The sequence below is a fragment of the Neoarius graeffei genome, chromosome 2, assembly GCF_027579695.1.
Source record: "Neoarius graeffei isolate fNeoGra1 chromosome 2, fNeoGra1.pri, whole genome shotgun sequence".
Taxonomy (NCBI): Eukaryota; Metazoa; Chordata; class Actinopteri; order Siluriformes; family Ariidae; genus Neoarius; species Neoarius graeffei.
In genome coordinates, this window is record NC_083570.1 from 13,094,055 (window position 1) to 13,166,143 (window position 72,089).

The following is a 72,089-nucleotide window of genomic DNA, read 5'->3' on the forward strand; positions in this document are numbered from 1 at the left end:
GAGGAGGAGTGTCCTCACACGCCCCGCGAGCACGCTGGGATCTGTAAACACCGTAAACCCAGAAGAAGGAGAATTACGAATTACGAGAATTATGAAGCCTTATGCGCCTCGCCTCATCTATACGCTCTTGCCAGTATCTGTTGGCGTTGTCGGTGACAACAAGCCACAGCACCAAGACCAGCAACACTAACGACTCCATGTCCTCCATGTTTATTGTTTACTCTCCGGGTTGTGAGACTACCGCTTAAAAGCTCACTGATGTCACTGTTTGCGCCGCCTAACGACATCACCTGACGTCCACCCACTTTCGCTAACTCCACCCAATGTGTCCACCCACTTCCAGCCAGCACGGTTCAGCGTGGTTGTAGTCGAAATGCAACTCCAACAGCCCCACTCGGCTCGACTCAGCCCGACTCAGCACGGCACGGCTCAGCCGCGTTGGTAGTGGAAAAGCGGCATATGTGTAGGCTTGTCTGGCCAATTGCTTTTCACTCATTGTGGGGAAATACAATGTGACTGCAATGACAAAACTAAATGGCTAACACATTAACAGCACATTGGTACAGTACACAGTAATGCCACAAGTCAATTGATGATACTAAAAACACGTTCATCATTCAATGAATGACTTAACTTTATCAAAATCCAAAAACATTGCAGAGTGAAGCGTTGCTAAAAAAAAAAAAAGATACAACTGTTACAACGCTTTCCATGGACATTGCAACATGGGACTCAAAATTACATTAAAAGATATGTGCATAAGCCCATATCTTGCCATTCTGAAGCAGGCTGAGACTTACCCCAAATTTGCCAAATAACTGAGACAGCAGCAAACATAAAATCAGTGAGGACCACTCTATTACATTGCAAAGAACTCAGAAAGGAGCTTCATGTTCAAAATACTGCACATATCCTTTAAAGGAGAATTCCAGCTGTTTTGCAAATAAAATTTTGAACTTTTGATTCCCCTGAAGTCAGCGCTGAGCACCAGTGAAGCATTTGATGCGCTCAGCGCTGACTTCTGGGGAATCCGGAAGGCAACAAAGGTATGTGCTGGCTCGAAAAGTTCAAAATTTATACACCTATGTGCTAGCTAATGCAGTAAATGTGCAATGTTTTCAAACATCAGGGTCCACACACCACGGGCAATCCCATGAAAACCATTTTGAAACAAGTTATGTGAATATACGAACGTTGAAAGGCTGCCCCGTAGCCACCGTTTCAATTGAAATCCGCATAGCAGCTATATGCATAACTTTTTTTTTTTTTTAGACGGAATGGATTTTTCTCGCGGTTTGTGCTACTGCCAACTTTCCTTGACCACAAACGTTTGAGACATATTTGCAAAACAGACGGAATTTTCCTTTAAGGTATAACCACAACCAGAACGAAATCACAAATTACCTTTTCAAAAGTAGAGTACTTGAACAGAACGTAGGCTTCAGTACTTCCAAAAGAGACGTTTGCTTCCAAATCCAACTTCAACAATCCAAGTTCTGGGTAGTGACTTTACTACACGCACCTACGTCCTCTTATCCATCTGTCCAGCCAATGAGGAGTGTTCGTTTTGCGTCACATGCCGTTGCGTCAGGCAACCTGACCAATCAACAATTTACAGTGGCTAGGTCTCGTTTCTTCCTATAGACCCCATGGGAACAAAGAAAAAAAATAATGTATGGAAGTCAACGAAGAGATAACTTATTTTATATGGTAGTTCAGATTCCCTTATGCATTGGATTTAATACATGATGATTAACTTTTATGACAACCCTTCACACCAACAAAGTGTTGTTTTTCGACAGACAGTAAAAGTTACGTTACGTTTTCTGTGCAACCTCTGAACTAGGCTAACAGAGTACTGCAGTAAACGTGTTGCTGATCTTTGCAGCCTACAAAAGTAGGCCCTCACTTGAGGTTTTATCCACCAACATATTTCGTCAAATTAAACATGGGGAAATCCGTACTGCTGTTATGCCGCCATTCTGAGGCACAAATACACAGACATTTTAACAGAGAACACCGTCACCTACACGACATATATAGTGATAAGGGGTAATCATGCGTAACCTCGGCGCTATGGCGTTAGCCATGCTAAGGTATGCTACATAGCATTATATCAAGAGCGTGCTAAATCACAACAAAGGTGAAAGAATTATGTACGAGTTCTTTGTCAGATGGGAGACTGGAAAAGACGCGTTTTAGAGATACCAACAACGATTCACTTCGTATAATGTAGCCGGTGACCGGAGATGGAGATGGTTGCACGCATAGCAGCTAACTGCTAGGTGAATAGTGAAACATACATTGCATCATAGAACTCAAACAACCAGAATAAAATAACACATTACCTGATCGCACGTACTGTAAATCCAGATAACGTACACTGGCGCTGGTAGTTCTAAATCCAACAAGGAGACTCGGTGAAATTTTCAAATAGCTAAATAAAAGGGCTATCGTAGCATCCATTAAGTCCGCCATTTTGTTATTTGCCTTAGAGCTGTTTGAAAGCACAGAGAATTCTGGGTAATGTGCAGGATGATGATGCATCGAAGCTACCTAGCTGGACTTTTATTTTTAGAAAATAAGAGGAGAAGAGAAGTGGATTTTTGTATTGCAGCAGATTTTGTTAGTGGTACAGGGTGGATTTGGTTGTTGTTGGGACAAAGTACAAATAAGTTGATCAATGGAGCATATGTTGATCAATGGAGCTGGGTGGGGCAACAATAGGGATAATGTACCAGAAGTATGTTCATGAGAAAATGTAGTTGGGGCAACAATAGGGATAATGTACCAGAAGTATGTGCATGAGAAAATGTAGTTGGGGCAACAATAGGGATAATGTACCAGAAGTATGTGCATGAGAAAATGTAGTTGGGGCAACAATAGGGATAATGTACCAGAAGTATGTGCATGAGAAAATGTAGGCATTATTGTAATGCAGCATGTTTTGAGGGCAAAATGTGTGACCACAACTTAAGGGTCAAACTTTTGTTGCTGCTCTGCCATATTATCAGGAGCCAATTTGCACCACACAAAAGACTGTGCACCAAGTCACAACGACCCATTGCCAAACCATGTTCACCCTCTTCATATGATATCTTGGCTGCAGCCTGCTCATTACAGATCACTTGAATTCCACAAAAAACATCACCACTTACAATCCAAACAAATTTAGCCTATAAGTTTATTTCTGCAAACCAACCACACTCTACCGACATTGCACTAACTAGAAAAACATTTAACCTGTCCATTTTGCTTTCACCATTCCCTTCTTGCCCAGTAAAATATATTTTACATTTAACACTCAAAATGCTTCCTTTCCTTCGTTCTTAATGGGGTCTCCTGGAATTGAATTGGAGTCGCCTGAAATAACCAATAGAAGAAAAATACTGAAAATAAAAATGTTCAACTAATTATGTTATATATTACAAATAAAATGCTATATATCAGCTTTGAAAAGAAAACATCCACATAACTGAAGGCTATAGGCTGCTGATCAAAATATAGAATATGTGACACTGTGCAATCTCTATAAAATCTAAAAAATGTGTATGGGGTCATGAGAAATTGGTGATGTAAAAATGGGGTCCCAGGCCAAAAAAGGTTGGCAAACACTGCTTTAGACAGTCAAAACACATTACTCAGGAATGTACATGGGTTTGTCGCCTATTTTTGCGAAAATTTCCTTGCAACATATCTCACAACTCAACATAGACTAGCCTATTTATCTGGCCTACCAATTACAGTATGCACACATTTCTGTTGACCATATGGTGTATGTTTTCAATGTGTGAGGGTTGGATTCCAAGACAAAACCAAAATGGCATGACATAACAATGCATGACAAAAGGAAAGTTATGTGACAGTTTACTATGGCAAAAAAAAAAAAAAATAGGCTACAAGTACAAAAGAGGTTGAAATAAAAGATTAAAAGATTATTTAGCCAGCATCAGGAAAGCAGCTGTACAGTATAATTCTCAGAACAACAAAAAAAACAACCAAACATAACGTTGTGTGGAGGTTATAGTGTAACCAAATGATAACGTTTCAGTTGGTTAGTTACCTCAACGTTTCGGGGACGTTTGGCTTCGTTAGGTTTCTGCATAACCATGAGGAAACGTTCTCTAAATGTTAGTTGTTGGTTACGTTCTAACAAACCTTTAGAGAACCATAGACTGTCCACACGGCAACGGATTCAGGTGACTCCGATACAATTGCTTATCGTTTAGGCCTGGCGTCCACACGGCACCGGCGTTTTGGGTGCCCAAAATGCAATCTTTTTGAGAACGGGTTCCAGAGTGGAAAGATCTGGCAACGTTGCCGTTGTGAAGTCGTCTGGATGAGTAGAACAGATTTGTTTACGATGACGTCACAACCACATGACTGTGAGTGCTTCACGCCGGGTAGAAGTGTAACGAATATCACCAGGAAAAAGCCTTACAGAGCACTAGTGAGAGTGAAACACGAGCTTGGATATTATTATTATTATTATTATTATGTTCAGTGTTAGTTCACAGTAGTAAAGCAAGAAGCAGAATAGTGACAGTAATAGTGAAGCAAAAACATGCAATTGTACAAACACTGCAGCTCTACAGCAAAATATTCATTTATGAAATGGTCTGATTCTTAACACCAGTAGTGCCAATGATATTCTCATTGCGATGCGAGTTGTCAACAAATCCTATAACTTGGTTCATTAAACGCGCTTACAAAATATTTTCACTGTAAATATTTATTGTGTAATGGTGCAATCCCGCCAGCAAAAATAGGGGGAAAAAAAGAGCGATCTCACCTCTTCAGATGTTGATTTAAGTCCGACAATACATTCCTTAAAAAGGGCGTAGAGGAGCAAATTAATCCAATTTATTCCGGACCATTAAAGACGCCGCCTTCCGCGTAGAATCATACGTCATCCTCGCCGCCATATTGGAGAGGTCAAAGCGGAGAATAAAGATTAGCTGCGTTTAACTGTACCAACAGGTTTACCGTCCAAACGAGATCATATGGGATTACCTTTCACAGGTGAGAAACAACAAATTAATTCCATCAACGTGTACCGTTCACGTTATTCCGGACCATTGAAGACGCCGCCTTCCGCGTAGAATCACACGTCATCCTCGCCGCCATTTTGGAAAGGTCAAAGCGGAGAATAAAGATTAGCTGCGTTTAACTGTACCAACAGGTTTTCTGTCCAAACGAGATCACATGGGATTACCTTTCACAGGTGAGACTGGAAAAATACTTTTCATTGTATTTGGTCATTATAATGTAATTTTACAAACAGATTTTCCTGACTTTGTGGCTAATATGAAATCTTGCGCATAATAGTTTATGCGCATGCGTCGTTACTTCTTCTATTGTTCTGGTGTCTCCGAAGGGACCGTCTTACAGCGCCCCTAGAGGTGTGGCATGTGTATTGCATCGTTTTCAGCAAGCGTTGCGTTGCCATATGGACCTGATATTTTACTGATTGTTGCCCATTTGGACGCGATATATTTTTAAATAACATCTCGTTGCCGTTGTCGTGTGGATGTAGCCTAAGGGTACATTAATGTTCTGTGTTACTAGGGAGTATCTCTGTAGATAGATAATTGAATTTCAAAAATGTGTTTTAGTAAATAATTCTTTTTAAAATGGGGGGCAACTGTGGTGGCAAGAAATACTTTTACAGTGGCAACTACCACCTTTTGCCACCCCTTAATACCGCGCCTGCCTGTTAGTGATCATGATTGACTACAGCTGGTAGCTTCTCTGTGCCTTCATAAAAACGGTTTGTTTACAGCACTCATTGAATTGACCAACACACAGTAAAATGGGAAAGTCCAAGGAGCTCAGTGCAGATCTGAGAAAGAGGATCGCAGATGTACACAACTCCGGAATGTCTCTTAGAGACAATTCTAAACAACTGCAGTACAATTGTTTGAACTGATCCCAAGATCAGTTCAAACAATTGTAGGTAAGTTACTGGGAGGTGTAGTCCCTTTGCCAATCCACTGTACTTCAAGAAAACCCAAACTGTCACCCTCAGCTGAAAGGAAATTGGTTCCGATGGTCAGGAAAAACCCAGGACCTACCATGGCACAGTCCTGCGATGAACTGGAAGCTGATGGATCACTGTCTACAGTTCAGTGAGTTTTATATCACCATGGACTAAGAGGCTGCTATCCAAGAAATAACCCTCTCCTCCAAAATTGACATCTTCAAGCTTAACTAAAGTTTGAAGCTCACCAGATGGGCAAAGAAAAAGCCTTCTGGAGGAAAGCTCAGGTCAGATGAGACAAAAATTGAGATGTTTGGCCACAGTGGCCACCATATACAGAGGGACACTGTACCAGCTGGTGGTGGTGGCAGGATCATCATGCTCTAGGGCTGTTTTACATGCTCTGGTGCTGTGGAAGACGGCTGCCTCTCCAGTAGCTCTGTAGTTTTTAGTTCTTTAAACCTCTTTTTTTTTTCACTTTTTTACTTTTCTGCTCTTCTTACGAATACATAGTGTGTTTTTCTTCATATTCCATGGATATTTTTAACTTTAACATGCAACCAGGAGCCAGTCTTCTTGCTTATTCGAGAGAGGAGCTGCTGGCCCTGAAAACAATGGGGCAGGCCGGGATACGACACCACATCCCGGCGGAGCTGAGGAGGAGACCAAGGGGCTGCAATGCCGGGGCTAAGCTAAAGGCTAGACTAGCGGACAACCAGTGGCACTGCAAACCATCTATTCCCTCCATTATAACGGGGAATGTGAACTCGCTGCCGAACAAGGTCGACAAGCTATCCACACTGAACAACCAACGGACTTACCGTGAGAGCAGCTTGTTTATTTTTATGGAGACATGGCTAACCCACCTTATACTGGATGCTAACGTGGACCTGCGTGGATTCACTGCTGTGAGAGCCGACAGAGACACTAAAGTATGCGGGAAAAGCAAAGGTGGGGGACTCATCATCTACGTGAACACCCGCTGGTGTAACCGCGGACATATCTCCGTAAAGACAGTTTTATGTTGCCCGGACTTGGAGCTGCTAGCTGTTAGCCTGCGGCCATATTATCTGCCGAGGGAGTTCAGTCACGTTATCACCATCTGTGTTTACATCCCTCCGAGGACAGACGCAGCCGCTGCATGTGAGAGGATTCACTCTATCACAGCAAGGCTGCAGACACAGCACCCTGTGGCATTTATGATCATTTCTGGGGACTTTAATCATGCTACTTTGGACTCTACTTTGGCTGCTTCCCCACTAGGGAAGTCTGACCACAACTTGGTTTGTCTACGGCCGAAGTACATCCCCCTGGTCCAAAGACAGCCTGCAACAACTAGCTCCATCAGGAGGTGGTCCCCTGAAATGGAAGATGCCATCAGAGACTGTTATGACACCACGGACTGGGATGTGCTGCTTAGCCCACACTGTAAGGACATAGAGGGGCTGACACACTGTCTGATAGATTACCTCAACTTCTGTGCAGACATGGTCTCCCCAGCTAAGACTGTACGGTGTTACCCTAATAAAAAGCCACGGGTAACACAGGAAGTCAAAGTTGTCCTCAACAAGAAGAAGGCCACCTTCAGGAGCAGGAATAGGGAGGTGATGAAAGCGGCACAGCAGCTGCGTGAAACGCTGCATGAGGGAAGCTAAGGACAGCTACAGGAGATATAAACACAAGAACTAGTTATCACACAAGAACATTTTAATAGAAAAAAAACTTTCTATATTAAAAATATTGAAATTGTAACAGGCGGCACGGTGGTGTAGTGGTTAGCGCTGTCGCCTCACAGCAAGAAGGTCCTGGGTTCGAGACCCGGGGCCGGCGAGGGCCTTTCTGTGTGGAGTTTGCATGTTCTCCCCGTGTCCGCGTGGGTTTCCTCCGGGTGCTCCGGTTTCCCCCACAGTCCAAAGACATGCAGGTTAGGTTAACTGGTGACTCTAAATTGACCGTAGGTGTGAATGTGAGTGTGAATGGTTGTCTGTGTCTATGTGTCAGCCCTGTGATGACCTGGCGACTTGTCCAGGGTGTACCCCGCCTTTCGCCCGTAGTCAGCTGGGACAGGCTCCAGCTTGCCTGCGACCCTGTAGAAGGATAAAGCGGCTAGAGATAATGAGATGAGATGAGATGAGATGAGATGAGATGAGATGAAATTGTAACAAAAATAGATACAACTAAACAGTCAGATAAATAGCTAAAGTTATAACAAGAACACAAGATTTTAATAGGAAGAACCAAACTATTAATGCAAAAAATATATTATTAGAAAAACAGATACAACTAGATAAACAGATAAATAAATAAAATACACAAAAATAGAACAAACAAAATGACGATAGAATAAATTAAATGAACGTCCGTGCAAAGTAGTTTTCCCAAAATATTATCATTAATATCACACAACAACATTATAAACTATATACAAAACAATTTGAACTATTAGGCAAACAGATAAAACTTGAATAAATAAAAACTCTGACGACCACCTCCCACTCCCCGATGTCACATCGGTGCCTATTTGTCTGATGGCTACATTTGCATATCAGACAAATAGGCACCACTGTGCCTCACCGTAACCTTTCCCTAACTCAGTGAAGGGAGGAGGAGTAAAGGAGGAGCTTTTTCATCTGAAACACAGTACAGAAAAAGAACGACATTAAGAACGGCTCCCCCAGCTCGAGACTCGGTTCTCATCGTTCATGCCGAGGAGCCGTTCAAAAGAATCGGTTCGTTCACGAACGTCACAACACTAAAGTTTAGATTTTAGCGTGTATCCTGCTGGATATCACTCAGTGCTCAAATTCTTTTATACAATACCAACTTTTTTGAGATGCGTTGCTGTCATGAAATTTCAAATGAGCCAATATTTGGCATGAAATTTCAGAATGTCTCACTTCCGACATTTGATATGTTGTCTATGTGTTGCCACACGTCCAGGTTTTTCCGGGATTGTCCCGGTTTTTTTGTGGAAAATGGAAAATGTCCAGGAAAATGGAATAACCTTCCCGGGACACGTTTTGTCCCGGTTTTTTACTTCCTCACATTATCCCCCATTGAAATAAACACAAATCATTAATGTTTCTCGCAGCCACTTAACATATTAATAGTTTTCACGTAAGCGGGCATATTGTGGGCAGCTACTTGTGTGGCCTCACCGAATGTTTGCGCACGCAGCCAGTCGCCGTTGCTAGGTGATCGTGGTCAATACAACGGCGGCCGCACGAAATCAAAGATACTGGAATACCGTAATACCAAACAATAGGTGAGAGTTCCCTTGGTCGGTGCGCGAGTAGGCTGGCTGTCTACTTCCTATGTTCTGATTCTGATAAAGGCTGGTTCTAAAGCCTGGGCCAATTTCATCAATAAATGAATCATTAAATAAATCATTAAATATATCAAAAAAGAATGCCTGAACACTGGCGTGAGAAATGAATAAATCAGTTGTCCCAATAACACAGCACCTCTCTCTTGTGATTAAAACAAAGGATTAGGGCTATTTGGTATGATACGGTAGTCTAACTTTTAAAGTTCAGTTCTCCAGAGAAAAGGCTAAAACAACAACGAAGCAGACTGAGAGAAATTATATTGATTATATTTGTATTATTTTGATTTGGAAACGGAATGGGAGGAGAGACTCTTCAGGGGGCTGTTAGCCTACTATTAAATATTTGTTAAAAAAATATTGACGTCCAAATAAGATCATTCCTATATGAAATTATTTTTTGTAATAATATTTGTGGTAGTGCCCATTTAAGGGTTAAGAAGACAAAATGAATTTTAACTAAACGCCTAACTGCACCAGTTGAACTGTTTTATTTTTAAACGTGAACATTCACATAAGGCATCGTAGATGTGCGTGTCCGCAGCCCTCAACCCCCGCGCTCGTACGTGCGCGCAGGCGCGGCCGCCAACCGATGTGTCCCGGTTTTTTACAACTCAGATGTGGCAACCCTAGTTCCATTGTGAATACAATATCAGTTTTTGAGATTTGCAAATTATTGCATTCCGTTTGTATTTACAATTTGTACTTTGTCCCAACTTTTTTGGAATTGAGGTTGTATATTTTTGGCCCTGTTGATTTCAGAAAACCCAAAGAAATTGTTTTTTGTTGTTGTTGTTTTTTTAAGATGTGTGCTATTTTGCCACAGAAAAAGAACAGTTCAGAGAAATCATTGAAAGCCCAAATACTGCCATTACATTCATATCCAAGATGACATTCAGGTCACTGTATAGCATTGTGTTTGCCATCTTGTGTTTCTTCACCACTGATTGCTATCATTGTAAAAGTGCGTAGCGTGTTAAACACAGAAATACCACTGTGTAGTTAAAACCGTAAGATGTCACATGGTGGGAAATACAAGCGAGTCAGTTTAATTTCAAATTCAGCAGAAGCCAATGAGAAGCCTCCACTGGGCAGCCAATCAGACGTCTGTGTTCAAGCAAACGTCCTTTTAAAATGATATGAACAGGAGCCGCCATTTTGTTTTGGGGCGGGTCTAGGGGTGGGTCCCTTGTAGATTTCCACAACATAACTCACGTCATGAAGGAAGCCGCCAATCACACATGATCTCTGGACTCCTCCTCCTTCTCTCCCTCATTCTTTTCCCCTCCCTTTCTCTCCCTCTCACACATGTGCAAGCAGTGGCTCCTCATTTCAGAGAAAACAAAGCTCAGTCTCTCTTTCTGTCAGTGTGTGAGTTCAAGAAAATGGCCGAAGCCAGTATTTCAATAGATCAGGACCAGTTCCTCTGTTCAGTGTGTCTGGATCTACTGAAGGATCCAGTGACGATCCACTGTGGTCACAGTTTCTGTAAGGTGTGCATTAATGACTGCTGGGATCAGGATGATAAGAGCGGAGTTTATCGCTGTCCTCAGTGCAGAGACACTTTCACACCAAGGCCTGTTCTACGCAGAAACAATATGCTGTCTGAAGTGGTGGAGAAACTGAAGAAGAAGAAGACTGAAGTCCAAGCTGCTTCTCCTGCTCACTGTTACGCTGGACCTGGAGATGTGGAGTGTGATTTCTGCACCGGGAGAAAACACAAAGCCGTCAAGTCCTGTCTGATGTGTCTGGCCTCCTTTTGTGAAACTCATCTGAAACCTCACTATGAAGTTCCTTCCTGGAAAAAGCACAAGTTAGTTGAAGCTTCTGGAAATCTGCAAGAGAAGATCTGCTCTGAGCATGATGAAGTGTTGAAGCTCTACTGTCGTACTGACCAAAGCTTCATCTGTTGTCTGTGTATGATGGATGAACACAAAAGCCACGACACCGTCTCAGTTAAAGCATACCGAAGTGAAAAACAGGTGAGAAATGCAAGTCTAATTTATTCAGAGTCATTTCATACAGTTTACATTTCTAATCTAAAGTGGCTGAAGGTTTTCACTCCACGTAGAAGCCACACCTTATTTCACTTCTTTAATCTTTCGGTCTCCGTCTTTTAAACAACTGACTGATTGATTGATTGATTGATTGATTGATTGATTTGTTCCGAACAGTAAAGATAAAAAAAAAATGCAATGATCAAAACACAGTCATGAACAAATGGGATAGCGTAGCCACAAGGCAATAACATAATAATGTTCAGAAAGGATCAGGAAGAAGTGAATAACTTATCAAATCCTAACCCTCTATACCACCGCTAATCAAAACATACCAAGATATACTAACACGGTATAATATCGACCAAATCAATCATATATACATATACTTAGTCTGTTATTTTATATATATATATATATATATATATATATATATATATATATATATGCACACATACAATACATTTTTATATATATATATATATATATATATAAAACTATACACATCCATACGTACAGACACCATAATCATATAATTATGCATATATAATATATCAGTACGTACCCATACGCACATACACTTATATTATCAATAGAATGTTATTGTAATTCCTCCTCTCTCTACCTCATAAAGATCTGTTCCTTATAGAGTGGGGGAAAAAGCCCCCCTTAAGGAAAATTCAGTTTTTCTCCAAGTTGAAATGAACCATGTGTTGTTTTAATCATAGTTTTTGACAACAGTGACATGAACAATAATGCCACCTAAAGTTTGCCTAAAGTTAATACTTTGTTTTTGTTAAAAAAAAAAATAAACATTGTGCCAAGGGGGCCTTTTACCCCCCCAGTGGGGTAAAAGGCCCCCTGAGGTAGGGCAATAGGCCCCCTCACTCAAAAAAAGCTGTTTGGATAGCAAAAGTGTTTACTTAAGCCTATAATATGAAAGAAACAAGAAAATATCCCTGAATTAATGAATAGATGCATTATTTTATTATATTTCGCATTTTAATTTCAATATAATTTTGTGTGGATTGAACATGAATTAACAAAGAACAAGCTATTCATTAATTCAGGGATATTTTCTTGTTTTTTTTTGAGTGAGGGGGCCTTTTACCCCACTGGGGGGGGGTAAAAGGCCCCCTTGGCACAATGTTTTTGTTAAAAAAAAAATTAAGTATTAACTTTAGGTGGCATTATTGTTCATGTCACTGTTGTCAAAAACTATGATTAAAACAACACATGGTTCATTTCAACTTGGAGAAAAACTGAATTTTCCTTCAGGGGGGCTTTTTTTTCCCCCACTCTACTCTAATTATGATAAAAGGAAACGATGCCCCCTGGGGGCCATTTACCCCGCCATTAAGGGGGCGTTTTACCCCACAGACTACACTTTTACAAAAAAGGGTCTTACTTTCAAAATGTGATTCAACTTTTTATACCTAATGTATTTTTTTTTTTACCTACTGACTTGTCTACTCATGCCACATACACAGCTGTGATATCTGACGAAATAGCAGCTATCTAAATACAGTTTTACTGATATCTGAAAATTATATCACTTAACATGAAATTTGATTTCTCTTTGCTGCGTTGGTGATATGCGATCCACAGTGGATATTTGTATATCCCCGTTGTCGAGCCAGTCCATAGCAACAATAGAAATGTAACTTTGCGCCATCTGGTGGTTATTTGGGGTAAAACAGGCCGGGGGCCTTTTACCCCACGGGGGGCGTATTACCCCACCCCACCCCACTCTACCTTTATGATTTATCGATGAACATTTCATGAGCGCCACATTCAAACTGTTCCATAGCTTTCCTCCTCAAATAGAGATAGTCAACATTTTTAACGTTGTCCTAGCACTGCGAGTTTTAAATTTCAACAGCCACAGTCTGAGTGCCGACAGCTCTGCCCACCGCCTCAATCATGTCGGGCAGCTTTGTGGGGCTTTGAACAGCCGCCACCGTTATCTGATTTCCTCGATACACCAGGGCAATGCCAAGTCCAATCAGCAAAAATCCTGTGATCATGGTTCTGAATAGGTAAATATCCTAAATGTCCTCCACGGAAAGAATCGCCAAGCACACCACACGCCACTTCTCCCAGGCATCTATGGTGTATCTGGCTGCAAACGTTCCGGCAGGACAGGCAGGTTCCCCCAAACCCAGACTTCTCGTCGAGAAGATTGTCAATTGCGTGAAGTGACCAGTTGATCAAATCCATAATTTCGATTCGGAGAACAGTGCAGGAAGGGTCTCTCTGACAAGACGAGTCCGCAGAAGCAAAGCAGGAGAGAGGCTTGTCAGGAAGGGAGAGGCTGAGAAATGAGAGATGAGAGGAAAAAACACCCACACATTTCGCTCCTATCAGGACCGGAATGTGTAGGCATTAAAAAAAACCTCAGCGCAGCATTCCGTGAAGCACAGAGAAGAATTAACACAACAATTACACAAAAACATAGAAAGTACGAGAGCAAAATCCCGTGGCAGCCGTTTGCGGCGGCATCTTGGATGGAATTCTCTCATCTATTATTACCCCACGAAATGTATTATTAGAAACTCTTTCAATGTCAATACCATCTACCTGTACATTTATTGCCTTATTTATTTTATAATTATTAAATAACATGATTTTTGTTTTAGACAGATTTAATGATGATTTATTTCGATCAAAGCAACTTTTTCACCTGCACAATTCTGAAGAGATTGTTTTCTACCTCATGTAAATTTGTTCCAGAACAAAACATATATTCATGTCATCTGCAAATAATACCATCTTAAATATCTTTGATACATTGCACATATCATTTATATAAAGAATGAACAGTTTAGGACCCAATACTGACCCCTGGGGGACACCACAAGCAATGTTCAAATGAGATGAGACAGAATCACCCAACTTCACAAATTGTGTCCTGTTGCTCAAATAACTTCTTCTTATCCAATTTAATACAACTCCCCTTATCCCATATTGTTCCATCTTATTAATTAATATCGTGATTAATAGTATCAAAAGCTTTTTGGAGATCAATAAATATCCCAGCGACATTTTTCTTTATCATCTATAGAGTTACTGATTTCTTCAATTGATTCCATTAGTGCCAGCTCTGTTGATCTATTTGCTCTAAATCCATATTGACCATCACTGAGTAGTTTGTATTTTTTTAATGAATTTATCTGATCTGTTATTGAATAGGGCGGCACGGTGGTGTAGTGGTTAGCACTGTCGCCTCACAGCAAGAAGGTCCTGGGTTCGAGCCCCGGGGCCGGCGAGGGCCTTTCTGTGTGGAGTTTGCATGTTCTCCCCGTGTCCGCGTGGGTTTCCTCCAGGTGCTCCGGTTTCCCCCACAGTCCAAAGACATGCAGGTTAGGTTAACTGGTGACTCTAAATTGACCATAGGTGTGAATGTGAGTGTGAATGGTTGTCTGTGTCTGTCAGCCCTGTGATGACCTGGCGACTTGTCCAGGGTGTACCCTGCCTTTCGCCCGTAGTCAGCTGGGATAGGCTCCAGCTTGCCTGCGACCCTGTAGAAGGATAAAGCGGCTAGAGATAATGAGATGAGATGTTATTGAATAGTTTAAGAATTTTGGAGAATTGAGGAAGTAAAGAAACAGGTCTGTAATTTGTGAAGTTGTGTTTGTCCCCAGATTCATACAATGGAATTACTTTTGCTATTTTCATATTGCTTGGAAATGTACCGGTTTGAAATGACAAGTTACAGGTGTATGTTAATGGTTTAGAAATCCCCCCAATAATAGTTTTCACTAGTTTCATATCAGTATCATTACAATCTGTGGACATTTTGTTACCACATTCATTAACTATATCAATAATTTCCTTCTCATCTACTGGTGTAAGAAACATAGAACAATAATTCCTCTTTATAATATTATCAATACATTCATCATTTGTTACCGGCTCAGAGATATTTTGAGCTAATCTTGGTCCAACATTAACAAAAAAATTATTAAAACTTTTAGCAACTACACCTTTCGCCCGTAGTCAGCTGGGATAGGCTCCAGTTTGCCTGCGACCCTGTAGAACAGGATAAAGCGGCTAGAGATAATGAGTGAGTATTAGCAACTACATCCATGTTAAAATTTTCGATACCTTTGTCATTAAAGTATTTAGGGTAATGTATTTGTCCAGCGCCATCTTTAATAATACTATTTCATATATTCCATATTCCTTTAATATTATTTTTGCTATTATCTATTAATTTGCCATAATAATCCTTCCTACATTTCCTTATGATACTCGCTAACTTGTTTTTATATTTATTTTCTGCCTCTTTGGTTATTAATTTAATAAATTCTCTATATAGAGTATTTTTCTTCTTACAGGCATTTTGTAATCCCTTAGTAATCTAAGGTTGGTCATTATAGTTTTGTTTTGTACTATATTGTAGGGCTGCACGATTATGGAAAAAAATTATAATCACGATTATTCTTGATGTTAGGGAAATCACTTAAATTTTATTTCACTATATTCAAACAGTATGAACAGCTTTCAGTGCAGAATGAAATTTAAAAGAGAAATTCTGATTTCCAAATGACAAATAAATGAAATTTATCCAAGAAATTACCAAAGGATGAAGGAACTGAAAACTCAATTGCAACAATTACATAGCATTATACTGAGGCCTACAAGTTTTTAGCTAGAAAGACCAGCCTATCAACATGCTCTGGCTTTAAACATGAGCGAAGGCAGGTCACAACATTGCCTCCAGTGCTAAATACCATAGATTTGCATAGAAGACTAGATGCCTCGTCCCCGTTGCCCGTCAACGAAGTCGAACGTCCGCACATGGCGGCCATCTTACCTCAGACAGCTGGCTTACCCAGTACATTGTGTTGGTAGCGATATGTACTTTTCAGATGACCGCAACTTCCTCAAATTTCAATCGATATTCAAACGGTTTGGTTTGTTATATAAAAACCAAACGGAAGTATGTATTTGATATTAATGATGAATAATCATTTTGTTTAAAAAAAAATATGCATAGCTTGGCGAAAATATTTCAGTATACAACAGACTGTAAGACAGGATGCATGCTGAAATTCCTATGCTGTGAGAAGCCTAACACTGCATACTTATGGATGACTGTGGATAAGTACAATTTATTTCCAATTTTTAGTGAAAATATTTCTACATGTGATCGGGCCGTAGGGGAAGCTAAAGTTAAATAAACAGCTTGCTCACTTCTGAAACTTCAGAAATACTTCATCCACCTCAAAAACCTAATGAACTCACACAGTGGCAGTTCTAGACCAAAATTACTAGGGGGGCTGAGGTGGGGCCAGTGTTTTTTCAGGGGGGCACATATGGACAAAGCATGGCAATATTTAAGCGTTCAAAATGTTTAGTTTATTTAAAACCAAAACAAAATACATTGAGCATAAATACAAAGAGATAAACATTCTGTCTCAATAGCCTAAACATAAAATAAATTGTGCTCAATAAATCTTAAAACCATGTTTCTCTTATTTGTAAAATAAGATTTCTATTTTTGCATACAATGAACCTTTTCTTCAGATGTGGCTGCACTGGAGTGTCGTCCAAGCACTTGCTGATATCTGGAGAAAGATGAATACAGTAAATACGAGAGTGCTACTGAGAACAACGTTTATTTATCATTATTCATTTATTAATTTATTATTTATATTTTATATTTATTAATTATTATTCAGACTTCACACTTTCAGGGTAGGCTATATGAATTGCTCACACACATGCATTTGTTCAACATCACAAACCTGATGGTGCTGTACTTGATATGCATGGTGAATCTGGTTGTCCCAATGACTCGTTGGGTTGTCCCTCATTCTGTCCCTCAATCTGATCCTGAATGTCTTGATCCTCACTCTCAGATTGCCTTTCAGATGCCTCACTTTCCACCTCTCCAACCACCACCTCTGGCTCTCTCTCCACCTCTGGCTCTCTCTCCTCTTTCATAATCTTCATCTTCCTTACTCTCTCTATGTTGCTTTTTGCTAATAGGGGCAAAAAAGGACATAATGTCCTTCTTGCTCCTTTTCATGATGATAGCCTACAGTAGGCCTATACTAAAAAGTAAACGGAGAGGAATGTAGCCTCTACATATCACAAGGCCATCCGAGTTTTACAAGAAGGTAAACACTGTCGGTTATTTTACCCATTTCCCAAAAATATTAAGTTAGGCTACTTATTGCTGTGCAACGCACTTTTAAGAAAGCGCAATAAAATGGATTTATTATTGTAGTGAACAACAACAGTAAAACACGGATATGTGCAAACACTGATGTTACAAAATTGAATAATTTTCCTTACCTTCGCCTCTTTGCAGTAGCCTAGTTCTTGCAGGGCTGCAGCTGTTATCTCTCACGTCCGAAGTTTACAATTCGCGCTGCTGCTGGTCTTTCTGCTGCAGGTAACAGTGTGCGTGCAGCGCTTTAAGGAGTCCGTGTAGAACACTCCATCATGTCAGTTCCGATCTTCGAGCCAGCGCACGTCGAAATTAATAAAGCTTATTATCTGTTCAGCACAGGGGCCACAACGGGCCAGGAGCAATTTTACAGGGGCACTGGCCCCCGTTTAAAACCGCCTATGAACTCACATCATAGCATAATAACAAATGCACTGCCCGAGTAAGTAATAATATAAAACAGTGACAGCGACTCACGGTAGTTTGTGACAAAAAAAGCATTTAATTAATCACATGTGGTTATACTTCCAAGGATAAAAAGATATCCTTTACATTTACAAAAAGAACATTCAAAGCTGATTATCATGTCAAAGTCAATATATGTTAGCACAGATTGAAATTTCATTTGACTAGGCTCCAATGTGCAGTTAAAATAAAACTAAACATACTGATATAAACATCTACAATTAAAACAGACACACACATCATCGAAGTCAGTACTTTGATTTCCTGTAAATCATAACGTGAGTGCTGTGCTTGCGCAAGTCTTCATACCCCTTGTCTGTGGTAAGATGGCCGCCCATCTTACGGACGTTCTGGAATACGCGGTGAGGAATCTTGTCTTTTCTTCTTCTTCAGTCAGGTTTATGTGGCGGTTGGCAAACGCAGTGCATTACCGCCATCTACAGGACTGGGGTGTGTACACTTGAATTAATTACTTGCACTACTCATAATGTGCTATGAAAGAGAGATGTAAATGAGGAGAGGGTGCGAGAGCCAGAGAGAGAGGGAGAAAGAAAAAAAATATTCCAACTGAATACCAGATAAATAATTAAACAAAAGTAGATCAAAGAAACAAATGACCAACTGCAAAACGTGAAAGCTGAAATCCCCTAGATGCGCTTAGATAGTTGACTTTCCCTGAGAAATGCTAATACTGCATCGGTGATGTATTTGGATGTAGGCTCAACTAGTAGATTTTCTAAAGACAGTGTCAGTTTAGATTTTTCCACAGCCTTTTTCAGTCCTTCTCTTTGCCTTGAATAATGCGTACATTTAAGTAAAACATGCTCTACATCTTCTGTCCCTCCACAGTGTTCACACAAACCAGTAAGATGTTTCTGAATCTTAAATAGGCTGCTATTCAGCCCTGTGTGGCCTATCCTTAATCTGGAAAACCATACCTCTTCCTGTCTCCCAGCATAACCTGATTTACTCAATGTGACATGTCTATGTACCTTATATAGATGTCTTCCTCTCTTCTCTTCCTTCCATTCGGCTTGCCAAAGTTTACTCACGTTAGTGTAGATTAAAACCTTAACTTCTGGCCGGCTGAGGGGAATTACAAGTTGGACTTCAGTGTTTGTGCTAGCCTATCTGCTGCCTCGTTGCCCTCCACTCCCCTATGAACAGGGACCCACACAAACTGGACATGCAGGCCTTGTTGGGTTAGTACAAACAATATTTGATTGATCTCATTTAGTAAGTCCTGACGGCATGGTGAGGAACCATTTTCTATAGACAATAAGGACGACATTGAGTCTGAACAGATCACAGGCTGAAGAGTCTTAAAATCCTCTATCCATTGGAGGGCAAGTGATGGCTGACATTTCCACTGCAAGGATAGACAAATGGTCAGAGGTTCTCTTTTTAATTGAGATATTAAGGTCTGGTATGTGCACTGCTGCCCCCGTTCTGCCATCAAGATCTTTGGATGCATCTGTATAAATGATTGTATGGCCATAGAACGCATGCTGCAGATATTGGTCAACATCCCAATATATTCCATTATTTGCAATTTTATATTTTGCTTCAAATATTACAGAGGGTATACCAAATAGCCATGGAGGGGTTCTGCTTAAAGGAACTGTGTCACAGCAAGAAACGGCACCAATTTCCAACTCATTCGCCCTGTTACCTACTCTCACGCTATCACCCCTTGAAGAAGATACCGTGGCTTGCTTGCTTATTTAGGCGGAGTAATGAAACCTTACATGCGTCGGTTCGCCCCCTAATGGTTTGGCGGAGTACTGGTCAAAAAGTGCTTGATCAGATATGCAGCAGAGCTCGCATTTTAAATGGAAATAAATCGCGATTTTCATTTAATTTAATCGTGGCAGCCAAAATCGCGATTTTCGATTAAATTCGATTAATTGTGCAGCCCTACTATATTGCTTCATTGGGCAATTCTTATCATATAATAACTTTTTAAGTATATTAAAATTATCATATGCTCTATCATATGCTCTGCAAGACTGGGAATCAGAGAATAGCATTGATATTCTCTGATTCCCAGTCTTGCAGTAATAAATCATTATTTAATGCAAACATGGCTTCCTCAGTCCTAACCCTTCTATACTTAAGTTTATGGTCTGTTACATTTCTCTTGCAATTACAGTCATAAATTGAAAAAACCGGTAGATGATCACTGATATCGTTGATTTAATATTCCACTTGTAGTGTTATTGTCTATGTCATTGGTAAATATATTATCTATTAAAGTAGCACTATGGTCAGTAATTCTGGTGGGTCTGGTAATTTTTGGGTGAAGACTCATACTGTACATGGTATTAATAAATTCCTCCGTCATACTTTGCTTCTTAGGGTTCAACAGATCAATATTAGTATCCCCACAAATGAAGATAACTTTTTTTTATTATCTACTGTAAATGTCTTTTCTACCCAGTCCTTAAACACCTCTATGCTAGTTTCTGGCGCTGTATATAAACAGCTAATTAATAAATTTCTACTTTTTTCAAAATTAATTTCAATTGTTAAACATTCTAATAAGTTATCAATCACCGTTGTCATGCCATCTATTAACTTATAATTCAAATTACAGTCCACATACACCGCCACTCCTCCTCCACCTTTATTTTTCCTGCTTATAGAATTAAATTCATATCCAGCCAGTTCGAAATCCACTCCTTTCTCCAGGTCAATCCAGGTCTCTGATATGGCAATTATGTTGAATGGATGAGTAAACTGACTTCAGTATTTCTTGATGTGTTTGAAGTTAGCGTACATGCTTCTGTTGTTGAAGTGTATTACTGATCATTTTCCCACAGCCTCAGTGGACGGATGGTACTGTTCCTCTGTGTAATGGTGGCTGTTCTGTCCTCAATGCGTAGCATGCATGTGTTGACAGGCAGCTAAACGCTCCACTCCAAACAAGACTCTGGGTATCATTTTCTTACCGATTTATTGTTGAAGTGTGAAACTAAAAATAAAATAAACCAAACAATATAATCATGAATATTACATTGCTGCAGATGCATAAACCATATAATAAACAACTCTACATCTGTGCACCACATAAACCGCACCTAGCATGGCTAACAGAAATAGTAACCAAAGGGAATACATGTGAAACACGTCACTAATAAGCATACAATGTAACAGTCTGACACTTAAGACCTCAACATATGACAGTAAATTCACATATAAGCACATACCGACGATGCAACTAGAAGATGATGATGTATACTGAAGTGGCTGATCATCACTAGAAGCTGGCAAAATGTGCCATTCTGTTGCTTTTTCCTCACTTCCTAGATAAAGTTTTTATTCAACATGACAAACCCTGACTGCTAAACCAAAACAGGCCAGGAGATGACAGCATTGCCGTTTTTAATATTCCTATTCAAATAAAACATCATGAAATTAAACACATCAAATCCTTTTTTTTTTACTGACACTCTGAACCTTATGCACTAAACTGAACAGTGGCAATTGTCATTCATGGTTGAGAAAAAGTTATTGTCCGGGGTCCGTGTATCATCCGATCATTCAAGTATTCCATTCAATCTGGAAAACGAAAAAAAAAAAAAACCACTCAATATTTCGTTTTCCTGTTTTTCTGTATGACCAAAAAATGAGGGATTGGTGTTTGTTTTCCTTTTTCCAACTCAAAACAGAACAAATAATAAACAGGGAAACCAAAACGAAATAATAACTCTAATTTACGATTATTGATTTTCTCTATTCCCCACGCTACATTAGCCTTCCCATGATCCTCAGCGACAGTCCATCATCATCTCTGCGTCTATGAAACAGAAAAATTGCATGTGCATGTATATATCAAGTAATTTATTCATACATCCTATTCATTTAATATAGTAAGCTGATGATCTCTTAATTATTATTATCTCAATATAATAGTAATCTGTACTCGAGTTGAGGGGGGATGCCATCCCCCCGGAATAAAAAATGGTCAAAATCATCCCCCCTCTAAAACGGGCATCCCCCCTCCCTTCCCTTGAGCAATTTTATCAATAAATGTGGACATTACTTCTATTTAACATTGGAATTAGAAATGCCATTCCACGTAGCTTTGCTGAAACTGAGCATACAGTAAGCTACCGCGAGAGAGGGCACGCGCAAGCGAAGCGTTTGAGGAGGTGACATTCAGTTGGGGTTCCATTATTTTTGATTTCATTCGGCGTCAGTGACAGCAGCGGATTGCAGCATCATGGCCAAGCGGAGTGGACAACAAGACCTAAGCAAGTTCGGATTTAAGATCGCAAGAAAAAAACATTTCAGGAGGTAAGTCAAGAGTTACGAATATCAGTCACACTTTCTGTGAGCCCACTATCATGCTGTAAAGTTCCCGATATATGGAGCCTAATTTGTGGGCGGCGGATAACAACACAGCTATCATAATGAATGTTAGTTTGGAGTCTAGCCAGCTATCGATAGCTTACTCAGGTTCATGTTAACTTTGATTTCTTGTATAAGGCTATTAATTTAATCAGTCTGGACGTTCGTTTGTTATTCTTCAGGCAACACATTCTATTGACTTGATATGAAAAGATTCAGTTGTTCATTTACATTGCCTGCTGAGGTTTTAATAAATTATTTACCAAACTATTTAAAAGGAGCCTACCATGACTATGAAGTTACACTTCAAATTGCACTAGTCATGGTAGGCTCCTTTTAAATAGTTTGGTAAATAATTTATTAAAACCTCAGCAGGCAATGTAAATGAACAACTGAATCTTTTCATATCAAGTCAATAGAATTTGTTGCCTGAAGAATAACAAATGAATGTCCAGACTGATTAAATTAATGGTTTAGACTGATTAAATTAATTATACAAGAAATCAAAGTTAACATTAACCTGAGTAAGCTATCGATAGCTGGCTAGACTCCAAACTAACATTCATTATGATAGCTGTGTTGTTATCCGCCGCCCACAAATTAGGCTCCATATATCGGGAACTTTACAGCATGATAGTGGGCTCACAGAAAGTGTGACTGATATTCGTAACTCTTGACTTACCTCCTGAAATGTTTTTTTCTTGCGATCTTAAATCCGAACTTGCTTAGGTCTTGTTGTCCACGCCGCTTGGCCATGATGCTGCAATCCGTTGCTGTCACTGACGCCGAATGAAATAAAAAATAACGGAACCCCAACTGAATGTCACCTCCTCAAATGCTTCGCTTGCGCGTGCCCTCTCTCGCGGGAGCTTACTGTATGCTCAGTTTCAGCAAAGCTACGTGGAATGGCATTTCTAATTCCAATGTTAAATAGAAGTAATGTCCACATTTATTGATAAAATTGCTCAAGGGAAGGGAGGGGGGATGCCCGTTTTAGAGGGGGGGGGTGATTTTGACCATTTTTTATTCTGGGGGGATGGCATCCCCCCCCCCATCCCCCCTCAACTTGAGTACAGATTACTATTATATTGAGATAATAATAATTAAGAGATCATCAGCTTAATATATTAAATGAACAGGATGTATGAATAAATTACTTGATATATACATGCACATGCAATTTTTCTGTTTCATAGACGCAGAGATGATGATGGACTGTCGCTGAGGATCATGGGAAGGCTAATGTAGCGTGGGGAATAGAGAAAATCAATAATCGTAAATTAGAGTTATTATTTTGTTTTGGTTTCCCTGTTTATTATTTGTTCTGTTTTGAGTTGGAAAAAGGAAAACAAACACCAATCCCTCATTTTTTGGTCATACAGAAAAACAGGAAAACGAAATATTGTTTTTTTTTGTTTTTCGTTTTCCAGATTGAATGGAATACTTGAATGATCGGATGATACACGGACCGTCCGGGTCTGTTATTTTCTATATCCGATAGTTTATGGTCAGTGAATTCATGGGGTTTCAGTTCCAGGTTTTCATAATCAACAAGCATTTGCGTTAGCCGAGTAGTGTTCCGGGGAATGGATGAAAAAGTTATATTGGTGTGTGTCATGGTTGAGTTTGGTATAGTGTCACGTCGGTATCGATTACCTTACAGTCCCGATAGCCATCGCTGGTATCTGTCCAAGTCCTCGATGTTTCGTATGACCAGAACTCTAGCCTCCTCTGGTGTACCGTTCAGCTTAATGAATACTTTGCAGTTGGTTATCCATGTAGATTGAATTTTATTTTCTTTCTTCAGATGACATGCTTTTCTGGCGATGTCAGCATTGCGTTTTGTCAGGTGCTCATTGATGTAGACGTTTGTACCTTTTCAGTTTCCTTCCTTTTTTCAGCAATGCAGTTTTTATGTTTTCGATTGACGAATCTCATTATGATGGCAGTGTTTTTCTTGTCTCTTCTGGGTAGAATGTGTCAGACCTCGATGTTGCTGCAATCAATATCGATTCCCTTTGAGTGTAGGAATGCCGACACTTGTTACTCCACAGAGTTGCTGCCCAGTTCGTCAGATTCTCCCTCCCTTGTCACCACTTTTGCATATGACCTGGGTTTAATCTGAATCCCAGTGACGATGACGTCGTTCATCCTGGTGTGCTGTTCCAGTTCAGCAACTCTGCTTTCCAGGTGGGCGAGGCGCCGCCGGTCCTTCTCGGTGTTCTGCAGCCTTAGCGACTTCACTTCCGTCACCAGGTCCAGGATGGTTTTCTGTTGTTGTTTAACAACAGAAACTTCCTCTGCCAGAAAGTTGAGTGACTTTTTAATGTCCTCGCCTTCCTCGGCTGTAAAGTTCTTTTTTGGAGGCATAATTCACCAATAAAGCCATCCAATTAGTTGAAATGTTTGGGGAGTAGTTTCCTCACCTCACTGCCTTTACTAGGACTGTTCATACATTCACATGATGAGTTTGATCAGTTCTGGCTTCTGATTGGTTGAAATGAAAATCTGCTCTTTGGGGATTAGATTGGACAACCTCCTGCTTTACTCAGATTTAGGATGATATTTTTATCGTAATAATGACAATAATGTTGAAATGAGTTTAAGTTAATGGTGGAGTTGTTGATGCAAAGCAACATGATATTCTGACAATCATGTCAACGGACTCAGTTTTATTCATAATAAAAAACACATCAAGGAATAAAAGTTGTTGCGGTTATTTGTGATGTGACCCAGCGGTTCTCACTCATAGTCCTGAAATACTAAAATACATTTGAGTGTTTAACTTCAGTGAACTTTAAAACCCCCAACATCCAGACTTTCACACTTTTTAATAAGGTGCTCCGTGGAACCCGAGAGAACTCTAACCCTTGATCTGCAGGTAATATTCACCCACTGAGCTCATAACCTCATCATGTATAAACAGTGAAATGGATTTTATTTGTCCTCAGAGTGAGTTAAAGGACGAGCAGATGATATCCCAGCAGAGAATCCAGGAGAAGCAGAAGAAGGTGCAGGAGCTGAAACAGGCTGTGAACACTATAAAGGTGAGCAGTGAGCAGAGACAGAGCTGCTCCTAGAAACACACACAACATGGACAACGAGTCATTTACAGTCCCAGTAAGAGAGGGAATGATAGATGAGCTTTAAATCTTGTGTGTGTGTGTGTGTGTGTGTGTGTGTGTGTGTGTGTGTGTGTGTGTGTGTGTGTGTGCGTGCGTGTGTGTCCTAACAGCTCATTGCACAGAGAGCAGTGGAGGACAGCGAGAGGATCTTTACTGAGCTGATCAGCTCCATGGAGAAAAAGCGCTCGGATGTGACGGAGCTGATCAGAGATCAGAAGGCTGAACTGAGTCGAGCTGACCGACTCCTGGAGCAACTGGAGCAGGAGATTGCTGATCTTCAGAGGAGAGTCACTGAGCTGGAGCAGCTTTCACACACACACGATCACATCACTTTCCTCCAGGTAACACTCACTGTCTGATCTACAGAGCCAGCTGTTCCTCACACACTCTCTCAAACACTGCTGATTTGCTCTGATGTTATTCGTTCCTTTGGTACACTTTTTAACTTCATGATGTTTTTTCTTTCTCTCTGTAGAGTTTCCAGTCTCTCTGTGTTTCTTCTGGACGTGAGGACTCACCCAGCATCACTGTCAATCAACATCTCTCATTTGGTGGAGTGAGGAAATCTCTCTCTGATCTGAAAAAGAGACTCGAGGAATTCTGCCAGGAGGAACTCATCAAAATCCCTGAACATGGTAAGAGGATCTGTTCCTGCTGGAGTGAGGGAAGTCTTTACTCGCTCGGTGACAGAGTGATGTCGAGGTGTCCGTCTTTGTTCCTGAGCACCAAAGCATTGCATGGTTTAGAGTTTTTAACACTCACCTGATTCGAGTCTTGATGATGAACTGCTGATGTGAATGAGTTTGTGTTCGAGCTGAGAAACTCTGCACTCTGGTGCTTCAAGACTGAAGTGTGACGTCTGATCTACACACATTTCTGATCTACACAAATTTCTGATCTACACACAAGTGATGACTTACACAAATGTCTGATTTTATGGGTTTTACCATGAGACCATTTTATTTCTGTCTCCACAGTTGAAGACGTTCAGATTTTACTCTCAGAGCCAAAGAGCAGAGACGAGTTTCTGAAATGTACGTCTACACACACACACACACACACACACACACACGTCTACAACATGCACAAGAAAACACATCTACAACACACATAAATACACACACGGGTGTCTACAACATGCACAAACACACTTGCACATCTACAATGTGTACAAACACACATGCGTGTCTACAACACACACATGCACAGACACACACACACACACACACACACGTGTCTACAACATGCACAAACATTTACACATCTACAACTTGCACAAACACACGTGTCTGGAACACGCAAAAACAAACACGCACATCTACAACATGCACAAACACACACACACACGTACGACATGCATAAAAACACACCCACATGTAGAACATGCACAAAACACACACACACAGACACACGTGTACAACATTGACAAACACACAAACGTACAATATGCATAAACTTACACACAGATCATGCGCAAACATATTCACTTTTTAACGCGCACACACGTCTATAACATTCACAAACGCGCGCGCACGCGTGTCTATGACATGCACAAACACACACACACACACACACACGTGTCCACAACATGCAGAACCAAACACACACGTGTCCACAACGTGCACAAACACACATGTCTACAACCTGCACAAATATCGCGCGCACACACGTGTCTAAAATGTGCACAAAGACACACACACGTGTCTACAAGATGCATGAAGGCGCACACACATGTACGACATGCACAAACGGGCACACAAATGTCCAATTCAAAAAAAGTTGGGACAAAGTACAAATTGTCAATAAAAACGGAATGCAATAATTTACAAATCTCAAAAACTGATATTGTATTCACAATAGAACATAGACAAAATATCAAATGTCAAAAGTCAGACATTTTGAAATTTCATGCCAAATATTGGCTCATTTGAAATTTCATGACAGCAACACATCTCAAAAAAGTTGGGACGGGCAATAAGAGGCTGGAAAAGTTAAAGGTGCAAAAAAGGAACAGCTGGAGGACCAAATTGCAACTCATTAGGTCAATTGGCAATAGGTCATTAACATGACTGGGCATCTTGGAGTGGCAGCGGCTCTCAGAAGTAAAGATGGGAAGAGGATCACCAATCCCCCTAATTCTGCACCGACAAATAGTGGAGCAATATCAGAAAGGAGTTCAACAGTGTAAAATTGCAAAGAGTTTGAACATATCATCTCATCTCATTATCTCTAGCCGCTTTATCCTGTTCAACAGGGTCGCAGGCAAGCTGGAGCCTATCCCAGCTGACTACGGGCGAAAGGCGGGGGTACACCCTGGACAAGTCGCCAGGTCATCACAGGGCTGACACATAGACACAGACAACCATTCACACTCACATTCACACCTACGGTCAATTTAGAGTCACCAGTTAACCTAACCTGCATGTCTTTGGACTGTGGAGGAAACCCATGCAGACACGGGGAGAACATGCAAACTCCACACAGAAAGGCCCTCGCCAGCCACGGGGCTCGAACCCGGACCTTCTTGCTGTGAGGCGACAGCGCTAACCACTGCACCACCGTGCCGCCCCTCATCATCATCTACAGTGCATAATATCATCAAAAGATTCAGAGAATCTGGAAGAATCTCTGTGCGTAAGAGTCAAGGCCGGAAAACCATACTGGGTGCCCGTGATCTTCGGGCCCTTAGACGGCACTGCATCACATACAGGCATGCTTCTGTATTGGAAATCACAAAATGGGCTCAGGAATATTTCCAGAGAACATTATCTGTGAACACAATTCACCGTGCCATCCGCCGTTGCCAGCTAAAACTCTATAGTTCAAAGAAGAAGCCGTATCTAAACGTGATCCAGAAGCGCAGATGTCTTCTCTGGGCCAAGGCTCATTTAAAATGGACTGTGGCAAAATGGAAAACTGTTCTGTGGTCAGATGAATCAAAATTTGAAGTTCTTTATGGAAATCAGGGACACTGTGTCATTCGGACTAAAGAGGAGAAGGACGACCCAAGTTGTTATCAGCGCTCAGTTCAGAAGCCTGCATCTCTGATGGTATGGGGTTGCATTAGTGCGTGTGGCATGGGCAGCTTACACATCTGGAAAGACACCATCAATGCTGAAAGGTATATCCAGGTTCTAGAGCAACATATGCTCCCATCCAGACGACGTCTCTTTCAGGGAAGACCTTGCATTTTCCAACATGACAATGCCAAACCACATACTGCATCAATTACAGCATCATGGCTGCGTAGAAGAAGGGTCCGGGTACTGAACTGGCCAGCCTGCAGTCCAGATCTTTCACCCATAGAAAACATTTGGCGCATCATAAAACGGAAGATACGACAAAAAAGACCTAAGACAGTTGAGCAACTAGAATCCTACATTAGACAAGAATGGGTTAACATTCCTATCCCTAAACTTGAGCAACTTGTCTCCTCAGTCCCCAGACGTTTACAGACTGTTGTAAAGAGAAAAGGGGATGTCTCACAGTCGTAAACATGGCCTTGTCCCAACTTTGATTTACACAAATGTCTTCAGATATGAGTTTTACCATCAGACCGCTTTATTTCTGTCTCCACAGTTGAAGACGTTCAGATTTTACTCTCAGAGCCAGAGAGCAGAGACAAGTTTCTGAAATGTACGTCTATACAAACACACACACGTGTCTACAACATGCACAAGGATACACACATCTACATGTGCGCACACACACACACCCACACACATCTAGAACACGCGCGTGCGCGCGCACACACGTGAATACAACACGCACAAATACACTTGCACATCTACAATGTGCACAAACATACACGCGTGTCTAGAACACGCAAAAGCAAACACACACATCTACAACATGAACACACAAACACACGTACGACATGCGCAAAAACCCACACGTAGAACATGCACAGAACACACACGTGCATACAACATTCATAAACACAAACGTACAATATGCATAAACATACACACACAGATCATGCAGAAACACATACACGTCTTTGTAACGCGCGCGCGCACACGTCTTTAACATAAACAAACACACTTGTCTACAACATGCACACGCTTGTCTAGAACATGCACAAGCACACGTCTGCAACACACACATGCACACGTGTCTACAACATGCACAAACACACCCTCACGTATCTACAACATGCAGGACCACACACACACACACGTCCACAACGTGCACAAACAAACACACGTGTCTACATCCTGCACAAACGCGTGCACACATATCTACAACATGCAGAAACACACACGTCTACAATGTGCACAAAAACACATGTTTACAACATTTACAAAGACACACACGTCTACAAGATGCACGAAGACACGCACACACGTACAATATGCTGAAACACACACACCTACGACATGCACAAACACACACACGTCTATAAAGCAGACACACACACACACACCTTGACCATGCACAAACCCACACGCGCGCGCACACACACCTGTACAATATGCAGTCCCCCCCAGGATTTGGTGGGCCTTTTTTGTGATTGTTGTGGGCTAAAATGTCTGATGTTGCGGGGGGTTTTCCAAAAAATTGCGATGAAAGTTGCGGTGTTTTTTAGGTTTTTGTTGCGATTACATTGCGGGAGGAAGTGAAAGTTGCGAGAAATTGTTGCGATTTTATCTTTTTGTGATTAAAATTGAGTGATGTGTTAAATATTAAGTTATTACTGAAAAACTATTGATTAAAAAAAACAAAGACACTGAGAAATGGTCCTATAAGCAACTTTACCAATATAAAAGATTACCAGGACTACAGAAATGCAGAAAAATAGGCTTTACTTATCCAAATGCACCTGTTGGTTCAAAAGTTAAAGTGCATAGAACCTCACAGCACAACATGAAGTTACCTTAAAATATAATATAAATGCCTCAGCTTTCATGTAAGAAAAAAAAACTATTAATACTAGTACTGTGTGCAGGCAGTCTCTCCTGAAGACTAAATTAAACAATTATAAACTAATAAAATAAATGGCTCAGGCTTCATAGAAGGAAAAAAACAATTTGAACAGAATCTCACAGTATGATGCTGAAGCTGCCTAAACAATGGAAAATAAAATACCATTTTTGGCAAAAATGTTGGCATCCATTAATTTCTTGTATTAAGTAAAAAAATAATGTAAAGTGCACACAGTCCTTCACTGTAAACATAACACACTTTCAGTAACAGAATTTAAGCCTATATAAACACTGACTCGCACATGCTGCTTCTCTTAAACGGAAACACGGAAGTAAGGCGGAAGGTAGTTTGTCGACGTCACCTCAAGACGACGCCAACGATTGGTCAAGTTTGCAGGAAAGTTGCAGTGATTGGATATAATTGCAACACCGCCCTGAATTTGCGGGGATTGGTTGAATTTGCGTTGAAGTTGCAAATCCCAACATCGCGAAATCCTGGAGGGCCTGTACAACACACACACGTTTCTAGAACAAACAGACACACACACACTCCACATAAATCTATGCTGTGATTAATATCTAACATGTTCACATTTCTCATGTGTTTAGATTTCTGTGATTTGACTCTGGATCCCAACACAGTAAATTATCACCTCATTCTGTCTGAGAAGAACAGAGTGGTGACGTTCACTGAGAGATATCAGCCGCACTCTGATCATCCAGAGAGATTTGACTCCTACTGGCAGGTGTTGTGTAAGGAGAGAGTGTGTGGACGCTGTTACTGGGAGGTGGAGTGGCGCGCTAAGGGATGTGTGTACATATCAGTCTCATATAAAGACATCAGAAGGAAAGGACTGAGTAATGACGGTGGGTTTGGAAGCAACAATGGGTCCTGGAGTCTGTGCTGTTCTTCTTCTTCGTCTCTCTTTTTCTTTCACAACAGCATTGCGACTGATCTCAGAGTTCCATCCCCCTCCAGAATAGGAGTGTATGTGGACCACAGTGCAGGAACTCTGTCCTTCTACAGTGTCTCTGACACGATGAAGCTCCTCCACAGAGTCCACACCACATTCACTCAGCCTCTATACGCTGGGTTCTGGCTCTACTGGTGTAAATCAGGGTCAACTATGAGGTTGTGTGATCCAAAAAAATAGAGTTTTTGGTGTTTTCGTCACTAATTTGTCAATTAAAAAAAGCTCCATGCACATTTCCTTATTAATCCTCAATTGTGAAAAAATTGTGAATATTAAATCATTCAAAATATGAAATATTAAAAAAATGCTCTGCATATAGGCTCAGCCTAGAATCAACAGTTACAGATACAGTGCTCAGCGTAAATGAGTACACCCCCTTACACTAAAAGAGGTCATTGTTGAAGAATGGAAAAAGATCGATGTTGCAAAATGTCGCCAACTTGTTCATTCCATGTTAGAAGACTTGGTGCTGTCATTTAAAAATCATGTAGGCCATACAATGTACTAGATGTAGTAGTTTTTGTTGTGGGGTGTACTCATTTTTGCACCACCCTAATTTGAGTAAAACCGAAAAATATGTAATCTAAGTTTATATTAACTGTACTTTCACGTTATAAGTTAAACAGATGCTATATTAAACTTTGTCTTGTCAACATTTTGGAAATTGTGTTCATTGAGATATTGTTTAAAATGTTACTTTTCAAAGGTGGTGTACTCATTTACGCTGAGCACTGCATAAAGGAAATGAAATTGTCAGATTCGAATGTTTGGCCAATAAAATATAAAATCTCTACTGATTTCTGAAATTAGTGCAGCAAAATGGAAAATTCAGGACTAACTGTGAGGTTGTGCGATCCAAAAAAAAATAATGAGTTTTTGTTGTTTTATAGTCACTAATTTGTTGATTAAAAAAGAACTCCATGCACATTTCCTTATTGATCCTCAATTGTGAAAAAAAATTACGAACATTAAATCGTTAAAAACACTAAATGTTAAAACTCTGCATTTCGCCTCAGTCTGGAATCATCAGTTACAGATATAAAGGAAATGAAATTGTAAGATCTGAATGTACGGCCAATAAAATATTAAATCTCTACTGATTTCTGAAATTAGTGCAGCAAAATGCCTGAACTTTCTCTAAAGTCTGCATTTATTGGGTTTTATGTTTGTAAATATAATAATTTGTAATTTGGTAATAATGCTTTGGTTAAAATGTTTACTGACTCTAATAAACCCTTAAAATGTGGATGTTTCGCTCAGAAATATTTCATTACTAATAGCCTGTTTTAGTCCTCAGAGAAATTTGGTTTGTTTTTTCACGTGATGCGTATGAGTAGTGAGTGTAACCTATTTTTGTAGTTATTGCCCAAAACCTCCACACAGTAAGTGAGATATGGAAGAACTAGTGAACAGTAAAGAATGTGGAGTGCTTTATGATCCAAAACCTGCTTTGCTCTGTTTAATACTGCAATGCTCCTTAAAAGGTTTTTGTTTGTTTTTTTTGTACATGTTTAATGTGTGAATTCCAGCTAATTTGATCATCTATTATCACCCCAAGAAATCTGGTTTCATTTAGTTTTTTTTCAATATCAACACCATCCAGTGAAACTTTTATCTGTATATTACTTCTCCAGTTTCCAAAATGCATTATTTTTGCTTTAGTTAAATTTAAGGATAATTTGTTTGCATCAAACCATATAAATTTAATTTATTCAATTCTGTCATGACGTCTTGTTAGTTTTTGTAAATCAGTACCAGAGCAAAACTGATTTGTGTCATCAGCAAATAAAATGGTTTTTAATACTTTTAGGTCCCAGCACTGACCCCTGGGGGACACCACAAGTAATGTCCAAACATTCTGAACAATAAACCCCCAGCTGCACAAACTGTTTTGCCCTGAATCCATATTGATCGTCTATGAGTAGTTTGTCTTTATCAATTAATTTATCCAGACGGCTATTGAAAAGCTTTTCAAGAATTTTGGAGAACTGTGGAAGTAAAGAGGTCTGTAATTTGTGAAGTGGTGTGAGTTTCCAGATTTATACAGAGGAATAACTTTTGCTATTTTCATTTTCTTTGGGACTGTACCAGACCTGAATGATAAGTTACAAATGTAAGTTAACAGTGTTGAAATGCCCTCAATTACCCTTTTTACTACAGTCACATCAATATCGTCACAGTCCGAAGATTATTTGCTTTTCCATTTTATGACAGGATCTAGAATTTATTTTTCTTTCACTGCTGTAACAAACATTGAGCTTAGATTTCTATCGATGGATTTCTATCAATCCTTCCATCCACCCGATGATGCTGGATCAGGGATTTTACCTGCTAGATCAGGTCCAGCATTGACAAAGAATTTATTGAAATTATTGACGGCATCATTCATATTCTAATTTTCTTTGTTGTCCACATAAACATATTTTGAGTAATTATCTTGTCTTGGTCCATTTGTTATCACATTATTTAGTATGTTCCGTATTTCTTTAATATTATTTTTGTCATCCAATATTTTACTATAGTATTCTCTCCTACTAGTCCTTATAATTAGTTAACTTTTTATATTTTTTATATTTAATTTCTGCCTCTTTAGTTCACTGTCTTATGAATTCTTTATAAAGTGTATTCTTCTTTTTCCAGGCATTTTTGCAGTCCCTTTGTGATCCATGGGTGGTCTTTATACTTAGACGTCTTTTTGATTTTTTTTTTTTACAGGACAATTTTTATCATACAAGTCTTTAAATATTTGTAAGAATGCATCATACGTGTTATTGACATTATTATCATTATATACAGGGTGCGATTTGTCAAAAAACCAGAAGGGGGGATTTTTTTTTTTTAATCATGAAACGTCACAAAATTAAGGTAACAATAGGCTAACAGCTCAATAACATCCGATGATATCAAATGAAAACCAGGCCCGGCGCCAGGAACAGTTTACTAAGGGGGCAATTAGAAATCGCAAGGGGGCAAATATTTTTTCATATAGTGTGTAGTAGTGACGGCGGTCTGACAACGTGTTTCAAACAATTAACTGCGCCAACCACAAAACCACGGCCCCGAAGGTTGCTTTAGTCCGGGAAAATCATGTGGCATATTACCAGGGCAGCTGCGCTTTATCAAACCCCCCCGTGCCCACCTGTTAAACCTCCCCTCCAATTTTTTCACAGACGCGCTTTACAACCGGAAAGATGCCAAACATAAAACAACACACACAAACCTACAGGCAAGTCCTTTACATTTAAAATACATACAAATAGCTCCGCGGCATGAAAACAAAACGTCAATGCAAGTCTAAGGTACTTGGCTCGGCGGCCAAAATCATAATTTAAAAAAATCAACAGACCCCGCGGCCGCACCAGTAATAGCCTTCCTGACTCGCACCGAGTCAACGCTAACCACTTAATCCGCGATCCCAGTTTAGGCGTGTAGGGGACTAAACACTCTGAAGTGATGAATTTTCACCCCCGCTGCATGGGGGGTGACGTCAACGACACATATTCTTACGCTATTTGCGCACAAAGCGGACCATATATGAACACATACACCAACATAAACGGAGATAAACTTAGCCGACAAAGAAAGAAAATGGATTCACAATATTGTGATTGAATTCGTTTAATTCGGAGGGGGAAAGACTACTCCCGTAAACTGACTGCATATTGCAGGATATTGCAGAGACAGTGCACTTGTAAGCGTACATGTAAAACCCCCGCCCGCACGACCCCGCCCCTTGTCCTTATCACAGGTCTGTGTGTGCGCGGCTGTGTCAGCATTTCACACATACACCCACAATAACTAGTCCCCAGTAGTTAGGATTGATACATATGTCTAAAACAGGGTTAATATTAAATTCAGGCTTTTTGAAATAATCCTACCTTAATACAGTTGAATTCTACGATTGCAAAGTAAAAATCATAACAACCAATCAGATTTGTTCTACCGTGCCAGTTTTAGTAGTGATTTATGTGAAATGTATTTTTGTGCAATGCGCAACCACTTAATATTTCGTATTTGAAAATGCAAATTATCAATACGTCTATAATACATTATATTTTCATAAGAAAACAATTAAGTGATCTGAGTCTCCGTTGAGGGGGCGGGGCTGTAGCCACGAGGGGGCGACGCCCCCTTTCGCCCCCCCCCCCCCCCCCCCCCCCCCATGGCGCCGGGCCTGATGAAAACGAACACTAAACCAGAGATAGTAAATTCATCTTCCTATCTCTCTGACTAAATACACTAACACACAACAAAGTTCGCATTGCTTGTCGCGTTGCTGTGATGTTTCTCTCCCTCCAGATTAAATGGACAGTGACTCGAAAATCACTGAAATACATGAATATTAAATGAACAGTTTGCTCTGATGGCGCAGTTCATGCGGCCTTTTCTGCTTTCCCGTCGGTGCGCTATCCGCCGCGTTTCGCCCTTCTTTAATCCACATTTCTGCGAATTTCTCAGCAGGGAAGGAGCGCACGTCTGGCCCATTGACAGCGAGGAAAAGAAGGCTGTCAGTGTGGATACAGTCATTCTGTTGCGCTCATCAGTAAGGATGTGATTCATGGCGCTAAATCCACGTTCACACTCTGATTATCTACAATGTATCGATTTGCTGGGGATGTTCGTAGGGTTGCCAACTTTCTCATCTCCAAATGAGGGACACTTTGTTCCGGGTGCGGACAAGTACCGGTACAGGCCCTGTACACGCACCCCAGCGCCCCAAAATAGTTACAGTACCGAATCGCCTTTAGGTGAGGCTTTCAAATGTAGGCCACTACAAATTCATTTCTAAAATAGAGCTTTTAAAAATTAATAGACCAATTAATGGATATTTTTAAGTAACTTAATGCAAAATAACAAACAATTCTAATATTATTGTCTCATTTTTCTCTTTTAAACTTTGGCCAAATAATTCATCAGGCCATATTTATGAAGGCAATGTCATAAACTGAAAAATGATTTGCTGTAGCTGTAAAACCCTGATATTTGCTTAATCGCCATTTGAAAACCCTAAGAACCTTCTGCAATGCTTCATAGCAGAAGAAGAAGAGAGAAAGACATCACAAAGGCAGGAGTGAGGCAGAAAAGCTCCCCTACTATAGGCTGAGGTCTATCCTGTTTCGGAAGGGTATTTTTTAAGCTATCTGCTATCCTTATCGAACAGTTAGGCTGTATCCACTGGCTGCACCATCTGCTCTAGTTTAATTTGATGCCTATTTTGTCAGTATAGCTTAAAAATTCAGGATATGGCAACAGTGAATGGTTTTAAATGGCAGATGAGCGCGACTCGCGGTAATAGCGCTTCTCACGGCAATTACGCGATTTACACCACAGCATTGGAGTGAGGGGCAGGATCTGTCCCTGACGGGACAAATTAAAATTACCCAAAAAACGGGATGTCCCGCCCAATACGGGACGGTTGGCAACCCTAGACGTTCGTGAACATCAAAGCTGCCACTTCGGGTCATTTTGAAAGTGAGTGCAATGTAGACCATAGAAAACTGTGTCACAACATGCCTGTCATGTCAACTTTTTTTTTTTGGTTTGTTTGTTTTATTGACGGGGTTGTCCCCGAGGATTTTTTTTCAGCAGAGATAAAAACCAGAGGGGGGGATGATCCCCACCAGCAAATCGCACCCAGATTATATATAATATCCCAGTTTTGCAGGGCTTAATTTGAGCCGGAACATGACGGAACAAGATCCGGAACCTCCGTCGTCGGATCCGGCAGCTATAATTTCATTCGGTGTTCCGACACTATTTAAATGGATCAGATCACCTCCGTGACCATCACAAAGGGGGAAAAAACAATAAATTAAATAAATAAGTAAATAAAAATTTGTTTAGTGTTCGGTTTTGAGTTTGATATCTGGGCCCTGTACTACGAACGGAGGTTAACCTACCCAGAAGTAACCCAGGGTTCCCCCGCTAAACCGGGGTTGGCAAAACCTGGTTATCTTGTTTGGGGTTAAACGGTACTACACTGTAAAATATAATAAGTTGACTTTACTTAAAAAAAATATGCAAAGTCGTTGCCTCAAAAAAAGTCATTTATGTTGATTTAGATAAATTAGATTGGGTTAACTTATTTTTTGTGAGTTTGCAGTACTCAAATTAACTTAGATTAGTTTGATTACATTAACTTATTTATTTTGAGTTTGCAGTACTCACATAAACTTATATTAATTTGATTACATTAACTTATTTATTGTGAGTTTGCAGTACTCATCTTATATAATTTTGATTACATTAACTTGTACTGTAAACTTAAAATAAATAAGTTAATGTAATCAAAATTATATAAGATGAGTACTGCAAACTCACAATAAATAAGTTAATGTAATCAAATTAATATAAGTTTATGTGAGTACTGCAAACTCAAAATAAATAAGTTAATGTAATCAAACTAATCTAAGTTAATTTGAGTACTGCAAACTCACAAAAAATAAGTTAACCCAATCTAATTTATCTAAATCAACATAAATGACTTTTTTTGAGGCAACGACTTTGCATATTTTTTTTAAGTAAAGTCAACTTATTATATTTTACAGTGTACGACGCCAGTTATGAAGTTGATTTGTTGAACCTGGTTTAACCTAATCAGGGTTAATGCGCGTTCACGTTAAAGGGGAGGTTATCAGTGCAAATCACCACTGTTCACAATGGCACGGTCGCCGTACTTCACGGAGGAAGAATGCGCTGTCATAGTGCAAAGCTACGAGGAGTTCAAGACAACATTAAGAGCAAAATCTAACACAGCGGCTGCCAATAAGGAGCGGCAAGCATGTTGGCAACGAATTGCCGATCGGGTAAATGCGCAAGTACATTCTCCCTTCTACATGTTCCAGAACAGAAGTATAGGATGAGAGAAAGCTTCATGATCAATCACAAGTCACAGAAAATGGTCCTTCGACGTGGCCCCAGTCATATATAGCTTGTTTAATGTCCGAAAAATCCTGAATAAAATTTGGTATGGTAAATTCATGGAGTAGCCTACTTAAGCTGATATGTGCACAGAGTCACATGAATTAGAATGACTGACTGTTCAGTCCCTTTGACTAAGTTGGTGTCGGTCCTGTGAACATTTCAGAGGCAACAGCAGTGCCAAACGCACCTGGCAACAGGTGAAAATGAAATATAAAAACATCATTCATAATAGTGTGTGTGTGTGTGTGTGTGTGTGCGTGCAAGCAAGCATTCATTTGCCTTTTATTTATTCAAGTTTTATCTGTTTGCCTAATAGTTCAAATTGTTTTGTATACAGTTTTTAATGTTGTTGTGTGATATTAATGATAATATTGTGGGAAAACTACTTTGCACGGACGTTCATTTAATTTATTCTATCGTCATTTTGTTTGTTCTATTTTTGTGTATTTTATTTATTTATCTGTTTGTCTAGTTGTATCTATTTTCTAATAATAATATATTTTTTGCATTAATAGTTTGTTTTTTCCTATTAAAATAATCTTGTTCTTGTTATAACTTTATCTATTTATCTGACTGTTTAGTTGTATCTATTTTTGTTACAATTTCAATATTTTTAATATAGAAAGTTTGTTTTTTTCTATTAAAATGTTCTTGTGTGATAACTAGTTCTTGTGTTATATTTATTGTAGTTGTATCTATTTTGTATTTTTGTAAAACAAGTGTTTTTCTATAAAATATTCTTGCGTTCTTGATAACTATGTTCTTGAGTGGCTTCTTCTTTTTTTTTTTTACAGAAAAGCCGTTCTGCATGGACATTCATTGAAGCCCTCATTGTTTTTTAATGGTTATTTATGAGCGTTTAGGGGTTACAATAATGTAAGTCTAGGTTGCTTTATATAAAAGGTATGTCCAGAAATATTGATGTCACTGTCTAAGCAGAGGGATCTGGCTTCTTTAGACGCTGTCTTCTTAAAACTGAATAAATATTTAAAAAGAGCCAAATGAGCCAGTCTTTTGAACGGTTCTTTTCCAAGAACGGATCACAAAGATGCGGATCCCATCAAAGAGCCATAAATCCCATCTCTAATCTGCGCTCCGATATCGCACGGGTCATCCAGGTACGCTGGCATTGTCTCTAGAGGAAATGTCGGTGGAGAGGTGGTGTTTAAAAAGGGTGTGGTTAATCGGAAACCTCGGGTTAACCAAGAACATAACCTGAGACGAGCAGGTTTGAGATGCAGCGTAAGTTGCCATGGCAGCATACCTCGGTTTGAACATAGCCAGCTTTCGTAGTATGGGTTAATCGGGAAGTTACGCTGCGCGTGATCAAGTTACTCTCGAAGTTACCCTGGTAAGCCAGAAAACCCGCTTCGTAGTACAGGGCCCTGTTGTTGATTTCTCTCCTACGACATCCACAAAATCTATGCGAAAGGGGAGGGAGGTGGGGGCATGTGGTGTATACTTCCGCTCAATAGAACACCGGGTTTTTTGTAGCCGTTAGCTTGCGCTGTGGAAAAATTGGCAAAAAAAAAAAACAAGAAAGCTTGCTAAAATTTTTCAAAGTCCCAGGACAGCCAGATCCTAAACGTTACCCTGCCCTCTACAGACATTTTACACAGGCAGCGCAGGATCCCACCCGTGATGGAGCAACCCGAGAGAGCTACAATGGGCTGCAAAGCGCCGGTGCATCCTGAACCTGCCGAGCACCTGCGAACAATCCTAGTTACAGAACAAATCCTTGACTATGTGAAGGGTGTAGGCCACTGGCGGCTCGTTAATAGGGGCGATTTGGGCGACGCACTCCCAAACAGGGAGGGAGATTTTTTTTTTTAATCTACTCATACTACCACGGCAACAGTAATGTCATTGTCCAATCAGGCTAAGGTTGCGCCTGGTGTAGCCACGCCCTTTTGGTCCAAAATCTCCCATTGACACTAATGGTACGTACGTTTTTTTCGAAAATCATGCTCCCAATGCATTTTCTATTAGGTTTTATGTGCTCGCACAAGCAGCGTGCTTACATCATACGCCTGTTGCGCCGCGCAAGTGTTGCCAGATTGGGCGGTTTTAAGTGCCTTTTGGCGGGTTTGAATATAATTTTGGGCTGGAAAACGCAACTTGCGTGGGAACTGTGTGAACATTCTATGAAGAAGATGGCGAGTGTTGAGTGCAACAATACGATAGCGTCTCTGAAAGAAGTTCCCTTTAGTCGTCGTACCAATGAGGAGAAAATGGCAATCAAACAGCTAGGACCTCCTAGACCGAATTTAAACGTCAAGCAAGTGTCTACGAAGGGGGAGAAGACCTACTCAAGAGGTTTTAACAAGAACTGGTACCACCGGAAAACTTGCCTAGCTGGCTGTGATGTAGTCAGTGCTCTTTTTTGCTACCCTTGTGTTCTCTTCCACCCTGGAAGTAGCACAGCAGACAGTACAGTGATATCTGATATTTGAATTTACTAGGCAAAAGGTTTTTTTGTGTGTATGTGTGTATTAGAGTAGAGTGGGGGGAAAAGCCCCCCTTAAGGAAAATTCAGTTTTTCTCCAAGTTGAAATGAACCATGCGTTTAGTTTTATCATAGTTTTTGACAACAGTGACATGAACAATAATGCCACCTAAAGTTAATACTTAATTTTTTTTTTTTTAACAAAAACAAACATTGTGCCAAGGGGGCCTTTTACCCCCCCCCCCCCCCCCCCCCCCCCAGTGGGGTAAAAGGCCCCCTGAGGTGGGGCAATAGGTCCCCTCACTCAAAAAAAGCTGTTTGGATAGCAAAAGTGTTTACTTAAGCCTATAATGTGAAAGAAACAAGAAAATATCCCTGAATTAATGAATAGATGCATTATTTTATTATATTTCACATTTTAATTTCAATATAATTTTGTGTGGATTGAACATGAATTAACAAAGAACAAGTGCATCAATAAATAATGCTAATATTAATATTTTTTTAATATTAAGTTCAAATTACTTGCTTTACTCAACCAGGTAAGCGAGATGTTATTAAAAACTATGTATCTGCTATTCAGAAATGTATGAAATACAGTAATTATGATAAAAGGAAACGATGCCCCCTTTGGGCCATTTACCCCGCCATTAAGGGGGCGTTTTACCTCACAGACTACACTTTTACAAAAAAGGATCTTACTTTCAAAATGTGATTCAACTTTTTATACCTAATGTATTTTTTTAAAGTATTGACTTGTCTACTCATACCACATACACAGCTGTGATATCTGACGAAATAGCAGCTATCTAAATACAGTTTTACTGATATCTGAAAATTATATCACTTACCATGAAATTTGATTTCTCTCCGCTGCGTTGCTGATATGCGATCCACAGTGGATATTTGTATATCCCCGTTGTCAAGCCAGTCCATATCAACAATAGAAATGTAACTTTGCACCATCTGGTGGTTATTTTGGGTAAAACAGGCCAGGGGCGTATTACCCCACGGGGGCTTTTTCCCCCACTCTACCAATGGCAGTTGTTTTACCAATGGCAGTTTAACATTGCCATGTTTTTGTTTTACCAATGGCAGTTTAACATTGCCATGTTTTTGTTTTACCAATGGCAGTTTAACATTGCCATGCTTGGAATATTTCAGTAGCCTCAAGTTCTCTCTGACTTGGTGTAAATTAAGCATATTTTCAGTTTTTATATATTGTACAGTTTGTGTTCATTGGAGCCAACAGCACCTTACCTTTTTTCCAACTTGTTAAGCCAAGTTGCACTGACTACAAAACCTTGTGTCACCTTGTGTGTATATAGCTAAATAACTAAAGCCTTTTGTGTTCATTGACATGCTTGTAATACTTTAAATTTCCTTTTAAGGCATGGCTTTCTGGAGGAATTCTTGGGGAAAAAAACTGCAGAATTTATTTAGAATTATTATTTGTTGTTAAAATGGTGCAATTCCATATAAAAAAAAACATAATTAAGCTGCACATGTTTGTTTGATGGTTATGCTTTTCTTCATCTTTTACAAAACTTAAATAAACACTTGTTTTGGATTTATATCCTGCCACTTTAATTGCATTCTTTAGAATGAAGAAATTATATGTTTATAATTAAGAATTTGTGTCTACTTATTATAGAATACTGGAAAAATATGAGAAAATAAATGAGTAATATAATATTAATTGATTGTGATGCCAAATGTTTTGCTTTGAAGGCTTCACAATTAATCTTCCTTAGTTTTAGCCTGGCAAGCCAGACTAAATGTGAATATTTGCCACTTGTAGGCAAAAATATTTTTGGCCGTTAGGCGGGTGGGTCTAGTTTACTAGGCTACCTTAGTTTGCCACCTTTAACTTGTTCAGTGTTGCCACCTAGTGGAGCGAAGAGATATTGTCTATATTGATATCTGAATTTACCGGGCAAAAACAAGTTCGGCCAATTGATTTGCTACCTAGGTCAATTTACTTCAGTCCTGTGGACATTTATGGTCCGTGTAGACATAACGGGGGAAAATTGCCCCCCCCCCCCCCCCCGAAAAAAATTCAGGAGCCGCCACTGGTCTAGGCGGATCGCTGCCCTGAAAAAAAAAAACGTTATATGTCAACTCGTTATTACTTAAGAAAAGAATTAACCGTGTTACTTGAAAAAGAAAAAATGGTTCACGTCACTTTTTAAAAACCCGTTATTACTTACCCACTTGAATCGATTGCACTTATGGCTGCTATCGTCAAGCAAGTCCAGTTGCTCTCTTCAACCAATCACAGATTACTATGTACCTGGACAACTGAGTTTCTTCACAGATATGAAAAAGAATATATTACACTCAAATTGTTGGTCATACGTAAAAATGCATTTTAGTTGTATTCAGCGTCACTTTTTATATATGGCTCTCACGAAAATGTATTTGAAAATATTTGGCGTTCCGGGACCTCCCACTTCACAAATTAAGCACTGCAGTTTTGCACCAATAAGTCATTTCTAAATGCACTTATTGATTCTTCTGATTTCACTCTTTTGTACTCTGTTTTTATTTTTTCTGGTGGATGAGGTTTGTAGTTAGTATCGTGTAGAGCAAAGACTGGCAGATGGTCACTGATATCACCGAGTAATATTCCGCTTACTGTCTTGTTTAAAATGTCGTTTGTGAAAATGTTGTCAATAAGAGTGGCGCAGTGGGAAGTTATTCTGGTGGGTCTGGTGATTGTCGGATACAAGTTCATACTGTATATTCTATTGATAAAATCATTCATCATTTTGTGCTTATTTGCGTGAAGCAGATCAATATTAAAGTCTCCACATATGAAAATTGTTTTATGACTTTTTTCTTTGTAAACATCTCCATCCAGTCCTTAAATAGTGTGATAATGGACCCTGATGTCCTATATATACAGCTAATAACTGGAGTTTTATTTTTATCCTTACTAATTTCTATCGTGATGCACTCCAGTATGTTGTTAATAGTTGTCCACCTAAAGAGCTACTCCTCCCCCACCTTTGTTTTTATGAGCTATGTGCATAAGTTCATATCACTCCAATTCAAAGTCCACCCTTTTCTCTGTGTTGATCCATGTTTCAGATATTGAAATAACGTTGAATGGTTGTGTAAATTGATTTAAGTATTCCTTAAAGCAATAGTTCGGGATTTTTGACATGAATCTGTATGGCATCCCTGTCAACAGTGTCGTGCAAACACACTGACTTACCCCCGACAGCATCCTGTGAGTCCAGTTCTTGTCTAGTTTTGGTCCAGATGAAAGTAGTCCGGCAAGTTTGTTGGGGTCACGAAAGTAAAACGTTTTTCGTCTCAAAACAGTATGTGTTCAAAAGAGTGATATATTTGCATCACAAAACCATTGCCAAATAAAAAGTCAGACCTCGAAATCGCTTGGCACTATTTTCTCTCCCTTCTTATCACTGCGCGCTGCTGCCAGGTGACAGCCATGGCTGTTTCATTCATTGTTTACTGCTAGCAAAGTTAGCGACAACATGTCTGACTACGACAGCGACGTTGAAAACATTGACTTCATCTCACAGCCAAAGGGATATCTTTATGAACCCGAATATACAGATGAAGAAATTCGCCAGATGGAGTTAGAACGGGCAGAGAGAGAAAGGGTGGACAGAGAAGTGGAAGAAGGTGAAGCTGACTTTGTTCAAGCATACAGGTAAGTTTGGATAAACTTCTGAGCCGTAGGTTGATCACATTTGTCCCTAAACAAATATGAACACCTCTTAGAGAAGCATGAATAATGCAATGCTTAATCTGTCCTTTGGGAAAACAAAAGCAATTTCGCAAATGTACAAGAAAAACTTTACTTTGCCCAACAAAACATAAAAAAATAGTGATCATAGCAATAGCAATAATTTCAGACTGTCTGTATACGTATAAAGTTGAAAATGTGTAAATACAATCTTTTTTTTTTTCTTTTAGGGGACCTTGAAGTGTTCCACAGCTCTATGTTGAAGTACGCAGAGAAGAGGCGCCACTTCACATATGTCACAATGCAGGCAAGGCTCCAACTCAGTGTTATTGACCACAACCTCAATGTTGGCCGTCAGCATGACCGTACTCAGTCTGGTAAGTATGAAAGACACACACACAGATATATACGTGTGTATACGTATATATATCTGTATATGTATACATTACACCTTTTGTCATGCCACTGGATAAATCAGCACTTTTCAAACTAGGAGTTACCAGACAAAAATCATAATATCCCTCTGTCAAACCATTGGACTTTGAAAGCGCTAAAACCAACATTACAGTAAATATATAGTATAAATATATAATTGTGTAGTGTATATATATATATGGTATATGTAGTATAAATATATAATTGTTTTTCCTGATTAGCGCTGTCGCCTCACAGCAAGAAGGTCCGGGTTCGAGCCCCGTGGCCGGCGAGGGCCTTTCTGTGCGGAGTTTGCATGTTCTCCCCATGTCCGCATGGGTTTCCTCTGGGTGCTCCGGTTTCCCCCACAGTCCAAAGACATGCAGGTTAGGTTAACTGGTGACTCTAAATTGACCGTAGGTGTGAATGTGAGTGTGAATGGTTGTCTGTGTCTATGTGTCAGCCCTGTGATGACCTGGCGACTTGTCCAGGGTGTACCCTGCCTTTCGCCCGTAGTCAGCTGGGATAGGCTCCAGCTTGCCTGCAACCCTGTAGAAGGATAAAGCGGCTAGAGATAATGAGATGAGATATGTTTTTCCTGAGAATTTTGTCGTATTCAGATTTATGACTTTCATCTTAGTATTTTGCTTTTGTATTTTAGAGTTACTGCTTTATTTATGTAGTCATTCCTCAATTCACAGGCCACACAAACCACAGTGATTCAATTTCATACCAAAGTAATGAACATGAACATGAACCATCCTCATCATTCTTGTGTCCCGTCCCTCTCCTCATTCCCAGGAAAAGAAAAGTACAATGTTATTCACTCCAAACAATCTAACCAGTGGATTGTAAGGAAGCTGTATGAGCCAACAACTCAGGATTTCCGCAAAGAATTGGTGGAACAGGTCATTCAGCGGCGACTTGACAAGAATGTCAGACTTGGAGATCCAACGTTCCACATCCATCCTCCAGCCACAATACCAGCCAACATTGCTCCCACTCCAAAGCCAAACAAGGATGATTTGGTTACAAAACATGTGTCATGTTTTCCAAAAAAACAATAAAGATGTTGGTGTCTGAGACTGAAAAAGCCCTGTTTGTGGTCGCTTACCTTTACCAAGCATTTTTCAGGCCATGTTGCTTTTTGTATAACTATGTGTAAACGTAATAGTAATAACCATAACATCTGATGTCTTTGTGAACATAGTTTTATTGAACAGGACAGAAATCTGTTTCTATTTTGTATGTTCGATGTTGTTTCAAATAATTTTCCATAGAAAGGGTAAATGTAACAATGTAGAAAATGTACAGTAAAACTTTACAATTTTAAAGCTCTAAAACAATTGCAGTGCATCCACTGACTCTTTGAACCCTGCATATTGTCCATTTGGTGATAGATATGTTCTTCTTATTAGCTCCACCACACAGGAAGGAAGAACTCTCCTGTTGCCGGGACCAAGCTTCTCTCCTTTCAGGGCCCATTCTAATACAATGCGATAGGCAATCAGCCTGTACTGTCTGAAATAGAAAACAACATAACATAAATAAGCAACTTTTTGCCAGGAATGTATGCATCAACATATCTGGCTATGGCAGAATTTGGTTGCTGGTGTCATTTTATATACATATATATAAGTACACTGCTGGGACATAGGGGCATAACCTTTGGGCCCACCCTAAAATAATTTGCATTAGGTAATTGTTTGGGACAGAAGGCTTTATTGTGCAGACAAAAGAAGGTGCTAAATGCTGGGGGCAGGAGGAGACGGGGAGTCTGATAGCTTGATCCTATGAGGACAGGAGATCATGCCAATTGCTGGGGGCTGCCATTTAGGCCAAGACATTTATTCCTGAGCACAGTAGGATACAGACATGTTGAGGCTCAGGTCTTATAAAGCTCTGATACAAATATGAAGTTCTAAGAACAAAAATAACTTGGGAATACACAATAATAACACATGCATCACCATTAAAAATGTTATGTAAAAGATTATCATTATTACTCATATTCCTTCAATGTCTGATGTGTACACCCATTTGTTGTAGTCGTGTATGACCTGGACTATACTAACTAAAGCATACAGTATGCCAGAATAAGTCATTGCTTGATCACGTGTACAGTTTATAAGGTTATAAACATTCAACTAGCAAAACACCTGTAGGCTACAACATGTAAAAAAGGAGTCAGCACTTACTCTGAAGACAACTGACCATCGGGTCCAGCTGGTCTGGGACGCTTCTTCCAGTTAATTTTAGGAATGTGGAAAAATGTCTGCAAGACACCAACATTCAGGAGTGCAGGGAAGTCAGTGTGGTTTGTGATGCAGACAGCAGCTGGCACGCTGGCCTCCTCGTCAATTGAAAGGTCTTGCATCTGTGGCATGATGAGATCCCATTCGTGGCAGCAGTAGCACTCCACCTCTGTCTGCATTACTTCACATTTGGAACAAGTACACCACCATTTGTCGGTCACCCGGTGTCTCGTGGCTCCAGCTCTAGCTGCGGCTTCAGCTTCACCTTCTTCCACTTCTCTGTCCACCCTTTCTCTCTCTGCCCGTTCTAACTCCATCTGGCGAATTTCTTCATCTGTATATTCAGATTCATAAAGATATCCCTTTGGCTGTGAGATGAAGTCAATGTTTTCAACGTCGCTGTATTAGTCAGACATGTTGTCGCTAACTTTGCTAGCAGTAAACAATGAATGAAACAGCCGTGGCTGTCACCTGGCGGCAGCGCGCAGTGATAAGAAGGGAGAGAAAATAGTGCCAAGCGATTTCGAGGTCTGACTTTTTATTTGGCAACGGTTTTGTGATGCAAATATATCACTCTTTTGAACACATACTGTTTTGAGACGAAAAACGTTTTACTTTCATGACCCCAACAAACTTGCCGGACTACTTTCGTCTGGACCAAAACTGGACAAGAACTGGACTCACAGGATGCTGTCGGGGGTAAGTCAGTGTGTTTGCACAACACTATTGATGGGGATGCCATACAGATTCATGTCAAAAATCCCGAACTATCCCTTTAAAGTGCATATCCTGGACCAATTTCGTGTTTTTTTTTTATATGAAAGTATGTCCCTTTACACACTCATCCAGAACGGTAATTTTGCACAAGGCCATCTGTCTACAGCAGAAAAAAATAAAATAAAACACATCTGGAAAAATCCCAAGGGACTCTGGAGCCAGATTCGTGATGTCACGTACGGAAGCGCCAGCAGGCTGCGAGAGCTTGCACGGTTTCGGTGCACAGCCTGTGTAGACCAAGTTTAGCAGCTAGCGATTTTGCATTGAAATATGGAATTGTCGCCTGAGCTTCTAAACCCATGGATTCATGTATCAATGATCATCTATCTATTGTTACATAAATCATATTTTTTCTAATTACTATTATGTATTTATTGCACACATATGTGTGCAAAGTGTCACATGATCTGTTACATGATGTCTGCTGTGTGTGGTGCTCGTTCGCTTGTGTGTTTGGTGCTTGGCTTCAGACTATATTTCTAAGTTAATTTGACTACTGATTCTCGACTAGTGATTTTGGATTTCGGCCAGTGGACAGTTCCTGGTTTATGATGCTGATTTGGAACTTGGACTTGCACAATAGTTGGCTAGTTTACAAACTAACTAGCTGGTGGCTAGGCAAACAGCTGACCCAGTGTTGGGCAGCGTTACCTAGCAGCAGCATGCCGCCGAAGAGGGCAATGACAGCAGAGGAGGGCAAGGAACTCAAGACGACCCTCGAGTTTTTGACTAAGGAGATTTCTGCTGTTAAACAGCAGCAGAAAGGCATCCTGGAGCTGGTGGAGGAGGTGAAGGCTCTCCGGATCCAGAACGCCGAGAAAGACCGGCGTCTGGTGGAACTGGAGAACAGAGTGGCAGATCTGGAGCAGTACTCCAGGATCAAGGATGTTGTTATCACCGGGCTCCGCATTAAACCCCGGTCATATGCCCGGGCAGTGACTACTGACAATGGGGTGGAGCCCGGTGAGCAGGATGACAGATCGACAGAGCAACAGAGCTTTCCTCCACTCAAAGGGCATTGAAGTGGATTTAAACACCGTGGAGGCATGCCATACTTTGCCCCGGAGAAATGACAGAAATACACCAGCCGTAATCATGAGATTCATAAACAGAAAATACAAGACTGCATTGCTGAAAATGGGAAGGAAATTGAAAGGGACAGACGTCTTCATACGTAAATGAGCATCTTATAAAACGAAACTCTGACACCGCAAGAAAGGCACGCAACTTGAAAAGACAGGGAAAGATTCAAAGCACATGGACCAATAATTGTAAAATATTCATTAAGCTTAACAGAACGCCAGAGCAAGCCAAGGTTGTGGTCATCAAGACCATGGAGGAGCTGGACAGGTACCAATAATCACCATAAACTGGACTGTAAGGAGTATGATGAATTATTTACAACACACAACTATGACATCGTCAGAAATAACTCATTCACCTGCATCTGGAGTTAATGAGGGCATATCTCAAAGGATTCCTGATCATAACAATATGGAGCTAAAAACCTTTCAATATTCCGATTATAATTTACTGGATATAGAAAATGATATAGATCCGGACAACGATTTCTTTTCCAATATTAATGACAACTGCTATTATTACACAAACAAACAATACAGTCAGACCGTTAAAACTGACAACAAATTATCCATAATCCATTTCAACAGCAGAAGCATGTATGCAAACTTTAATAACATTAAGGACTACTTAAGTCAGTTTACAAAACCATTCAAAATTATTGCAATATCAGAAACTTGGATCAACGCTGATAAGGGGATGGATTTTGAGATGGATGGATATGAACTCAACTATATAAACAGGAAGAGCAAAGGCGGAGGAGGTGTGGCTGTATATGTGGACAAAAATTTAGATTATAGGATATTGGAAAATATCTCAACTGCAATTGACAATCTGTTAGAACGTATAACTAATTGAAATCTGTACAGAAAAAAAAAATGTAATAATCAGCTGTATATATAGAACACCAGGTTCTAGTATGGACTTAGTCAAGGACTGGATTGTGGCATCTTTTTCGAGGATGAATCAGAAAGTTATTTTCATCTGTGGTGATTTTAATATTGATTTTTTAAATCCTAAGAAGCATAAAATGACTGACGAATTCATTAATACAATGTATAGTTTGAGCCTTTATCCAAAAAATCACCAAACCCAGCAGAATCACATCATACTTAATTAACCACATTAATTGACAACATATTCACTAATGACATTGAAAACAATACTGTGAGTGGATTATTTATCATTGACATCAGTGACCACCTACCAGTTTTTACAGTTTATGATGGCAATTTTAAAGGAAATCATCCAGATACAAGACCAATATATAGCCGATTGAGGGCAGAGGGAAACATGAATGCATTTAAGAATGACTTGCTAGTGCAAAACTGGGATGCTATATACAAGAATAATGATATTGACAATGTATATGAAACATTTCTGAGGATATTTACATCACTATATAACAAAAATTGTCCAATTAAACAATATAGCAGGAAACATAAATACACGGATCAACCATGGCTCACCAAGGGATTACAAAATGCCTGTCAAAAGAAAAATACGCTGTATAGAGAATTCATAAAACAGAAAACTAAAGAGGCAGAGAATAAATATAAAAAAAATATAAAAATAAGTTAACCAATATTATTAGAGCTAGCAGAAAGGAATACTATCATGAAATATTAAATAAAAACAAAAATAATATTAAAGGAATATGGGATTTATTAAATAATATAATCAAAAATGGCTCTAGACAATCTGTGGGTGGTAGAAATGGGCAACTGGACTTGCTTGAAAATTCTTGAAAACGTTTCACCTCTCGTCCAAAAGGCTTCCTCAGTTCTGTTTGACTAATAGGGAGTATCAGATATTTGTCTTCTCCTGGATCAGAATCAGAATCAGAATTCTGATGACCAGCTCATCTGTCATTGAGGCATCATGTTGGTGTGGGTCACTGGAGGCTGGGTGTGAACGGCGAGTCATTAGGGTGATCAAAGGATTGCCCGTTAGGGTGATCAATGGCAATCTGACTCTCTCTGTCCTCCTGTGAGTCACCGACAACAGCTGGGTCCTGGTGTACACCCAGCCGTCTGGAAAGAGTGTCCAAGACCGCCTTGTAGATGTTTGACAAATGATGTCTTAGACCCCCACCTCTGTTCAGTGATGGCCGTTCCAGGTTGACAAAAATAGCTTCTTTAACTCCTCGCTCATACCAATGATCCTCTCTGGCTAAAATGCATACGTTACAATCCTGAAATGAGTGTCCTTTGTTGTTAAGATGAATGTAGACAGCCGAGTCCTGGCCTGAGGAGCTGGCTCTCCTGTGTTGGGCCAAGCGCCTGTATAGTGGTTGTTTCGTCTCCCCAATATACAAATCCGTGCAATCATCACTGCACTGAATTGCATACACTACGTTGTCCTGTTTGTGTCTGGGTATTCTGTCCTTAGGGTGGACCAATTTCTACTTCAGGGTGTTACTGGGTCTGAAATGTACCGGAGATGCACAGTGGTGCTAAACACAGCAGACTACCACTCCAGGGTGACCAGTCTCCTCAGTGATACAACCACTTATGAAACATTGAGGAGGGACCCCACAAGTGGTTACAAAAGGAAAATTGTTAGCTGTTTGCAACAACTAGAAAAGGACCAAGCCATCAACTGATCTCTTTACTACAGATTGTACCCTGGGGAAGCTGTGCCTCTCATATACGGACTCCCCAAGATTCACAAAGAAGGAGCTCCTCTCAGACCTATTATCAGCAGTATAAACTCGGTCACATATAACATTGCTAAACACCTAGCCACCATCTTGGATCCTCTAGTTGGGAATACACCATATCATGTCAAAAATTCCCAAGATTTTGCTTCTAAAGTTGCATACCTCAAACTAGATTCAGATGAAACCATGGTTTCCTACGATGTCACTTCTCTGTTCACCTGCATTCCCACCACAGAAGCAGTCGGATCTGTAAGAAAATGACTCCTTCAGGATAGCTCCTTACTGGATAGAACGAAACTCACCATGGATCAGATTTGCACCCTGCTTGACCTCTGCCTGACTACCACTTATTTCCAGTTTAATGAAAGTTTCTACAGACAGAAGCATGGATGCGCCATGGGATCACCAGTGTCCCCTATTGTGGCCAATTTATACATGGAGGAAGTGGAACATATAGCTTTGACCACTTTTGCAGGAGTTGCTCCCAGCCATTGGTTGAGATACATGGATGATACCTGGGTTAAAATCAAAATCCATGAGGTGGAAGCTTTCTCAAAACACATCAATGCAGTGGATAGCAACATCAACTTCACTTGGGAGGATGTCAGTGGGAATAATCTAGCCTTCTTGGATTGTGATGTACACATTAGACAAGACAGAAGCCTTAGTATCGAGGTCTACCGGAAACCCCCACACACAGACCAGTACCTACTTTTCGACTCTCACCACCCACTGGAACATAAATTGGGGGTCATTAGAACCTTGCAACACAGGGCTCAGAACATTCCTACAACATTAGAGGGAAAAGAGAAGGAGCAGGATCATATCAAGAAAGCACTTCAGAATTGTGGTTATCCCAACTGGGTTTTCCTAAAGAGCATAAAAAGGAACATAACTGACAAGGATGATAACAGGAACAAACGCAAGAACATTGTCATTCCCTACATTTCTGGTCTATCCGAGAAACTCAGGAGGATCTTCTACAAACACAACATTCCAGTACATTTCAGACCCAGTAACACCCTGAAGTAGAAACTGGTCCACCCTAAGGACAGAATACCCAGACACAAACAGGACAACGTAGTGTATGCAATTCAGTGCAGTGATGATTGCATGGATTCGTATATTGGGGAGACAAAACAACCGCTATACAGGCGCTTGGCCCAACACAGGACAGCCAGCTCCTCAGGCCAGGACTCGGCTGTCTACATTCATCTTAACAACAAAGGACACTCATTTCAGGATTGTAACATATGCATTTTAGCCAGAGAGGATCGTTGGTATGAGTGAGGAATTAAGGAAGCCATTTTTGTCAACCTGAAATGGCCATCACTGAACAGAGGTGGGGGTCTAAGACATCATTTGTCAAACATCTACAAGGCGGTCTTGGACACTCTTCCCAGACGGCTGGGTGTACGCCAGGACCCAGCTGTTTTCAGTGACTCACAGGAGGACAGAGAGAGTCAGATTGCCATTGGTCACCCTGATGGGCAATCCTTTGGTCACCCTGGTGACTCGCCGTTCACACCCAGCCTCCAGTGACCCACACCAACATGATGCCTCAATGACACCTTAGATGAGCTGGTCATCAGAATTCTGATTCTGATCCAGGAGAAGATAAATATCTGATACTCCCTATTAGTCAGACAGAACTGAGGAAGCCTTTTGGACGAGGGGTGAAATGTTTTCAAGAATTTTCAAGCAAGTCCAGTTGCCCATTTCTACCACCCACAGTTTACTATGACCTGGATGATTGAGAATCTTCACAGACATGTAATAAACATGGCTCACCCAATCCCTACACAATTTTTCAGATTCTTCAGCGGAGAGATTGTCTCCTTTAAAAACACTATATCAAATTGTTTATATTTTAAAATTGCTAATATCGGTTTCCTCTTACATGGATATCCCAGGCCCTTCACATTCCTGCACAAATTGTCAAATATAGCAGTCATAAACAAAAATTATAAATATGTCCATGAGAAACAGCCACTCCTTAACTATATGCTTATAATACGTAACCCTGTTCGTCCCTTCAACCTAAAAAAACAAACTCCTCAGATATAACACACAACAATGAACACTCTGTGAACCCCTTTAACAGAACCCAACTGACGATCCATGAGCGTCAACTGACAAGTGACTCACTCCACTTCAACCGAGAGCATCATCATAAATGTAAATCAGCCAAAGCAATTTCACCATGTAAAGCATGTCTCTATAACTTCTTATACACAATAACTTCAGGATTATTTTAATGATGCTAGTCGAAGCCTCAGCTGAGGCAGCCATCTCCGCCAACCCCGTCATGTGACTCCTTTCTACCCACTTTCTAAGTATTTTCATAAATCACATTTTGTTTATCATTCGTTGTTCTTTGTATTAATTTCTAGTTTTGTAGTTTACCAATAAATGTCAACAGGCAATGAAATTGGAACCACATGAAAATCCAGGTCAAAGGTCATTTTTTTTTTAAATTGAGATTTTAAATTTACATCTACAAATAGAAAATGTCTTCTGATATTGTGATAAGTGGTAGATATTTACAACAAACTGCAAAATATATATTTTCTGAATGGAATAGAAAAATCTGAATATTTAAAGCATGTAATTTTTTATATGCTAGGAATTTAATTCTGGTCTAATTCTATTTATTGCAGTAGGATTCCAAATACTCTATAAACATCCCATTCTGTTATGAATCAGGAAAAAAATATTATAAATCACAGCACTTTTTTATTTTTTTAAAGTAGTTCATCTATTTCAACAATGTTACACAAAGATCGATCCATAACAGTTGTAAATGTCACTTAATTCCACAGGGTGTCGATAATGGTGGACACCGGTGAAAGTGATATCGACACCTCACGTGACTTCTGAAACGCGCGTTTAGATACAAAATGGCGACTGACAAATGAATGAGTAAGAAAAAAATGAGAAGATCATGAAATATCGGTGAATTTGATCAGTAAAAACATGTCCATGATCTTTCTAAACTGGGCACTCTCAGCCTCCCCCCCTCACATGTGCCTGGTTAAAGGACTTTCTTACTAACCGGCCCCAGACTGTGAGACTTGGCCCCCACTTCTCCTCCACCTGCACGTTGAGCACCGGCTCTCCACAGGGCTGTGTGCTGAGCCCCCTCACTGCCTCTACACCCATGACTGTAGTCTGACCCACAACAACCTTATCATCAAGTTTGCTGATGACACCACAGTGGTCGGACTCATCTCAAAGGGAGACGAGGCAGCCTACAGAGAGGAGGTCCTGAAGTTGGCAGTCTGGTGTTCAGAAAATAACCTCGCTCTGAACACCAAGAAAACCAAAGAGCTCATTGTTGACTTCAGGAAGTCAACAATATAGCGGTTGTTTTGTCTCCCCAATATACGAATCCGTGCAATCATCACTGCACTGAATTGCATACACTACGTTGTCCTGTTTGTGTCTGGGTATTCTGTCCTTAGGGTGGACCAGTTTCTGCTTCAGGGTGTTACTGGGTCTGAAATGTACTGGAATGTTGTGTTTGTAAAGTAGGGCATCAGGATGGATCAGGCAGGTCCGAGGAGCAGAAAAGGTCAGCATCACTAGTTTCTCATGATTGACATGTAACTCAACAGAGAGAGACAGACAGAAGGAAGAGATGTGCGTGTGTGTGAGAGAGACAGAGAGAGAGAGAGAGAGAGAGAGAGAGAAAACATAGGTTGATAGGTATACCCAGTGCCACCTAAGAGAGAGAGAGAGAGAGAGAGAGAGAAAACAAAGGTTGTTTGGTAGACAGACAGAAGGGAGAGAGAGAACAAAGTTTGCCCAGTGTCACCTAATGAATAAGAACAGTATACATTTTGCGCTGAGTGCAAGTGGGGACTCTGGCAACACTAACTATGACAGTATAACTAAAAGGGAGAGCCAGAAGGTAACACAGGCATGAGGGAGCCCTGGGACATCAAGCAGCAGCCACTCCACCATCAACAAACCCGAGTGAGTGAGAGTGGGGGACTGACAGCATCCATACATCCCAGTTTACCAAAACACTCTATGCCTGAGGACTCACCAGAGTTACTCCTTTACCTAATAAAAAACTATCTTGACTGAAAAGATATATTTTCAGCCTAGACTTAAACACTGAGACTGTGTCTGAGTCCTGAACACTACTTGGAAGGTTGTTCTATAACTGTGGGGCTTTGTAAGAAAAGACTCCTCCCCCTGATGTTGCCTTCACTATATGAAATACCAACAAATAACCTGCACCTTTTGATCTAAGTAGGCGTGGCGGGTCATAAAGGACCAAAGTTCACTCAGGTACTGGGGCGCGAGACCATTCAGTGCTTTAAAGGTCAATCGTAGTATTGTATAATCAATACGAAATTTGATTGGGAGCCAATGCAGTGTGGATAAGACAGGGGTGATGTGGTCATATCTTCTAGTTCTAGTAAGGACCGTTGTTGTTGCATTTTGAACTAACTGGAGCTTGTTTATGCACTTACTGGAATGTGACGACCACAAAAGTGTCACATTTGTGTTTGTGAAATAAGATTAAGAAGAATTAATGTCTTTTATTTGAATACAATTTAATGTATTTTATTTTGGGAAAAAGTATCCCCAAGAGTTTTACATTTCAAAGTGCTTTTCTTTATTCAAGATGAATGCTGTGATGTTTACTCCGGGCCAGCAGGGGGCGAGGGCGGGTGATGGGTTTATGTATGCGAACTGTGATTCTTTTTTTTCATTACTGCAAGAACTCGTGAATCTGGAGTAAATATCAGAACCTTAAACAGAGATTATTCAGGAGGTAAGGGGCGGCCCTTGGAGCGGTCCTGGAGAAACGGGGTGGAGCAGAGATGGCAGGAAATGACGCAGGAGTAGAGAGTGAGGTGGAGATGGAGGGAGAGGATGCAGGAGAAACGAACAGTAATGATGGATGGCAAGTGAGACATAGAAGTAGAACTAAACGAAAGAAAAACAACTCAGAAGGTTCTTGGAATTCGGATGTGGATAGTGTTATCAGTGTGAGAAAACTGGAAGGTTTTAAGGTAAAGCTCCAGTTTGATTCTCCTGGTTCTGTCAATCCATTGAAGCTGACTAAAGCTTTGAATGATAGTATTGGAGAAGTGAGTGTTAAACCCCTTAGAGATGGAAATCTACTGATTATATGTAAGGACATTGAGCAGCAAGAGCATGTAATTAAACTAACATCCTTAGATGGAAAGAGAGTGAAGTGTTTTGCTTGGGGAGGAAAGAGAACAGTACAAGGGGTAATCACAGGGGTAGCAACTGACATACCAATTGAAGATGTTTTGAGTAATGTAACAGGAGCTAAAGTAGTGAAAGCAAAATGGTTGATGTATACTAGGAATGGGGGCAAGCAGGAAAGCTTATCTATTATGCTACAATTCAGTGAAGAAGTGCTGCCAGTTCGAGTCAAGGTAGGATATTTAAGCTATCAGGTGAGGCCGTACATTCCACCACCGTTAAGATGTTTCAAATGTCAGAGATTTGGGCATGTGGCAGCAGTGTGTAGAGGTAAACAGCGTTGTGGCAAATGTGGGGAGGAAGGTCATGAATATGGCAAATGTAATGAGGGAACAAAAATCAAATGTTGTAACTGTGGTGGTGAGCATAGCGCAGCATATAAGGGATGTGAGGCACACAAACGAGCAGCTGAGGTACAAAGATTAAAGTGGAGGAGAAGCTCACATATGCTGAGGCTATCAAAAAAGTTAATAGAGCTACAAAGAGAGACAATGTTATGGTACAACAACCACCAATGAGGAGAGTGATGGAGCAGAACCTAAATCATGCAAATGGACATACAGCAGATAAGATAAGATAAATGTGGGAGTGGATAAGGTTAAGTTTGTGGCCTTCCTTGCCGAAATAATTAACTGTTCAGCCCAAACTCAGAGCAGAACAGACAGGATCAAAATTATCATAAGGGCAGCAAAAAAATATCTTGATGTGGGGGAGATAACTGTAGAAATGATAAATGAGACACTCACTGCTGGATTACAAGATACACAGTCATCATGTACTGGTTTGTAATGGTCTTTATGATTCTACAATGGAATGCCCATAGTCTTTGTGCTAATGGGCAAGAGTTCAAGAGTTTCATTGAAGAAATGAATGAGAAACCTCAAGTAATATGTAGGGGAGAGCGGGGTAAGATGAGCCACTTTTTACATTTTTCATCATAACTACATGTTAAAGCCATTTTTGCTTCCAGTCTACACACCATACCAAATTTCAAAGTGTACTGTTACTATCTGAGCAAAAAATAATTGATAAGCTCTTATGGTTAGAGTGATATTACCTCTTGAAAAAAAAATGTCAAGTGGCTCAACTTACCCCATGCACGGGGTAAGATGAGCCACTGTGTGGGGTAAATTGAGCCAACACAAAACATGTTAGGTTAACAAAGTAAACAACTTTTATTATTAGAAATGCAATCAGTGAATCAAGTCAAGTCAATCAAGTGGGGGATAGGGCCGTTGCATAGAGAAGGGGAGATGAAGAGAGAGGTGATAGAACGAGATGGGATAGGGAGGGATAGATAGATGGATAGAGAGAGAGAGATATGCATAGATAGATAGAAAGAGGGATGGTTAGAGAGGGAATGAGAGATATACTATATTATAGAAATTACTAAAACAGTAGAACAGTGCCAAAAAATCTTATTTCTTTCAGTAGGTTAAAACATTGCTAAAACATGCAGCAATCATTCCATCAATCATTTCATCATTATTCAATGTTCCAAGCGTTCAAATTGCAAGGGAACACCATTTGCCTCTCCCTCCGTGCTGTCCCCCCAACAGTAAAGGGGTGGGGCAATTTTTTCACAATATCCTGTCTTGACAGGACAGCCTTATCTTTCTCTTTGAAGACAAAGGTCGGCTTTCTTGCAGAGCCATGGCATGACCGGCTTCTTTTGACAAATCTTGCCTCTATTTTGAAGACATCCAATTTGATTATCTGGCCAATGAAGAAATGCGGGCGGCACGGTGGTGTAGTGGTTAGCGCTGTCGCCTCACAGCAAGAAGGTCCTGGGTTCGAGCCCCAGGGCCAGCGAGGGCCTTTCTGTGTGGAGTTTGCATGTTCTCCCCGTGTCCGCATGGGTTTCCTCCGGGTGCTCCGGTTTCCCCCACAGTCCAAAGACATGCAGGTTAGGTTAACTGGTGACTCTAAATTGACCGTAGGTGTGAATGTGAGTGTGAATGGTTGTCTGTGTCTATGTGTTAGCCCTGTGATGACCTGGCGACTTGTCCAGGGTGTACCCCGCCTTTCGCCCGTAGTCAGCTGGGATAGGCTCCAGCTTGCCTGCGACCCTGTAGAAGGATAAAGCGGCTAGAGATAATGAGATGAGATGAGATGAAGAAATGCACTTTCTTCTTCCCCGTGAATTTTGCCACAACATAATCCCCCACATCTAACAACTGGTCTTCCTCATCTGATGTCATATATGTGTTGTTGTCATATATGACCAGTAAATGTGAAAACTTAAGTGTCATCCATATTGGGTAAGCTCAGCCACCAATGGGGTAAGTTGAGCCAGTGGCTCAACTTGCCCCACATCTAATGGCTCATCTTACCCCGTGGCCACCATTTTGTAGAAAAATGCTAATAAAGGGGATTAGGCTAATCAAAATTATTTTTATTAGCATTCATATCGTAGCTTAGAAAGCCACTAACTTAACCCTAATGTGTCTAAATATTATTCTACTTTTGTCTTCTCTAAATCATCTTCACTGTGGACAAACATGGAATTGACTTAGAAAGCACAAAAACACATTTTTATAAATATCTCCCTCACCAAGTTTGACATGTGGTGCTCCTCTCCACAAGTGTAAGTAAATGGTCCCGCCCCCCCTTTGAATGTGGTCACATGATCACATTTGTTTACTGTTTCTTAGAAACAGGGGGTGGCTCATCTTACCCTCTGGCTCATCTTACCCCGCTCTCCCCTATACAAGAAACTTGGCTCAAATCACAATTAGATTTTGTATTATATGGGTATGTTGCTATTCGAAGGGACAGGGAAGGTGGTACTGGAGGTGGCATAGTTACCTTTATCCAACAGGGGCTAGGCTATAGGGTTATAAGTGTAAGTAAAGAATCAGAAGCAATAGTAGTAGAGGTATGGATAGGCAACTCAAATGTGTGGATAGTGAATTTTTACAACCCATGTAAGAAATTAAGTAGAGAGATCTTTGATAGTATCATTGGAGAAGTAACTAATAAGATGGTATGGTGTGGGGATTTTAATGCGCACAGCACTCTTTGGGGTAGTACACACACAGATCACAATGGTAATATGGTCGAGGAATTCCTAGAGGATAGGGGCTTGGTGTGTGTGAATGATGGAAGGGGAACTAGAGTAGATGTGGCAAGAGGATTGGAATCCCCAATTGACCTTACTTTGGTATCTGAACCAATAGCCAGTGTCACTAAATGGGAAGTGTTTGGAGATACCACTATAGGTAGTGACCACTATCCAATTATGTGTGAAATTGGAGTGGGGCATGTTCGACTGGAGGAGGTAGGCTCCCCTAGATGGAAATTAAAGAATGCTAACTGGACAGCATACAGTATGTTCAGTAGTGTTAAGTTGGAAGGAATAAACACAGACAATTGTGATAGCGTGGATGATTTTAATGGAATAATAAGTTATGCATTCTACTGCATTACAGATTATTGGTAAGGGCAGTGGTCATGGACAGCGTAAAATGGTTCCTTGGTGGACAGATGACTGCAAAAAGGCTATACAGGAAAGGAACAAAGCTTTTAAGAAGGTTAAAGCTACATTTTCTTTTAATGACTTAGTGGCATACAAGAAGGCCCAAGCAGTTGTTAGGAGAGTAGTTAGATAAGCCAAGCGACAACAGTGGCAACATTTCTGTAGTAAAATAGGAAGGGATATTCAAATTAATGATGTGTGGAGTATGATAAGGAAGATGGGTGGTATTAGAAGGGAGTTCACACTACCAGCTATAAGGTATAAAGATGAAGTCATGATCAGCAACGAAGACAAGGCTGAAGCATTAGCTAAAACATTTGTAAGAGTTCATAGCTCTGAGAATTTGACTCCAGAAACAAGAGCAGCTAGAAATGAAATGTTAAGAGATCACCCTAACATATTTGATAAAAAGAATGATGGTAATGGAGCATTGGATGTTCCTTTTTCCTTATTTGAGCTGAAAAGAGCCTTGGCTGGGGTTAGAGCAACATCCCCTGGTAAGGATGAAATATGTTATAAGATGGTGGAGTGTTTAACCCCTGAAGCTCAGGAGATAATTTTAAAACTATATAATAGGGTATGGGAATCAGGGACCCTACCACTGGCTTGGAAGCACTCAGTTATTATACCTATTGGAAAACCTGGTAAAGATAAGTGTGAAGCAACTAGCTATAGACCCATTGCCTTAACATGAAATATGTGTAAAATTATGGAACGTATGGTTACAGACAGACTAACATATGTGGTGGAAAGCAGAAACTTGTTTACTTGCCATCAGAGTGGATTTAGGAAAGGAAGGACCACCATGGACCCAGTTGTATGTCTAGAAAATGAGATCAGGAAGGCTCAGGCCAACAAGGAGCAAGTGAATGCAGTATTCTTTGATGTGGAGAAGGCATAAGATATGCTGTGGAAAGAGGGTCTTCTCATCAAGTTAGATTCCTTGGGCATAGGTGGGAGAATGTATAACTGGGTGATGGATTTTTTAAGGGACAGGAGTATAGAAGTAAGGGTTGGGGCATCTCATTCTAATACTTACTCCATAGAAAATGGAACTCCCCAAGGCAGTGTATGTAGTCCTATTCTTTTTAACATTATGATTAATGATGTTTTTTCTGGAGTTGATGCTAGTCTTGGTAGGTCATTATATGCAGATGATGGGGCGCTATGGGTCAGAGGCCGTAATGCAGCATTTGTGCAAAAGAAACTACAAGTAGCTGTCAATAATGTGGAAGAGTGGGGTAATAAATGGGGTTTTCATTTCTCTGTTGATAAAACCCAAGTAATGTGTTTCTCCAAAAAGCGAGTTAACCCTAATGTTCAGATTACTCTTTATGGGCAGCCAATTAAGCAAGTCTTATGTATTAGATTTCTAGGTGTGTGGATGAATCATAAATTAACTTATGGAGAACATATCCAGAAGGTCATAACCAAGTGCAAAAAGGCAGTAAATATTATGAGATGTCTCATAGGAAGTAGCTGGGGTGCAAGTATGAGGTCTCTTAAGCACATCTATACTGCTTTAATTAGGTCAGCCCTAGATTATGCATGTATTACATATGGGTCAGCTGCAAAATCCCATTTGCAGAAATTGGATGTTATTCAGGCACAGGCTTTACGTTTATGTTGTGGGGCTTTTAAGACTTCACCAGTTCCGGCACTGCAGGTAGAGGTTGGTGAAATGCCACTTTCACTGCGATGTCTACAGCTAAACATGACTTACTGGGCCACATTGCAGGGACACAGACAGGATCACCCAACTAAAGCAGTCCTAGAAAAGTGTTGGGAACATGGGCACAAGCAATATAATAGTTTTGGATGGATAGGAGATGGTGAAGCTGAGAAGTTGGGCTTGACAAAAATATCTCTGAGCTGCACAGTAGCATTACCAGCTACTCCTCCTTGGTTATTCCCCATGCCTACAGTAGATTTTGAAATTGCTAAGCTGTCAAAGCACAGTAACGAATATGGTGGGATGAATGCTATGGTGCAACAGTACTTAAGCACTAAATATAATGGAATGGTTCAAGTATACACTGATGGTTCAAAAGATCCAGACACAGGAAAGACAGGAGCAGCAGTATACATACCGGAGTTTGAAACATCACTTAAGCGTAGAACATCAGACAACCTGGCATTCTATTCTATGGAGCTGTTAGCTATTTTATTTGCACTGGTCTGGATAGAAGATTCTAAGCCAAACAGTTTTGTTATATGTTCAGATTCCATGGCAGCTTTGGTCAGTATTCTAAACTTTCAGTCTTTTTGCAGGCTTGACTTAATATATGAAATTTATCAGAGTTTATATCGTTTAAATCATAGGGATATAGCTGTAAGTTTCATTTGGATTCCAGCACATGTAGAAATACATGGCAATGAAGTAGTGGACTCTCTGGCCAAAAAAGCCCTTAAATTGAGTTTGGGTGATTTAGGTGTGCCATTAAGTAGATACAAAGTTAAAACCATAATCAAAACTAAAGTAAGCAAGTTATGGCAAAAACAATGGCATACAAACACAAAGGGGAGATTTCTTCACAAGATTCAGCAGGTAGTCCCTTCAAAAAGGCAGGGTAACTGGAACAGAAGGGGGGAAACAATAATTACAAGGTTAAGAATAGGACACACCGGCCTTAACCATGGTCTCTATGTAGTAGGAAAACATAATACTGGTCAATGTGCATCATGCAACCAAATAGAAACAGTGGAACATGTTTTGCTACAGTGTCAAGCTTACAATACAGAAAGAGAAATCCTACTAGAAAGGGTCAAAGCATTAGGATACACAACATTAACAATAGAAGATTTACTTTCCTTTTCCACAGTTAAACCATTAGCATGGATACATATTATGACATTACTAAAGGCTACTAGGTTATTTGAGAGAATTTAATTTCACCTTCTTTTTTTCACACATAGTAAAGTAGGACTAAGCGTTGAAATCCCCATTGATGCTCCACACCCATAACAGTTGGTGGCGGTAATGCACCATGTTGGATACCAACCGCCAATAAACATAAAGAAGAAGAAGAAGAAGAACTTGTGAATCTGACATCCTGTCTCCTCGTTTCTCTCCTGCAACTTAGGTGGGTAAATGCACAAAAACTCCTTGAAACTAGGAAATGGCAATGCTGAAATGTGTTTGAGATGTATGTGAACTGTTTTAGTGTAGTAATTTTCGTTGGAGTCTGTTTTTGGTTTTGTTAGAAGTGTATTTGAAATGTGAAGGCAAAGCCCAGCAAGGTAACCGTTGAGTGATCACGCGCTGTATGCATGGCCATAGAAAACAAGCCAGCTCAACAAACAGACTCTTCCCTCGTGCACACGCACGTTAGTACTGTTTTGTAGGCTTACAATGACTTTGTCTGTTGTCTAGCTTGCCATGTATTAGCTCCCCACCATTAGTTAAAAGCTGTTTGTACTCAATGTGTTCACAGGAAAAAAGGTGACCATTTAAAATGAGACTGAAGTTACACAATAAGCACTTTATGGGTTCTAAGAGTAATATGCAGTACTGTATTGATTTAATACTAGAATAAATACTATGAATGGAAGTCTACAAGTATGCTGAACATTTAGCTGGTTAATATTACCATTGTCTGCAGATTCAATTTTGTTAAATAGTCTAAAATACAAACATGGAAAGTAAGTGAACATGTATTTGGGTGATAAGAGATTTGTTTTGTCATGATATCCATATTGACATGGTATTATGAGTTTTGTATTGAGATATTGAGTTTTGTACATTGACATGGACACTGAAATTCATTGAATATGTTTAAAAGATATTGAATATGTAATATGTAAATCATAAAAAAAGAACTGAACATTACAGATGTGTTGTTTAAAGAAAAGACTTTATTAATAAATTGCTGCAAGAACTTGTGAATCTGACACGCTGTCTCCTCGTTTCTCTCCTGCAACTTAGTGTTACAGGAGTCAATCTGTTCAACACAGTGCCATTGCTACGGTACCCGTTACAGATTTTTGGTGGCCCATACGGGGATCAGCGTCAGATGCGCAGGCTGCAAGCACATCCAGAAGAAGCGGTTTGAAGCGTTCCAGGAGCTGACGGTTCTTCAGTCCATGCATCTGGAGGAAGATTGGGTCCTACATCCACAATGTCAGCATCTCCCCTCATCTTCTGATTGTGAAGACGCAACCTGTCTCAACGATCCATCATCCCAGATGCACAGGCCCTGCATTCACCAGAGCGAGTGCCTGTGAAGCTACAACTGTGCTGCATAAGTGGAACCAGACCTGGAGCCACGGGTGAAAGAGCTGCCTGGAAGAGCGACCAACAGTGAGGAAGAGGGAAAAGCAGTCATGGCGGACGATGAGAGAAGAGGCTTGATGTGGACCATCAAGAAGAGTCTGCTCACTCTGACGGCTGATGAACTTTTCCAACTAGCCCAGAGTGTTGGTCCAGTGCCGGGGAAGGATTCATCCACGCTTCAGGTTGGCGAGGAAGATAGTTGCTTTGAGTACATTCTAGCTTTCATGAACAGTGACACTCTCGCAGAATCTGAGGATGCGGGTATGGCAGTGTTGTTAGAGCTTAATGATACTGTGCATAATGTCATTCAGAGCTGTAATGTTCAGTCTAACACAGATACAGATGTTGATATGCAAAATGTAATGTCAACCCCAGCATTGAGTGAGAATGTGACAGCAGGTCAGCCAGATGTAGCTACTGATGACACGACCATTGATAATGTGACGGCCAGCGTGCCCAACACTAACACAACCCATACAACTACAGTTAGCCTAGCTACCCCTCCACCAATCACCAACCCAGAATTCACACATACAGATGCCAACACTACACAGAACACCAACTCAGAGATACAAAAAATGTTATCTACAATCCTACAATACATAAACCACCCCACATCACCACCTACTCTCACACCTACACCAGCACGGTCTACACCACCATCTGACACAAAACACACACCTGAACAACATGCATATGACAAACATGACAGAGTTGTGCCCCTTCGAGATCTCTCACTACTTCGTCGTGAGTTCAAGATTCAAGGCGGACAGATTGGCGATCAGAGCTCAGACATAAGCTACAACAACATTTGCAGACAAATCGACGAAGGAGTTAGGGAACAATTCAGTGACACTGAAATACTGCGAGGCATTCTCAGAGTGATCAAAGCAGGAAACTTTAAAGACATGTTAATGCACAAGGATGATTTGACCATAGATGAGCTGAAAGGCTTCCTGCAATCGCACTTAGGTGGGCAAATCAACACAGAACTTTTCCAAGAGCTTATGTGCACAAAACAAAATGACGGTGAAACTCCGCAGCAGTTCTTGTACCGCGTCATAGGCCTCAAACAAAAGATCCTGTTCGCTTCAAAGTACACCGACACGGAAGTGAAGTACAATGCCAACACAGTTCAAGACATTTTCCTTCACACCGTATATCAGGGCCTTAGTCATAAACATAATGACATACGCTGAGAACTTAAGCCACTGCTCTCTGACAACACTGTGTCTGATGAGACAATCCTAAAACAAATGATGAAGATAACAAATACTGAGAATGAGCACCAGAGACAGTTAGGTTCAGATGTGAAGCAGCAACAACTAAGCATGCATTGCACAGAGCTGGCTGAAGTTGATGTTGCAGCAGCAAAGGGCAGTAGTGCAAAGAAGGATTCCCCAGATAAACAGCCGAAGACTAATGCACTCCAACAGTTAGCTGAAAAAGTAGAGGAGTTAATGAATAAAGTTGAACTACTGCAACAGCCACAACAGATTCAAAACCCTGAATATCATCAGTGCAGAGCTCAAATAAGTCAAAAGAAAACCAAGTCGTACAGCTGCACTAATTGCCTCGCACAGAATCGTCCAGGTTGCACTCATTGTTTTTACTGTGGTGAAGACAGTCACAGAGCAGTAGGCTGCCTGAAGAAACCTAAGCGGCAGGAAAACTGGAGCCGGTCACCGCTATGGGACAAGCAGTGACCAGGACTCACGCTCAGTCCCACAGTGTCGAGTGTAATGTGTTGAGCTCTGAGAGTCATGCAAGGACTACTTTAATGAATAAAAGACCAGGAGTAAACGCTGAGCAAGCCTACCCCCAATCTCCCCTTTCCCTACCTACCCAAACAAGCAGGTGTCTAGCCAAGTTTATAGGTGCCAAAGCCCTTGCGCGATGTGACCTTAACAGCTTGACAATCAATGCCTTATTAGACACAGGAGCTCAGGTGAGCATGATTGACAGAAGCTGGAAAGAGAAGTATATACCAGATGCAAAAGTTAGGCCCCCCCACTGAATTATTTGATGACAGAGAAGAGCTGGAAATACATGCTGTCAATGGAGAAATCCTTCCATTTGACGGTTGGGTTCTCATCCCAGTCAGTTTTGCTGGAAATGGTGCCCTTAGCCAGCTTATACTAGTGCCTTTTCTCATTTGTAGCATTCCACTTGAATGGCCAATACTTGGGTTTAATGTGCTAGAGGAAGTGATTCAGAATAGACCGACAGAACTTGTGCCAGCCCTCACCACACTCCTCTCTGATTCAATATCTGCCCCTGCTGAAAAGGTTGAGCTGCTAGTGAACTTTATTCAGACTGACAGACCCTCAACGAATCAGAGACTGTTAAGAACTGGCAATTATGACACTGCTGTTCCAGCTGGACAAGTAGCCTGGGTTAAGTGCCAGATCCTGCCCACTGTAGGTCAGTCAGACCCTCTTCTTCTGTTTGAACCTATAGAAAACAATGCTCATCTCACAGAGCTTGAGATAGAGGAGGGCCTATTAGAAATACAGTCTGCGAAGAGTCCTTATGTCGTAATACCAGTTAGAAACTGAACAAAACATTCTGTCACTATACCAAGGAAGACAGTCTTGGGTAGTGTTCAGACTGTGGCTAGGGTGATTGAGAACAATTCACAAGAGACCACCAGGCCCAGAGTAGTAGCAAACGCCGCAACGACACCAGCTGCTCATACTGCTCCAGCCTTGTGGCAGCCTCCAGTGGACCTCAGCCACCTTAGTGATGAAGAACAAGACAAAGTAAAGAGAATGCTATGGGAAGAATCAGCTGCTTTTGCTCGAGGCAGTTATGATATCGGATGTATTCCTAGCTTACAGATGTCGATTAACCTCAAAGACGATATCCCTGTGCAGAGAGCATACTCATCCATCCCCAAGCCACTGTTTAAGGAGGTGAAAGAATACGTACAGGATTTGCTGATGAAAGGCTGGATTGTGAAATCAAAGTCCTCTTATGCTGCACCAGTGGTCTGCGTCCGGAAAAAAGATGGTACTCTCCGCCTCTGTATAGATTATCGCCTCTTGAATCAGAAAACCATCCCTGATCGACATCCCTTACCTAGGATACAAGACCTTACTGACACACTTGGTGGCTATTCCTGGTTCAGCATCCTCAACCAAGGAAAAGCCTACCACCAGGGGTTTATTGCCAAAGACTCTCAACACCTCACTGCTTTCATTACCCCCTGGGGGCTATATGAATGGGTCCGTATCCCATTTGGCCTGTCTAGCGCCCCCGCGGCCTTCCAGCGGAGTATGGAAGAGATGTTAGGCCCCTTGCGAGATGATTGTTGTTTCCCTTACCTTGACGACGTGTTTTGCTATGCAAGAACCTTTGACAAGCATGTTGAAGGGGTCCGTAAAGTACTGCAAGCACTTCAGAGACATGGGGTGAAGTTAAGACCTGAAAAATGTGAGTTGTTTCGACGGGAAGTAAGATATGTGGGTCGCCTCATGTCAGCTCAGGGAGTGAGGATCGATCCCAAAGACCTGGATGCAGTGCGATCGTTAGCCAGCAGGACACCACAGACAGTTGGAGATGTGAGAAAGCTCACTGGGTTCCTGGGCTATTATCGTTTCTACATCCAGGACTTCTCAAGGATAGCGAAGCCCATCTACGAGCTGTTACAAGTCAAGCCAGGACAAACAACTGTAGCATACGGTAAAAGCAAAGGCCCACAATTACCATGCAGAACACCTGTAGAGTGGTGCACTGAACACCAGAAAGCCCTTGACAGACTCATTTCTCTCCTTGTTAGTCCCCCTGTGTTAGCGTACCCTGACTTCAACGCTCCTTTCGTATTACATACGGATGCTTCAGACCAGGGGCTTGGCGTGATTCTGTACCAACACCAGGATGGCAAGCTAAGAGTTATTGGGTATGGATCTAGGTCTTTGAGTGCAGCAGAGCGAAACTACCATCTGCATAGTGGAAAACTTGAATTCCTTGCCCTGAAGTGGGCCGTGTGTGAAAAATTTAGAGACTATCTATTTTATCCACCCTACTTTACAATATACACCGACAACAATCCACTTACCTATGTTATGACCACGGCAAAGCTAAACGCTGTAGGCCATCGGTGGGTTGGAGAACTTTCAGACTTTAGATTCGACATAAAGTACAGACCAGGAAAGTCTAACATAGATGCTAACATGCTGTCACATCTCCCCCTAGACATTGAAGCCTACACTGAGTCCTGTACCAAAGAGTGTACTGAAGATGTGGTTCGCGCAGTGTGGGATGAAAGTAAAGTAGCCAAGCAGAAAGATGTAGCCTGGGTAGCAGCTCTGAACATCTCCTCCCAAGCCGACCCGTCTCCCCCCATGATCACTTGAATACAATCAGCCATGAGCTTGTGGAAGCACAACATGCAGACGAAGCCATCAGCGAATAGGTAAAGTTGAAAGAGGCCGGTACACCTTTAACTGACGAAATACGGAAAGCTGCCAGTGGAGCTACTAGAAGACTATTCCATGAATGGGGGAAGTTAGTCTTAGAGAATGGTCTTCTGTACAGGCGTGCCAATGACAGAAAGCAGTTGGTACTCCCTGCCAAGTACAAAGATCTTGTCCTGAGGAAACTCTATAATGATATGGCCCATGTTGGCACAGAAAGGGTTCTCAACCTTGCCAGAGAGAGATTCTATTGGCCTTTCATGGCAAAAGAGATCTAGGACCATATCACTAGGAAGTGTCCATGCATTAAGTCAAAGAAGCCAGTTACTCATGTTCGTGCCCCAATGGGTAGTATTACGTCAAGCTCGCCACTAAAGTTAGTGTGCATAGACTACTTACATCTTGAGACCAGCCGTGGTGGCTATGAGTACATCCTCGTGGTCGTTGATCATTTTACAAGATTTGCTCAAGCTTATCCGACAAAGAACAAGAGTGGAAAGACAGTGGCTGAGTGCATCTTTAATGACTTCATCCTCCATTTCGGATATCCGGCAAAGCTGCACCATGACCAAGGCCGTGAATTTGAGAATGAGCTTTTCCGTTCACTCCAGCAGTTGTCAGGCGTTCGCCATTCAAGAACATCACTGTACCACCCCCAGGGAAACCCCGCGGAGCGGTTTAATCGGACGATACTCCAGATGCTGAGAACATTGACTGACAAAGAGAAAGAACAATGGAAAGATCAAATCCCATGCGTTGTACATGCGTACAATTGTACTCGACATGAGTCGACAGGCTTCTCGCCCTTCTTTCTTCTTTATGGACGTCATCCTCGTCTGCCAATTGACTTACTGTTCGGATTGGTTGAAGACACAGAGCCTGACTCACAAAGAGGATATGCGAAGAAATGAGCAAAACAGATGTCTGAAGCCTATCGAATTGCCAATGAGAATAGCAAGCAGGCCAGTGCCAAAGGCAAAGTGCTTTATGACAAAAGAGCAAGAGGAGTGGTGCTACAACCTGGCGATAGAGTCTTAGTCAGAAACCTCAGTGAGCACGGTGGACCAGGAAAGCTACGGTCCTACTGGGAGAAGTCCATCTATGTTGTTAAAGAACAGTTTGCTGACAACCCAGTGTACGTAGTTTACCCTGAGTCTGGGGACAAAAAAAGATGAGAACACTACACCGCAATCTGCTCTTATTAGTGAATGACCTTCCAGTTGAAGCGCCTCCATGTCATGCCGCTCCTGAGAAGAAACAGAAAAGTAAACATTATACCCGACATACAACCCCAGAACGTACAGAACTGCCGAAAGGATCAGATTCAGACACAGACTCGGATGATGAGGGTCATCGTTACTGGCTGAGGGTCAGAGGTGGAAAAACCCGGGTGCAGAAAGTAAAAACCCTGCCACATTTTTGCTCCAGCCAATTCAATGAACCAGCTGATCCTAATTACCACATCCCCTAAGCCAGGTTGATGAGCTAATTGGTGAAATCACCTGTGTTGAGAGCACAGGCAGAAGGAAAACCTAAGCAGGACTTTTACTTTGTCAATCCAGTTTTTCCACCTCTGCTGAGGGTACCACTTGAAAGACTCCAGAAGATGCTTACGGTAGCCCCTCCACAATGACCAGCCATCACCCTGAGTCGCCCAACCCCAGAACCTGTATGAGAAGAGACGAGAGTTAACATGGACTACTTACCTGTAGCAAACCTGATACCTGAAAGGGAAGCAGAGACAGAGGAACCTGAACAGGACGTAAGCCAGTCTGTTGATGTTGGACTTGAGGAACAAGATGGATATGACGAGGTTCCAGAGCCTAACCAGGAAGAAGAGCCCCTGGTCAATGCAGCCCCAGACAGCCCAAGAGAGGTCAGGAGGTCAAGTCAAGACCGAAGCCCTAGACAGATCTTTACATATGAGAATCTCGGTCAGCACACACTGACAACACAAGTTAACATGGCAAACACAAACTTACACACACCCTCATACACTACGCCTCACACGACCCAACTCTTGCACTCACTTATTCCATACATAACACCAACATATCCACCAAACCCTTATTCCACTCTTTATCTGCCATTTACATACATGCCTTACCATTTAACACCACCATACATCTTACCAGTTCCTGTCACCTGTTAGTCAGAGTAAAGAAAATTTGAGTTCAGAAAAGTTGAGTAGAAAATGGTGGGACCCATTTCTTTTTGCCGGGGAGTGTGTGACAACCACAAAAGTGTCACATTTGTGTTTGTGAAATAAGAGTAATAAGAATTAATGTATTTTATTTGAATACAATTTAATGTATTTTATTTTGGGAAAAAGTATCCCCAAGAGTTTTACATTTCAAAGTGCTTTTCTTTATTCAAGGTGAATGCTGTGATGTTTACTCCAGGCCATCAGGGGGCGAGGACGGGTGACGGGTTTATGTATGCGAACTGTGGTTCTTTTCATTACTGCAAGAACTCGTGAATCTGACACGCTGTCTCCTCGTTTCTCTCCTGCAACTTAGGTGGGTAAATGCACAAAAACTCCTTGAAACTAGGAAATGGCAATGCTGAAATGTGTTTGAGATATATGTGAACTGTTTTAGTGTAGTAATTTTCATTGGAGTCTGTTTTTGGTTTTGTTAGAAGTGTATTTGAAATGTGAAGGCAAAGCCCAGCAAGGTAACCGTTGAGTGATCACGCGCTGTATGCATGGCCATAGAAAACAAGCCAGCTCGGCAAACACACTCTTCCCTCGTGCACATGCACGTTAGTACTGTTTTGTAGGCTTACAATGACTTTGTCTGTCGTCTAGCTTGCCATGTATTAGCTCCCCACTATTAATTAAAAGCTGTTTGTACTCAATGTGTTCACAGGAAAAAAGGTGACCGTTTAAAATGAGACTGAAGTTACACAATAAGCACTTTATGGGTTCTAAGAGTAATATGCAGTACTGTATTGATTTAATACTAGAATAAATACTATGAATGGAAGTCTACAAGTATGCTGAACATTTAGCTGGTTAATATTACCATTGTCTGCAGATTCAATTTTGATAAATAGTGTAAAATACAA

The 72,089-nt window shown here is 40.8% G+C and overlaps 1 protein-coding gene across 1 annotated transcript; it reads left to right on the top strand.

Moving 5' to 3' along the window:
• The first annotated feature begins 10,625 nt into the window (after positions 1-10,625).
• Positions 10,626-33,757, top strand: LOC132881023 (tripartite motif-containing protein 16-like). Its single transcript, XM_060913826.1, has 6 exons — positions 10,626-11,287; positions 25,253-25,348; positions 25,537-25,767; positions 25,902-26,061; positions 26,404-26,460; positions 30,961-33,757. The coding sequence occupies exons 1-6, from the start codon at positions 10,691-10,693 to the stop codon at positions 31,503-31,505; spliced, it is 1,686 nt and encodes a 561-aa protein (XP_060769809.1). The 5' UTR covers positions 10,626-10,690; the 3' UTR covers positions 31,506-33,757.
• The last annotated feature ends 38,332 nt before the right edge of the window (positions 33,758-72,089 follow it).

Bases quoted from the DNA above. Each gene is read 5' to 3' on its own strand.
- LOC132881023 (XM_060913826.1), top strand. From the start codon at position 10,691: ATGGCCGAAGCCAGTATTTCAATAGATCAGGACCAGTTCCTCTGTTCA. The intron at 11,288-25,252 runs GTGAGAAATGCA...ATTTGTCCTCAG, and splicing joins CATACCGAAGTGAAAAACAG to AGTGAGTTAAAGGACGAGCA. The intron at 25,768-25,901 runs GTAACACTCACT...TTCTCTCTGTAG, and splicing joins ATCACATCACTTTCCTCCAG to AGTTTCCAGTCTCTCTGTGT.